The 72,089-nt window shown below is 36.0% G+C and overlaps 1 protein-coding gene, 1 long non-coding RNA gene and 2 pseudogenes across 2 annotated transcripts; all 4 read right to left on the bottom strand.

Annotated features, from left to right (window-relative positions):
• Nucleotides 1–20,224: 20,224 nt before the first annotated feature.
• Nucleotides 20,225–21,161, bottom strand: LOC101725804 (olfactory receptor 7D11-like). Its single transcript, XM_013067794.1, is given in 2 exon segments — nt 20,225–21,080; nt 21,082–21,161. Coding segments are annotated over 2 exon segments (936 nt in total).
• Nucleotides 21,162–34,292: 13,131 nt separating this feature from the next.
• LOC147824760 (olfactory receptor 7D2-like) lies at nt 34,293–35,650 on the bottom strand (annotated as a pseudogene).
• Nucleotides 35,651–38,168: 2,518 nt separating this feature from the next.
• Nucleotides 38,169–55,386, bottom strand: LOC106008273 (uncharacterized). The gene is made up of 3 exons (XR_015441927.1): nt 55,340–55,386; nt 48,719–48,771; nt 38,169–38,337 (listed from the first exon to the last, which is right to left on the bottom strand). It is a non-coding gene; the product is annotated as an uncharacterized LOC106008273 (long non-coding RNA).
• Nucleotides 55,387–55,974: 588 nt separating this feature from the next.
• LOC101725416 (olfactory receptor 7E178-like) lies at nt 55,975–56,932 on the bottom strand (annotated as a pseudogene).
• Between the last annotated feature and the right edge of the window lie 15,157 nt (nt 56,933–72,089).

The following is a 72,089-nucleotide window of genomic DNA, read 5'->3' as shown; positions in this document are numbered from 1 at the left end:
AGTGCCTCAGAAGACAAATTAATGAAACTAACTCTGGAGGAAATATAAAATTTGAATAGCACCTATTAAAGCAAGTATAATCCTAGCTTGAAAACCTACCTATATGAAAACACAGGTACATATACATTTTAACTGATGAATTACATCAAACATTTAAAACATAAAAGAGAAGGAACATTTCTCCTCTCATTTTAGAAAATTGAAATTGTGATAATACTAAAACTGGATAAAGATAATAGAAGAAAAAGTATGAACATAGATAAAAATTTGTTTAACAAACTATTAGAAGTCAGATCTGGCAGTATGTAGAAAGTGGTTTTATTATACGGATAGCAGGGTTGGTTCAGCATTGGAAGATCCACCCTCATAAGTCATCATTTTAACAGAGGAAAGGAAAAAGCCACATGATCCAGTCAGTAGTTGCAGAAAAAGTATTGGACTAAATTCTACAGGTGTTCATGGTAGAAGTTATGAAGAGGCTAGAAGTAGAACTGAACCATCTCAACAGATAAGCCATGTACTCCATACTTCCAGCAAAAATGCCTTATACGAATGGAAAAGATACAATAATATTGTCCTTTTTTTTTGGTACTGGGGATCGAACTCAGGTTCTTGCACTTATAAGGCAGGCAGAAGAACCACTGAGATAAATCCCCAGCTCAGGGAAACAGTTTTTTTTTTAAATCAAGCAAATTCTTGAGATTAAAAAATAAATTCAGTAAAATTTAAATTGTGATAGAAAGCATCAATCATAGGAAAAATCAAACAGAAGGAAATACTGAGCTCAAAACAGGCTATTTTGAAGCACATATTTTAAAGCTTTATTCCACTTGAAGAGGAATAAAGAAAGCTTATGGGAACTTTGGGAGACTATTAAAAGAAAAAATATTTGTATTATTAGGGTTCAAGAGGGTCTTGAAAATGTCAAACTGATACAAAGCTTATTCAAAGAAATAATAGAAATTTTTCGAAACCTATAGAAATATTCAAATATCCTAAAATATGTATGAGACAATAATAAATCGTGAATATCCAGAGGCATCTTGAGCATAAAGAACAATTCAGGAGACAATATGCTACTTGACTTCCAAATACATTACAAAGCTGTTTTGAAGAAATCAAGACAGCATGGTATTGGGATAAAAACAGATACATCAACCAATGCAATAGAATAGAGAGGATTGACATAATCTAACACATTAACAGCCAAATGATTTTTTATAAGACTTCTAATAACATATTTCAGATAAAGTAGTCTTTTCAGGCTGGGGATTTAGCTCAGTTGTTCCACCTCCTTCCTTGCAAGTATGCAAGGTCCTAAGTTCAATCCCTGTTACCAAAAACAAATAGTCTTTTCAACTAGTGGTGCTGAGAAAATTGGATACCCACATGTAAAAGAATGAAAGAACAACATTTCTCAGCAGTTAAAAAAATAAATACAAAATGAATTATGTAAGTGTCAACACCTGAAATTATGGACCTACCAGAAGAAAATATAAGAAAAACCCTTCAGGATATTGGAATGAACATGACTTTTCTTTTTTGTTTTTAACAAGATATCAAAAACACACACAAAAAAAGAGAGAAAAGTGATATATGTGATTACCTGAGCATAAAAATCTGCACAAGTAAAAAATCACCAGAATAGAGAACCAACAAAATGGAAGATAATCACATATAAATCTGACAAAGATTTGATATCTAGAATATATAATACCAAACATATAATGGCATAAAACAACCAAACTTAAAAATCAACATACACGTAAAGAGACATTTCTCAAAAGAAAACATTCAAATGACATATAAAAAATGCTCAACATCACTAGTATTCAGGGAAATGCAAATGAAAACTACAATAAGATATCACTTTACCAAATAAGCATGGCTATTATCAAATTTATATAAAACGGGTAGGGTTGATGAGTATGTGGATAAAAGAGAACACTTGCAAACTGTCACTGAAAATGCAAATTAGTACACCCATTGTGGAAAATAGTACAACAACTCTTTCAAAAATTATAAATAGAGTGCACAGGCTTCAGTCAGAGGCCTGCCATACCATTGGTAAGTGTCTGCACATCCTTTGGAGCATCTGTGTGGACCATAGTTGTGGGGCTGCAGGTGGATCCAAACCAGGGCTCTGCATCAACCCCAGTGACTCAGGCACACCCACCCAAGGCAAAGGCCCACCCAGAAAACAACTGCACAATTGCACAAGCTTTAGCCAGAGGACTGCCATGCCATCAGTAAGTGCACACAGATCCCAGGGAGCATCTCTGTGGACCAGAGTAGGACAGCTGAAGGCATATCCCAGGCAGGGCTCTATCCTATCTGCAGAGACTCAGGCACACCCACCCAAGCCATTGGACTGCCCAGAAAAGAACTGCACTGGCCCACAAGCTTCCACCAGAGGCTTGCCATATCATCAGTTACAGCCAAGGGTCGACCTGAAAAAGAGCTGCACAGGTGCACAAGCAATAGCCAGAGGCTCACCCCAATACCATTGATAAGGGGAGGAGACCCTAGCCAGAAGTCTATGCAGACAGAAGGAACTGGGTGCTCAACCCCCAGCCAAAGGCCCTCCCAGACAACAGATCAGCTCAGGGATCCATAAGGCCACTATTCTGTACCCAGGAATTGGTGCACTGGTAAACAGCAGAGTAAAGGCTTCTCAGTGGCTTGCTGATAACTGAAGACAATTGGGTGAGGAAAAAGTTACCTCAAACTCACAACAGGATGCATCTGTTGAAATGAGAAGACACATAAATGAGTCTCAAATCATACTTCCAGATCTCCTAAGGCAACCCAAAAGGGCAAAGGGGTGGAACAATCTGATACACAACCACCTGAACTTCCTGAATGAGCAATGAAAGAGGACCTGGAAAAAATGAAATCAGAAATACACAGATAACAACAGAGATTGTGCATGTAGTATAAGGCAAGATTAATAAATATAGAGCAGACACAGATAAAAAATAGAGGACCCAAGGAACATGATGGAATCCCAACATAGGAAACAAATAGAATCCATAAAACAGATGCAAAAAGGAGATGAAAAACTCCATTGGAAATTTACTCAGAAGAATGAGCCAATGTGAGGACAGAATTTCAGATATAGAAGATAGAATTGCAATTAGTGATCCACAAAATAAAAATTTCTTAAAACTAGTAAGGGACCATGAGAAATCAATCCAGCACCTGCTGGATAATGCAAAGAAGAATAACTTAAAACTGATTAGAGTCAATGAAGAAACAGGAGAAAGTGCAGATGACATAAAAAAAAAACTTTTCACAGAAGTAATGGCAGAAAACTTCCAAAATAGAGGAGACAGGACTTGACTTACAGATGAGGACTCCACCTGGCTGTGTTCAACAAAAGTCTATACACAGGTATAGATAGTTAATATTCCAGAAACTCAATAGAAGAATAAAATTCTGAAAGCAATTACAGAAAATAAACAAATCACAAAGAAAACCTATCAGAATCACAGCAGACTTCTCAATGCAAACCCTCAAGGCAAGAAGCACTTGGAGTGAGGTATTTAAAGCACTAAAGGAAAACAACCTTTAACCCAGATTGATGTACCTTGCAAAATTATCTTTCATAATTGATGGAGAAAAATGATACTTTTATGATAGAGCACCTGAGGAACTTCATGAGTAGCAAATCAAGACTCCAAAAATTTTAAACAATATCCTAGGAAAAGATAATGAGTATCACAACCTCAGGAAACCCAGCAAAATGAATCTACCTGGCACAGGCAAAAAAATTAAAGCCAAAGGGAGAGAATCCAAAAAAAAAGAAAAAGTCATCACAAGGATAAGTAAATACATATAAATTATAACCATCAATGTTAATGGTCTCAATTCACCAATCAAAAGAAATATATTGGCAGAATGGGTCAAGAAGAAAGATCCAAAGTTATGCTGCATACAAGAAACACAATTAAAAAAGAAACTCATGGACTAAAATTTAAAGGGTGGAAAACAATACTCCATGTGACAGGACCCTCTTACCCCCCTAAAAAGCAGCAGTACCTATCCTCTTTACACTTGAAGTGGGTTTCAAACCAACACTGATTAAGAGAAACAAAGAAGGACACTACTTCCTTCTAAAGGGAACGATCCTAGAGGAAGAGATGACAATCATAAATATCTGTGCACCAAATAACAGTGCACCCAACTAAATAAAACAAATACTAATGGACATGAAAAATCAAATAAGCACTAATACAATAGTGGTGGGGGACCTCGATATCCCATTGGCACAAGTAGATAGATCAAATAGACAAAAAATAGCAAAGAAATACTAGAACTCAATCAAACTCTTGAACAAATGAGCTTAACAGATGTATACAGAGTATTCCACACCACAAAATCAGAATACACATTCTTTTCAGCTGCACATGGCTTGTTCCCCAAAATAGACCACATACTTGCTCATAGAACATATTTAATTAAGTACAAAGAAATTGAAGTTATCCCCTGTATATTATCAGACCAGAATGTGATGAAATTGGAGATCAATACCAAAAGAAGCTGCAACAATTTTATAAACACATGGAAATTGAACAACACACTATGGAATAACCAATTGGTCATAGAGGAAATTAAGAAGATATGAGACAGTTCCTTCAATTAAATTACAATGACAATACAAGCTATCAGAATCTATGGGACACAATGAAAGCAGTCTTACCAGGGAAATTCCTAGCAGTGAATAATCACAGGAAAACATAGTGAGCCCAATTAAACAAGCTGATGCTGAACCTCAAGCTTCCAGAAAAAGAAGAGCCGGACAAACCCAAAGCTCTTACAGGGGAGGAAATTATAAATATCAGGACAAAAAACAATGCAATGGAGACTAAGAAAACGATACAAAAAAATCAATGAACCCAAGAGTTGGTTCTTCAAAAGAATAAACAATATTGGCAAACCCTTATCCAACCTTAGCAGAAAAAGGAAAGAAAAGGCTCAAATCCATGCAATTAGGAATGAAAAGGATGAAATTACAATGGACCCAGTAAAAATCCAGAGGATCATAAATACCTACTTTGATAACTTATACCACAATAAGATGGAAAATGCAGAAGAAATGAACAGATTACTACATATGTGTGAATTGTCAAAGTTAAACGAAGAAGACCTAAATGTTCTAAGCAACCCAATATTAGTGAATGAAATTTAAAATGCAATTAAAACCAAACCAACTAAGAAAACTCGGGACCTGATGACTTCACAGTTTAATTCTCCAAGACATTTAGACGGGACCTAGTGCCACTAGAGTTTGAAATTTTCAATGAAATTGAGCGGGAAGCAACAGTCCTGAATTCATTCCTGGAAGCAAGCATCACCTTGATCCCCAAAGCAGAGAAAGACCCAACTGAAAAAGAGAACTATAGGCCAATCTCACAAATGAACATAGATGCAAAAGATACTGGCAAATAGAATGCAGAAAATCATCAAGAAGTTCATATAACCTGACCAAGTGCGATTCATCCCAGGTATGCAGGGATGGTTCAACATATGGAAATTAATAAATTGAATACACTATATCAGTAGAGCCTGGGACAAAAACCATATGATCATCTCAATATGCAAAAAAGTATTTGACAAAATCCAACATGCATTTATGAAAGAAACCCTTAAAAAATTTGCAATAGATGGTCTCTCCCTCGATCAGATAAAAGCATCTATGTAAAACCAACAGTCAGTGTCATACTTGATGGTCAAAAACTGAAACCCTTCACACTAAAAGCTGGAACAAGACAACGACGTCCACTATCTCCACTCCTCTTCAATATAGTTTTGACAATGTTAGCCACAGCAATTAGACAAGAGAAAGAAATAAAAAGAATAAAGAGAGGAAAAAAAGTAGTCAAATTGTCATTATTTGCAGATTACATGATACTCTGTATAGAAGACCCCAAGAACTCTACCAAAGGTCATCTAGACTTAATAACCAAATTCAGTAAAGTAGCTGGATACAAGGTCAACACACAAAAATCAATAGCTTTCCTTTACATGAATAACAGACTTACTGAGAGAAAAATTGGTCAAACAATTCCTTTTACAACAGCATCCAAAACATTGAAATACATGTGAATCACCCTAACAAAACAAATCAAAGACATCTACTCTGAAAACTATAGCACTCTGGAAAACGAGATTGAAGAGGATATCACAAAATGGAAAGACATCCCTTGGTCCTGGGTAGGAAGAATCAACATAGTGAAAATGGGCATTCTTTCAAAACCTCTAAATAGATTCAATGCAATACAAATTGATAATATTTTTTGGTACTTGGGATCGAACTCGGGTCCTTTCGCTTGCAAGGCAGGTGGTGGAACCATTGAGCTAAACCCCAGCCTGCAATACCAATTGAAATCTCATCAGCATACTTCCCAGACCCTGAGAAAACAATCCAAAATTCATTTGGAATGAAAAGAGACCTAGAATAGCAAAAGCAATTCTAGGCAATAAAGACAAGGTAGGAGGTGTCACAATACCTAACTTGAATCTATACTACAAAGCTACTGTGATGAAAACAGCATAGTACTGGCAAAGAAATATACCTGAGGGCCAGCGGAACAGATTAGAAGATGCAGAAACACCTCCAGACACACTCAGCCAATTCATCTTCAATAAAGGAGCCCAATAATTTCACTGGAGAAAAGATAGCCTCTTTAATAAATGGTTCTGTGAAATCTGGGATTCAACTTGTCAAAGATTAAAACTAGACCTATATCTCTCACCATGCCATAAATTAAAATTGAAATGGATTAAAGATCTAAATATTAAAATAGAAATGCTAAACTGTCTGGAAAAGAGATTAGGGAGAACTCTTGAAGACATTGGTTTAGGAAAAATTTTATGAACAAAACCTCAGTTTCACATGAACTAGTACAATCAACATGTGGAATCTCTTCTTGTTAATAAATTTCTACACAGCAAGAGAAACCAGCAACAGTTTGAAGAGACAACCTAGAATGTGGGAAAAAAAATGTCACCTGCTGCCCCTCAGACAAAAGTCTACTATCTAGAATATATAAAGAACTTTAAAAAAACTACTGTGGAAATCAGTATGGAGACACCTCAAAGAACTAGGATTGGAAGTCCCATTTGACCCAGCTATTTCCCTGCTGCGTATCTTCCCCCAAAGAATTAAAAGAATCATAGCACAGTGGTATATGTGCACCCATGTTCATAGAACCATATTTTTTGATAGCTAAAATTTGGAAGCAACTCAATTGCTTATCAACTGGAGACTGGATAAAGAAAAAGTGGATTTTTAATGAAATGGAGTATTAATCATAAAGAATGAGAAAATAGAGACATTTAAGCTAAATGGATGCACATTGAGGCGATATTCTTTTTTTTTCATATAACAGGTAATATTTATTAAGTAGTTACCAAATTATGAGCACAGAATTAAACATTTTATACCCATAGTTCTATTTTAATTTCTTAACAATAATAAGTACTTTTATTATTTCTCATTTATTGATAAGAAACAAGTAGAAAATATTGAGTAACTTATCTAAGATTGCATAGGAAATAATGAAATCAGTATATGAATCCTGGAGAGGCGTAATTCAGTTCAATTTTTAGGAACTATTCTTTAAATAAAAATAAATAATGGTTACAGTGAAGTTGAATACACTTTAAAAGGGAAGATAATAGGCTAGACTTTCAGTTTCCTGCTAATGTGTAAATTAATTACATATTAATGTGCAATTAATTACATCGTTCATAATCTTTATCAGGAGAAATACAAGTTTCTTGATACAACAAAGAACAGAAAGAAAATTAAAATTAAGCTTATGAATAACATTACATAGTGAAAATTAAACTATCATATTTGCAAGTGTAAATTTAAAAAATTTTAATATTTTGCTTTACCAAGTTTAAAATATTACCACTATGCAAAACATTATATAAACATTTTAAATATAAATTGTGTTAGTACAAACACTTAAAATCATTTGCTAATGTAAAATGTTTTAATTGGATTATTGTACAATGAGGTAATGTTATTTTCAACAGCCAAATAAAGTTTCACATTAAAAAGTTAATTAACCAATGCTCACCTAACTAGAGGCAGGTTTACTCTTGTTTCTCAAGAATTTTGGCTTTATTTTCTTTGTCCAAAGTTCCCAGTGCCTGTGATGCTACAGAATTCAGACCAATAATCATAACAAGTCTTTCTACATATTTACTTTTTTTTTTGTACTGGAGATCGAACTCGGGTCCTTGCACTTGCTCAGCAGGCAGCGAAATCACTGAACTAAGTCCCTGGCCCCTCTACATATTTACTGACAGTAAGTCTTCAAAGCACTTCAAAGCTAGTGAATTTATTGGCATCATGGCTACATACAAGTTTAGATACTGTTACCGTGTAATCTTCTGGTGTTATGCTTAGATAAATGAGGAATCTTAGTAAACAGACTTATGCCTGTTTATGTGCAGTAATTTAATTGTGGAAACAAATTAATTCAGCTAAATTTATTACTACCGTTGATTCTACCTGTACAGCTCATCTGTACACATACAACTTCAAAAATGAACTCTTCTCAAATGGTAAAAGAAAATCAGTAAACAAGGTTCACCCACAAGCTTCAAAATCTTACCTCTTAAAATTCATCATCTTACCATAAGAAATTCAAGGTTCCTCTTATTATATAGCAGCTAGTCTATCTTTTATTATTGTTTGCCTTTGAGGATCCCTTTCTGAAGATTCTAAAGATTCAAATGTGAATTCAAGTCCACCAGGGACCATTACTATATTCTCGAATGAGTATTGAGCAGTGCACTTCCCCAAATCACAACTAATATTCAAGGATTCTGTTAATTCTCAAGTGACTTTTTTCTTTTATGTAAGAATCAATGTATTCTCATTTGATAATTGTTGAGTGTGTAATCAATTATTTCATAGCTAAATATTGATTCTGTTTATTTTGATAATATTCAAGTTAAAGAATTCTAAACTGGAAATACAAAATGGTAACATTTGCTTTACTTATTCAATATCTGTTCATCCTACAAGTATTTTGTAGTCATAATTAAAAGACACTCCAGTAATAGGTACAATGAGGAATATGGGAATGGGTGACATTTAAAGTTAGATTTTAAATAACATAATTATGTAAAATATGCACATAATATCTATAGGCAAATGTAAAAATAATTTTCAAGTTATATAGAAAGAACTGTAAATTAAAAAGGTATGGATGACTTAGTCTCTTGTGCCTCTAAGAGATAACTACTGGCATATAAGGACCAATAGAGGAAGGTAGAAATGGTGACCTTCAACCTGAAGACTCAATTAACTCTCTTGCTAATCCTAATTTAAAAAGTCCTCATCCAAGCTCCTGACACCCCCTTGATGGAGTGGTTGATCAATGATAATTCTAACCAACTTTTATTTCAAGCTTACTCTGCCATGTGCTTTGCTTAATGTTTTGCACATATTATCTCACTTAATCATTACAGTGAGTTGGTGAGCTAAGGATTCCCATTACCGTATTTTACAGATGGGAGAGCTGAAGTTTAGTTTAATCTACTTGTTCAAATATACACAATTGATAAAATTAAATCCAGATATCAAATTTGTGTCAGATTTTTTTTAGAACGTGTACATATTACTGAACCAACTGTATAGCCAAGGTTTAAGTGCCTTGTGATGACCCCTGTTTCCAAAATAATCCCTGATATATAGAATTTTTTCCTCATGCTCAAGAGTTAAGAATATTTTAAATTCTTCATTTTTATTGCTATCAATAATTGCATGCAGTTAGTTAAAGTGACTCATACAAGAAAAGAATGGTGCAGCACCCAAAGCTAAAGCCGCACTAGCTGCAGGTAACAATTTTTAACTTTCTAAAGTATTTCATAATTGAGATACTTCACAATCTGAAAATAATATGATTTTCTAAAGAAAACTTTAAGATTTCTCTGTTGTGCTACCTTTCCCCCCCCCCATTAACTTTGTTGGTACATTTTAGGTATACAATACAGTTACATTCATCATCAGGATCTTGTACCATTACATGAGTCTCCTGGTTCTTATTTTTTCCCCTTCCCTTGCCCTCCCTTCACCCCCTCCACCCCTCCCTATTTGAAAATACCTTGTTTCCATTTTATTCCTCTTCTCATACTTTTTCCTTTCCCTTTCTTCCCTTCCCCTACCCCTCTAAATTCCCCTGCTCTTTTAGACCTTTTCCTCCTGTTACACAATATCAGTTATATATTTTTTAAATTACAATATTAAGATCTAGGAGACATTTCCACAGATTTTACAGAATTTAAAAGGATATAGAAAGCATATTACAAAAATCTTTTTTGAAATAAATTTGACAACTTCTAAGAAGTAACTTAGAAGACAAATTAATGAAACTAACTCTGGAAGAAATAAAAAATTTGAATAGCACCTATTAAAGAAAGTATATTCCTAGCTTGAAAAACTACCTATATGACAACTGCAGGCTCATAAACATTTTAACTGATAAATTATATCAAAAAATTAAAGCAGAAAAAAGAAGGAACTCTTCTCCCCTCATTTTAGGAACTCAACATTGTGGTAATCCTAAAACTGGATAAAGATAATAGAAGAAAAAAGTATGAACATAGATAGAAATTTGTTTAAAAAAAAAAAAACTCTTGAAGTCAGATCTGGCAGTATGTAGAAAGTGGTTTTGTTATAGGGATGGCAGTGTTGGTTCAGCATTGGAAGATCCACCCCCAAAAGTAATCATTTTAACAGGAAAGGAGAAAGCCATATGATCTTGTCACTAGTTGGAGAAAGAGTATTGGACTAAATTCTACAGCTGTTCATGGTAAAAGCTATCAGGAGACTAGAAGTAGAACAGAACCTTCTCAACAGATCAAAGACATGTACCCCATACTTCCAACAAAAACTCCTTATATGAATGGAAATGATACAATGCTTTCTTCCTAAAGTGGGGAACAAGGGCATATATGTCTACTCTACATCTGTCCATTAGACTTTGAAACAAAGGTCTAAACCAAAATAGTCTGGCAATAAAATGACACAACTAGGATAGGATTGGCACAGCAGAAGCAAAATCTTTATATGTAGATGAAATAATCATCTACAGAGAAAATACTAAGAAATCTCTAGGAGCCCCTAGAACTTCTACTTGAATTTAGCAGGATTAGAAAACACAAGGTATATATAAAAATTCAAGTCTGTGTATACTTGCTATAAATGAAGAACTGGATATTGAAATTTAAAAGTTATGTAGGAGTACAAAGGACCCAGAAAGGCCAAAAACAAAAACAAAACAGTGTTGGAAGACATTTAGCAACCAATTTTAAGACTTCTTCTAAAGCTACAGTAATCAAGGCAGTGTTGGTGTAAGGAAAGACATATAGATCATTGGAATAAAACAGAGAATCTAGAAATAGAACCACACATATATGCTCCACTGAGTTTTGAAAGATTATTTAACATTAGCATTTTATAGAATATAAACTCGATTCAAGAGCCGAGGCAGAGAAAGTATCTTCAGCACATGGCACTAGAACACCTGGTATCCGTATATAAAAAATTAACCTCAACACTTTATTTCCATACATGAAAATAACTTGAAGGGATCTATGAACCTAAATAAGAAACTTAAAAATACAAAACTTTAAAAAGAAATTGTAAGGGGAAATATTTATGAATTCGGGGTAGGCAAGAACTACCTAGGATACAAAAACCATGATGTATAAAAGAAAAAAAATTGATGAGATTTCATCAAAATGTAGAACTTTAAATGACATCATTAAAATGAAAAGTAGTCCTTAAGCAGACCATATTTATAATGCATATAAAGTATAAGCAGAATATATAAAGAATTCTTAGAGCTCATTAATAGACAACCCAATTAAAATGCAGACATAAGAAGATGATAAATAGCCAGTATAGCACAAGGAATGGTGTTCAATTATAAAATCAGAAAAAATACTAATCAGGGCCATGCCCTACCAAGGTCCTGAATCACACAAAACACGCCAAATCAGTCCAATGCAGACAGGCAGGTCTGTGCATGCCCTACCAAGGTCCTGAGTCACCTGGAAGATGCCAAATCACCCTGCTGCAGACAAGCAGGTCTGCCCATGCCCTACCTAGGTCCTCAGTTGTGCAGAATATGCCCAATCAGCCCGCTGGACACAGGAAGGTCTGTGCATGCCCTACCAAGGTCCTGAGTCATGGGGAAGATGCCTAATCACCCTGATGCAGACAGGCAGGTGTGCCCATGCCCTACAGAGGTCCTGCATCACACATAAGAAGCCAAATCAGCCCGCTGCAGACAGGTAGGTAGGGGCACACATTACCAAGGTCCTGAGTCACGCGGAACACGCCGAATCAACCCACTGCAGACAGACAGGTCTGTGCACGCCTTGCCAAGGCCCTGAGTCACATGGAAGATGCCAAATCACCCTGCTGCAGACAGGCAGGTCTGCCCATGCCCTACTGAGGTCCCAGTAGCGCAGAAGACACCAAATCACCCCGCTGCAGACAGGCAGCCACATGGTTCCACACTACAAAGATGCAGAGGACACCAGACCACCAGACCAAGGTACTGAGTCCCTCAGTTCCTGGCCCAGAGGTAGGGGCTTCTGAGCTGTCATCCCACTGCTCCTGGTCCAGAGGAAGGGGATTCCCAGCCACCATCACTCTGGCTGCTCCTAGCCCACAGGAAAGGGATTTTGGGTCACCATCCCTACTGCTGCTCCCAGCCCCGTCCCACCTCACCCAGCTGAGAGGAGGTAATCCCTGCAGGTGCTAACAGAACCCCACCCCAGTTGAAATGAGAAAACACATAAATAAGTCTCAAAACCAGACTTGCAGATCACCTATAGCAACCACAAAGGGAAATGAGATGGAACACTCTGATACTCAACCACCTGGATCCACTGAACAGGCAACAAAAGGGGATCTGGAAAAAATGAAATCAGAAATAATTTCTCAGATAACAGGAGAAATTGTGCCCCTAGTGCAAGACATGATTAATAAATCTAGAGAGGAGCTGAGGAACATGATGGAATCCCAACATAAGAAACAAATGGAATCCATAAAACAGATGCAAATAGATTTCCAGGACATGAAAAATTCCATTGAATGTCTACCCAGCAGAATGACCCAATGTGAGGACAGAATTTCAGATATAGAAGATAAGATTACAATTAGTGACCAGGAAAAGAAAAATTGCTTCAAAATTATAAGGGAACATGAGAAATCAATCCAGCAGCTGCTAGATGATGCAAAGAAGAATAACATAAGACTGATAGGAGTCAAGTAAGAAACAGGAGAGAGTGCAGATGACATAAAAAAAGTCTTCAGAGAAATAATGGCAGAAAACTTCCCAAGCAGGGGAAAAGAGCTTGACATACAGATAAGTGAGGCATATAGGACTCCAAATAGCCTTGATCAAATTCTATACATAGGCATATAATTGTTAAGATTCCAGAAAAACAACTGAAGAACAAAGTCCTCCAAGCAGTCAGAGAAAAGAAACAAATCATATACAAAGGAAAACCCATCAGAATCACAGAAGACTTCTCAACACAAACCATCAAGGCAAGAAGAGCTTGGAGTGACATATTCCAAGACCTAAAAGAAAACAGCCTCCAACCCAGATTGATGTACCCTGCAAAACTAGCTTTCAAAATGGATGGAGAAATAAGATACTTTCATGACAAAGAGCACCTTAGGAACTTCGTGAATACCAAACCAGCACTCCAAAGAATTTTACACAATATCCTAGGAACAGACATTGAGAATCACAACCCCAGGAAGCAAAGCAGAATGAACCCATCTAGCATGACAAGAAATTAAATGTAAAAGGGGAGAACCCAACAAAAAGAAAAAGTCATGGCAATGACAAGTCAATACGTTTCAGTTATAACCATCAATGTTAATGGTCTCAATTCACCAATCAAAAGAAATAGACTGGCAGAATGGGTCAAGAAGCAAAATCCAACAATATGCTGCATACAAGAAACACACTTAATTCAAAAGGAAACTCATAGACTGAAGGTTAAATGGGTGGAAAACAATACTCCATGTGACAGGAATGTGAAAAAAAGCAGGAGTAGCTATCCTCTTGGCAGATAAAGTAGATTTCAAACCAACACTGATTAAGAGAGACAAAGGAGGACACTACATCCTTGTAAAGGGAAGAATCCAAGAGGAAGAGATGACAATCAAAAATATCTATGCACCAAACACTAGTGCACCCAACTATATAAAACAAATACTAACGGAAATGAAAAGTCATATATAGACTAATACAATTGTAGTGGGGGACCTCAACACCCCACTGTCACAAATAGATAGATCAACTAGACTAAATATAACTAGTGAAATACTAGAACTCAATCGAACTCTTGAACAAATGAACTTAACAGATGTTTATAGAGTCTTCCTCCCCACAAATTCAGAATACACATTCTTCTCAGATGTACCTGGGTCATTCTCAAAAATAGACCACATACTTACACATAGAACATGTTTAAGTAAGTGCAAAGCAATTGAAATTATCCCCTGTATATTATCAGACCATAGTGCGATGAAATTGGAGATCCATAGCAAAAGAAACTCAAAAAATTTCATAAACATATGGAAATTAAACAACACACTTCTGAATAACCAATGGGTCACAGAGGAAATTAAAGAAGAAATCAGGCAGTTCCTTCAATTATATGAGAATGACAATACAACATATCAGAATCCATGGGGCACAATGAAAGCAGTCTCACGAGGGAAATTCATAGCAGTGAATATGCATATTAGGTAAACAGAATGAGCCCAATTAAACAATCTGATGCTGAACCTCAAGCTTCTAGAAAGAGAAGAGCAGGACAACCCCAAAGCTCATTCAATGGAGGAAATTTTAAAGATCGGGGAGAAATCAATGCAATGGAGACTAAGAGAATGATACAAAAAATCAATGAAGCGAAGGGTTGGTTCTTTGAAAGAATCAACAAAATTGACAAACCTTTAGCCAACCTTGTCAGAAAAAGGAAAGAAAAGGCCCAAATCCATGCAATTAGGAATGAAAAGGGTGAAATTACAACAGACAAAGCAGAAAGCCAGAGGATCATCAATACTTACCTCCAGAACCTATACACCAATAAGATGGACAACACAGAAGAAATGGACAGATTCCTAGATACATATGAATTACCAAAGTTGAATGAAGAAGACCTAAAAATTCTGAACAACCCAATATCAACCAATGAAATTGAAAATGTAATTAAAAACTTATCAACAAAGCAAAGCCCGGGCCCTGATGGCTGCACTGCTGAATTCTACAAGACATTTAGAGAGTAACTGCTACCACTACTGTTTAAACTCTGCAGTGAAATTGAAAGGGAAGCAATACTCCCAAATTCATTCCTGGAAGCAAGCATCACCTTGATCCCCAAAGCAGAGAAAGACCCAACTGAAAAAGAGACCTATAGGCCAATCTCACTAATGAACATAGATGCAAAAATCCTTAATAAGATACTGGCAAACAGAATGTGGAAGATCATCAAGAAGATCATACACCCTGATCAAGTGGGATTCATCCCAGGGATGCAGAGATGCTTCAATATATGCAAATCAAACATTGTAATACACTATATCGATAGAGCCAAGGACAAAAATCATATGATTATCTCCATAGACGCAGAAAAAGCATTTGTCAAAATCCAACATGCATTTATGATAAAAACCCTACAGAAAATTGGAATAGATGGTCTCTACCTCAAACTGATAGAAGCCATCTATGAAAAACCGACAACCAATATCATACTAAATGGTCAAAAACTGAAACCCTTCACACTAAAATCAGGAACAAGACAAGGGTGTCCACTATCACCACTCTTATTCAATATAGTTCTGGAAACATTAGCCCCAGAAATTAGACAACAGAAAGAAATAAAAGGAATAAAGATAGGAAATGAAGAAGTCAAATTGTCATTATTTGCAGATGACATGATACTCTATATAGAAGACCCCAAGAACTCCACCAAATGTCTTCTAGACTTAATAACCAAATTCAGTCAAGTAGCTGGTTACAAGCTCAACACAAAAAAATAAATAGCTTTCCTCTACATTAATGACAGACTCACTGAGATAGATATAGGGCAAATAATTCCTTCCACAATAGCATCCAAAAAACTGAAATACCTAGGAATCATCCTAATGAAAGAAATCAAAGACCTCTTCTCTGAAAACTATGGCACACTGAAAGGAGCGATTGAAGATGATATCAGAAAAAGGACAGACATCCCCTGCTCCTGGGTAGGAAGGATTAATATAGTGAAAATGGCCATACTTCCAAAAATGCTATAGAAATTTAATGCAATTCCAATTGAGATCTCAGCAGAACAGCATAAGCAATTCTAGGTAACAGAGACATGGCAGGGGGTATCACAATCCCCAACCTGCAACTCTACTACAAAGTTACTGTGATAAAAACAGCATGGTACTGGCAAAGAAACAGACTTGGGGACCAGTGGAACAGATTAGAAGATGCAGAAACAATGCCAGACACACTCAGCCATCTCATCTTTGATAAAGGAGCCAAACACCCTCACTGGAGGAAAGATAACCTCTTTAATAAATGGTGCTAGAAAAATTGGGTTTCAACTTGCCAAAGATTAAAACTAGACCTGTACCTCTCACCATGCACTAAACTAAAATCAAAATCGATGAAAGATCTAAATATTAAAATAGAAACTCTGAACCAGTTGGAACAGAGGTTACGTAGAACCCTTGAAGACATCAGTGTAGGAAAAGCTTTTATGAACAAAACCTTAGTTTCCTGTGAACTAGCACAAACAATTAACAAATGGGATCTCTTCTTATTAAAAGAATTCTGCACAGCAAGAGAAACCACCAGCAGTGTGAAGAGACAACCCACAATGAGGGAAAAAATCTTCACCTGCTCTTCCTCAGACAAAGGTCTACTATAGGTCTACTACCTCAAATCTATAAAGAACTTAAAAAGATCAGAAAACCCAAATTTAAAGACCCGATGCAAAAAATGGGCATCTGAAATGAACAGACATTTCTCACAAAAAGAAGTAGAAATAGCAAATAAATACATGAAAAAATGTTCAACATCATTGGTCATTTGAGAGATGCAAATAAAAACAATGCTGAGATTCCACCTCACTCCAGAAAGAATGGCTGCTATCATGAAATCAACCAATAACAAATGCTGGCAGGGCTGTGGGGAAAGAGGAACCCTGCTCCACTGCTGGTGGGAGTGTAGACTGGTGCAAGCACTGTGGAAATCAGTATGGAGATACCTCAAAGAACTAGGACTGGAAGTCCCACTTGATCCCACTATTCCACTGCTGGGGATCTACCCAAAATAATTAAAAGAATCATACCACAGTGATATATGTGCACCCATGTTCATAGCAGCACAGTTTGTAATAGCTAAAACTTGGAAACAGCCCAAATGCCCATCAACTGGAGACTGGATAAGAAAATGTGGTTATTTTTATAAAATGGAGTACTACTCAGCCATAAAAAATGAGAAATTAGAGACATTTATAGCTAAGCAGATGCACATTGAGGCGATACTCTTAAGTGAAATAAATAGGACACACATGTGTAAATACCAAATAGCTTCTCTGGTGTGACAAACTGAAAGTGTAAATAAAGGCTAAATGTATAATAGGTAATGTGAAATAGGAAGAAAAGGGGCAAAGAGGAAAGAAGTGGGAGGGCTAGGGGAAAGGATAGAAGGGAATGGGATTAATATGAGAAAATGGAAAAATAGGAACAAAATCTTTGTAAATAGGGAGGACTGGAGGAGTTGAAGGGAGGTCTGGGCAAGGGTGAAAAATAAGAACCAAGAGAGACTATGTAAAGGTGCAAATTTCCAATGCTGAATGTCATTATATTATGTACCTAAAATGTACCAATGATTAGAATGAATAATCGATAATGAAAAATAGGAAGAAAAGGTCCAAAGTTGTATGGGTATTGGGAGGGGCAGGGCAAAGTATAGAAGGGAAAGGAAAAATGATGAGAAATGAAAAAATGGAAATAAAGTCTTTGTAAATAGGGAAGGGTAGAGGGTGTGATGGGAGGGCTAGGACTGGGGAAAAAATGAGAACCACGATGCATTATGTAAAGGTACAATTCCCAATGAGAAATGTAATTGTGTTGTATAGGTACAATGTACCAATAAAAGAATTTAATACAAAAAAATTAAAGATTGAACAACCATATAATATAGCAATCCCAGTATGTCTGTATATCCAAAAGATATGAAATGAGTATGTACAGAAATATCTGAACTCTTATTTTAATGGCAGCATTCATCATAAAACTCAAGATATTGAATCATTTAAAGTGTCCATCATGACAGTAATGAAGAAATATGGTAGTACACAATACAACATTACTCAGGCATAAAGAAGAAAATAAGCCAAACATAGAAAAAAAAGCCTTGCATGAACTCACTTGTATGTAAAATCTATAAGAGTCCACCTCATTAAACAGGGTAAAATTGTGATAACCAGAGTCTGTGGGGTAGAGAGTTGGGTAGGTATTTGTAAAAGGACACAAAATTTCTCAGAGAAGGAATTAAAAATGTCAAGAGATATATCATAGATCAGAATGTGTATAGTCAATCAAAAAACTGTATAAATAAAAAATGAACAAACATCATACAAAATGGGAAAAATCTTTATTTTCAAAACACACATCTGATAAACTTCTAGTATTCAAAATATATAAGGAATTTTATAGATAAGAAACAAAACCACCCATCAACACAATTGCAAAATAAGAACAAATTAAAAATGATATTTCTCCACAGAAGACATATAAGCCATCAACAAGAACATAAAAATGTTCAGTTATTGATAGGGAAATACAAATTAAAAGCACAATGAGGAGCTATATTTTTAATAAAATTTTTAAAGTACCAACAAATATGTGAAAAAGAACAATAAAATGTAAACAATAAAAATGAAAATTTTTGGGTGCCATGAAAAACAGTTTGGCTATTCCTGAAAAAAGTTAAACAGAAACCATATGACCCAGAAGTCTGAGTCCTATATATATGACCCAAATAAATGGAAGTAAATAACAATGCATGTGTTAATACCAAAAATAGCTTCTGTGAAATGCATTGCAAGCCAATTTTATTGTTATGTGATGACAGATTGCACTTAAACAAAGATGGCTATACAGTCACTAGGTAATATATAGTATTATGGAGCCAACCTAATAGATGTAGTCTGTCATTGACTGAAATGGTGTTATGTTCTGTGTGACTGTAGTCAAATAAATATGCATGCATTTCTATAGCAGCACTACTTACAATAAATAAAGATGGAAATTTCCACCAATAGACAAATTACTGAGTATTCACATAGTACGATGTATTTCATCTACAAAAAGCAATGAACCAAGTCAACATTTCCCAATAAATTAGCCAAAATGTAGGAGGAAAAGAAAGTGAGAAAGAAGGAAGGTGAAAAGGAACAAGTGATAAAAGGGAAATAAGGATCACAAAAATGAAACAGGTCAGAATTTCTCTAGCCATCATCTCAGTATGAATCCTATGAACAAACCTGTACTAAAAAAATGTACATTCCAGATTTCAGAATGAAATGTCAAACATTTTTACAAACATTAGAATAACAAACTTAGGGGTATGGGCTCAGTGTCAGGCACAACAGATAGTATATCCCAATTGATCTCTTAGAAAAATGTATAAATGAAGGAAATATATCAAATAAATATTTTCAAGTTTAAAGTCAGGCATATAAAGTAACCAGTATAGTACTGACAGGGGAAGAACTTCACTTTAATGGTTCTTATTCTATTTCTTCCAGTGAAAACAAAAACACAATCAAAGTAAAATGAATAACATTACTATTCAAAGAATAATTTTCCACACAACAATGTCAGCATTTGTAAGTTCTTTAAATTGAAAATCTCAGGCATGCCTGTAAAAAACTGACAATACTTGGAATTTACAGACCATGTATGAGTAAGGAAAATTAAATAAAAATTACTGAGGTACTGATTATGGACAAATAACTACAAAAAATATATCCAAATGAAAGTCATACAGACTTAGGTATAAAAGAAATTAAGCATGTATTTTAAGAAAGACAGAAATGGTGTTGAAGTTCACAGTATTTGGCTAGGTACACATAATGTCAACTTAGTTCTGAGGTCCATGGTTCTTCAAGGACAAAATGCTGTTCTGCTGAGGAGTCTTCCCAAGGCTCCATTCACATCCTTGTTCCTCAGGCTGTATATGAAGGGATTCAGCATAGGGATCAGCACAGTGTACATCACAGAGGTCATCATGCTACTTTGGGAAGAATGAGTCACAGCAGAACTGAGGTGAACTGCAAATCCTGTCCCATAGAACAATGAGACCACACAGAGGTGAGACCCACAGGTGGAAAATGCTTTATACCTGCTCACAGAAGAGGACATCCTCAGTATTGAGGAGATGATGTGAAAGTAAGAGAAGAGAATCCCAGTGACAGGAAACACACTCAACAGGACAGTCACCACATACAGAAAGGTGTTATTGATGAGGGAGTCAGAGCTGGTCACCTTGAGCATCTCAGTCAATTCACAGAAGAAATGAGGGATTTCAGTGCCTACGGAGTAAGTCAGGTGTTTCATTAGTAGAATATGAATCAGGGAGACCCAGAACATGATGACCCATGACAGCAAAAGCAGAAGGCCACAGAGCTGGGGGTTCATGATGACTGTATAGTTCAAGGGGTAGCAGATAGCCACAAAGCAGTCATAAGCCATCACAGTCAGTAGAAAATTATCCATTCCAAGAAAAATATTGAAAAAATAAACCTGAGTGAGGCACTCTATGTAGGAGATGCCTTGGTCCTGTGTTCAGATGTTCACCAGCATCTTTGGGACCATGGAGGAAGTTAAGCAGATGTCAGAGAAGGACAAGTTGGAGAGGAAGAAGTACATGGGGGTGTGGAGGTGGGAGTCAGAGCTGGCAGCCATGATGATGAGCAGGTTCCCGAGCACTGTGACCAGGTACATGGACAAGAAGAGTGCAGAGAAGAGGTTGCAATATAGGATCATCTGAGAGGCCCAGGAGAAGAAATTGTGATGCACCTGTATTGTTCTCTGCTTCCATGTAGCTGGTGTATCTTCTGAGGAAGGAAGGAAAAGCACAACATTCCAGGAGTAGTCATTTGGAACCTCAGCCAGTCAGCACTTTACAAAGTCATCCATGAATGTGTATCTTCCATAATAAATTGATTCCTGCCGATGAATTATTCCACAGCCATGTGGCATTCCACTTTCTTTTCAAAGTATGTAATCATTAAGATTTTCTTTAAGTTACCAAAAATTTCTCTTTTATCATTGACTCAACAATTCTTCCATTTAAATGTACATATATTAGTTAATTTTTTGACATAACTTATTCAAAAAATCTTGAGTTCATTTCATCTTTCTATGGTGCTCTTCACACTTCTTTAAGTGCTATAATGCTGATCAAGTATATATTTTTAATTCAAATAATTTTTATTCTGCAACTTGACACTTCATAATAATGGAATAGCTCTCTAGTAACTTACTTTTTAAAAAACAATTGTGGTTATTACTGTTATCTTATTTGAGATGTTTTTAAATGCCTTTGGGCTCAGAATGATAGCTGTTAATTTTGTTATTATCACTGGTAAAGTTATTTTAAAAATCTTCCTGTGTGATATTTGGGGTCTATAATTCACATACAAAGTCACATCCATGATTTTAAAATGGGGTTTTTGAATCACACTTTTTGGAATGGAGCGGTGCTCCACAAAAATAACCACCTCTGTGACCTCAAGAAAGTTATTCAAATTCTCTTAAATACACATACCTCACCTTCACAGCAGGAGTAGTAAGAATTCATTGCATGATAGGATTGAAAGCAAAATTACATGGGGTGATACAATTTTTACACTATGGGTCTTGTGACTTACAATGGGCATTTAATAATTTGAGCTTCTGTTCTAAATGACTCAATCAGTCTCTCTTGCATGCTTATCACCTATCAATATATCTCTTAAAATGAGACCACCACCATGGATGGAATTCTTAGCAGTATAAATACAACATGTTTATTACCTTTTTGATTGCTATACAGCACTCCTACTTAATGAGAAGATACCCATGGGTCTTTCTTTTAGAAAATGGCTGCTGGGTGAAGTCTTCCAATGAGAGAAAAATGTGTGTGCAGTACATAAGAAGAGGAAACAAAATCACACCACAATTAAAACCAACCAGCAGAAAAATATGATTGTCTTCACACATATGTGTGCTCATATGTGGATTGTACTGTATCAAAATCACAGATTTAATGGCCAAAATGTATAATTGATGAATTTTATTAAAATATTCAAAAGTCATGTAAACCAATTCAACCTAGAAAAATGCAAAGATGAAATAAGTGCTTAGAATACCTATGATAATCAAGGCCAATATTATCAAGACTAAAAGAGTGACTATTACTTCAAACCAGAAAAATGTACTGAGAATCAAGTTATCCTGCAGGAATGTATAGGAGAGTCTTCCCTGAAATAGGAATGTATGGCCTATGAGAGGAAGGATGGGTCATTGTTAATCAGGGAAAGTAAAGAAGAATGAAGTACTCTAGGATCAGAGAACATAATGTATGATTGCTTCATAAAATAGCAAATTTGCATGGAAGGAGACTTAAGAGACAAGTATAATGGAGACCAGAGGATGAGGGCCAAATGATAAATAATGTTGAGAGTATAACTTTCTTTAATCTTATTTATGTCCCTCTCACATTTGGTAAATTAATGTTTGTTTCTGGCTCTGAGACTTGGCACATCATGTATCTTTTCAGGGAATTACATTGGGCCTATCACAGTGAGTGTGCTGGATAAATGAAAATGTTGGAAGTATAATAAATATCAGTATCAAAATGTCCACCATAATGCAAAATAGAAATCTTCTGACCCCTTATATGCCTGAATATAAGCAGAAAATTGACTAATGAAGTTAAATAGAATGCATTAATATCTACTATCAAAGAAAAGTACTAGATTTACAAGTAAAGCTGATTCTGGCAATGAAGGCCATAGATGTTTGTTAACATAATTCATTATGTGCTTAGGTGAATAAAGTGATATCAGAACTAAAAACATACAAAATTCTTTAGACAAAATTTAACAGAAACTACTCAGGGTATCAGCTAGGGCTGAGATGGCTTATAAATAAAGAAACAAAGGTCAAATCCCAAGCCCAATAAAGAATAGTCATTTCAAACACCATGCAACAGATGGTTACCTTAAAAGTCTACACAATGTATGTTAAATTCATGAACATGCAAGTGCTCTCCTCCAACTTCATTCACTCAATATTTTCCTGACCTTTTAAAGGGGTTGATAAAACGAGAAAAAGAAATTAGATTCATCACCGAGAATCAGAAATAATTACATTGTTGGTAGGTGGTATTAGAGACATGGAGAAGTAATAACAGCAATCATATAGAATGGAGCCTATCAGTAAATCAAATTTGCCAGTGAAAACAGAATATTGAAGAAAATGCCAAAGTAATTTGAACAAAATAACGAATACCTCATGCATAATAGATCTTTGGTGAGTAGTTAATGAATTAATAACTGGATGCAGGAATTCTGACAGGAGTCTACACTTTATAGGTAAGAGTTGGAGCTCTCTAGAAAACAACTCTTATTGGAGTGTGGCTTTAGATTCCAAAGAATAAGGTAAGGAAAAAAAGGAGCAGGAAAAGAACTGATGATGTAAAAGCTAAAGTTCCTCCAAAGTACAAATACTTCACCTTCATAGACTAAGGAAAAGCAGGACTTTCTCATTGTCGTTATTCTAGAGGTGGAGCTTTGTACCCACCTTCTAACTCCACCTGCCCTCCCCAAGACACAAACTCTGTCCAGCGGTTGTCACTAAAGCTTCCCCTTTATCAAGATCTTTGCACAGGAATCCCACATGCACAGATTTGCATGGAGACTGAGATGATGCAAGTACAGGTGAGGGGCAAGTGGGACATTATTATGATTTCTACAGTCTCAAGGTTGGAATTCTCAGAGCTCCTCATGAAATAAATTGATCCATTTTTTTCCCACTTGTCAAAGAATTCAGCTCCTTTGGGTCATAAAATAAATAACAAAGTGGATTTTTTCATAATTTTATGGGTCTTGAAGCAGTGGCAGGGGAACATACTTATATTTCCTTCAAGAAAAGTCTGTTTTCTTCTTTAGTCTGGTGAAAAATCATAGGTGTCCCCTAAGGAAAGGTTAATTTCTATAGAAATTATGTAGTTAGAACCATCTCCTTCTAATAATCTTTGGAGATTTTAGAAAGCATTTCAGATTCTAAAGTCATGGGAGATAACAAATACTTGATTTTCCATTTTCTTTAATATTTTTGTTTTTCAAAAATTATTTTTCTATTAACATAGGGAGATATTACTATACCTATGTGTGACATATAGTACAATATTTAGAAGTATTTTATATCATGCAAAGGTTAAATCTAAAAATATTAGCATTTGTACCAACTCATCAGTTATCATTTTTTATGGAAAGAACATAATATATTATAACAGATTGTGTTATAACTCATTCTGCTGTGTAGACTTTCAATGGAGGTTTTCATCTCCTGGAAATCTATTTGCATCTGTTTTATGGATTCCATTTGTTTCTTATGTTGGGATTCCATCATGTTTGTCAGCTCCTCTCTAGATTTATTAATCATGTCTTGCACTATGAGCACAATCTCTGCTGTTATCTGAGAAATTATTTCTGATTTCATTTTTTCCAGATCCTCTTTTGTTGCTAGTTCAGTGGGTCCAGGTGGTTGAGTATCAGTGTTCCATCACGTTTCCCTTTTGGGTTGCTGTAGGTGATCTAGAAGCCTGGCTTTGAGACTTATTTACATGTCTTCTCATTTGGACAGTGTGTTGGGGGGTTGATGGTGGTGCTGGTGCAGCTCACCTCCTCTGTGCTGAGAGCTGTGTCACACCTACCCAGAAGTCTCCTGTGTGCTGGGAGCTGTGCCACACTGACTCGGAAACCTCCTCCTTGCTGGGAACCAAGGCACTTCTCTTGGTTGCGAGCTGTGGCATACTCACCATTTCTTTATTTTAAAACATTTAATCCTTCCAACATTCTTTAAGCAGAAATCTTTCTTTTATTTCTGACCTATTTAAATTTGTTATTGTATGAAATTGAGCTAATTTTAATACCACTGATAAAAGTAAGTGAAGGCATTTTACATATATTCCATGGTGTTCTCCAGAGCTCTTATGCTGTAGGTGCCTAAGAGATTTTTAGATACATTTTTAAATCAAGCAGCCTTTATTATGAGTTGATACTTCATAGTGATGTCATAGTCCTATGTGCCTTATTTTTCTTTTTAAAAATGCAGTTAATGCTATTATCTTATTTGGGAAATTTATCAGAGCCTTTGTCCTCAGTGAGAGTCTTAAATGATTACTGCCATCATCATTATTAATATTAATTTAAAGTCCTTCCTAAATGATATTTTGCATAGATAAATCTCCCTATGTATAGTTGAGAGATGAGATGTAAAAATGGGACATTCAAGTAAGATTCTTGAGTCAAGCTTACTATAATATATATTTATTTTATAAATGTATCATCTATATGATCTTGAGGAAATAATTTTAACTCTTAACATGTGATTCCCTTCTACATTGGGGGTCATAAATATTCAGCATGAAGATCGGAGGATGAAATTAAATGACATGTACAATTGTTCTCAGATAGAGTTGTGAGGATTTAATACTCATATATTTCTGTTCTGAACATCATAATAAATCTGTTCTGCATGGCTATCAGTTTCAATATGCCACTTAACTGGGGCAGCCACTGAGGATTTAATTTTTATCAACATGAATAAAACAGGTGTGTTACTTCTTTTATATGCCATTCATCATTTTTAATGTATGAAGTTCCCTAAGTCTCCTTTCAGAGAATTCCTGCCAGGTGAATTGTTCCAAAAAGGGGAAAAGTCATTTGCAGATCAATGAAAGGAGGAGAAATTGTACATCATCATTAAGATCAAATAGAAGGCAAATGTGATTGTGTGTGCTCATCTATGCAAGGCATTGTACAAAATCAGCAGAGTTAATGCCCCAAATGTACAACTGATGGATTTGATTACAAATATTCAACCATTATATAAAATCAGGCATCCTAGAGCAATTAAAAGTCAAACTTATGACTAAAAATGTTTATAACCTCCATTATAGAAAAAGACTCAGTACTATGGAAGCCTGAAGATGTTAATTGATTAAAAATAGAAAACATGTCATTGAGAACAATTCTTTCTGTCAAAATGAGGAGACTTTCTTTGAAACAGATGAATTTGAGTTGAGAAAGGAAGGATGGATCTTCATTAATCAGGAGAAGTAAAGAAGGAACAGACATCCCAGGCTAAAAGAAGAGAATGTGCAATTGATTTTAGAGGCAGTGACCTGGTAGAGGAGGGGATTTGAAAGGTCAAAGCAATATATAGCATGGGCCAGGGTCAGGAGGGACACAGTGCGTGAGGCCCACAGTAGAGTTTTCTATAATCTACTGTATGTCCCTCTCAGATTCACCAATTTAAGTTGATTTGTGTTTCTGAGGTTGTGACAGCGTTATCTAATCATTTGTATTTTCAACAACTCACATAATCCCCATCACACTATAGGTGTCCAATAAATTCAAATGTCTGATGTGTAACAAAGATTGAGACTAAAATGTAAATGATAGCCTACAAAAAATAGGCCATTGAAGAGAAAACATAACAAAATTCATAACAGAAAAAAAGTCTTTGAGAAGCTTTTGCAATCATTAGTGTTCTTAGCATTTAGGGGAGAAACTCTTTGGCCATAAGGAAATCAAGGAAAAATTGTTAACCCAGTAAAAGAAATGGTTATTTGAAACCATAGCCAACAAGATATGCTAAGAACAAGTGGTACAATATCTGTGTTCAGAGTCAACAAAATTTGTCAAAACCAAGTGCTCAAGTGCTACAATAGCTGTATTGAACTCATGAATATGCCAAGACAATGTAGTCCAACTTCAGTCTTTCAATATTTATCTAAATATTGAAAGAGATTGGTAAGATGAGAAAGGAAATCTGGCTGAATATCAAACATCAGCAATAATTATATTATTGCATCATATTGAAGACATCAAAGAGAGCAAACAATAACAATGACAAGAATAATAGAGAACTATTCAGTGATCTCAAGAAATCAAATTTAACAGCAAAAATACATTATTAAAAAATGCAATTACATTAAGAATTAAAGGTAAATGTATTGTATACCTAAAAGGTACCAATAAAAGAATTTAAGGAAAAAAAGAATTAAATACACAATGCCTCATGCATAATAGATCTTCAGTGAGAACTTGAAAAGTAAATTATTTTTGAATGGGAATCTTCAATTTATGGCAACAGAGAGTTTAAAAGGTATTGAGAGGCTCTTCAGAAAATTTGATATTCAAGGAATAGTAATTTCCAGCTTATTAGAGTAAGGTTTTGAATTGCAGAAAGAAAAAATAGCAAAGAGTGCAAACAGAAAAGATGATTCAGTGGACAATAAAGTACTTCAAAATATAGGAACTTCACCTTCATAGAGTAAATAAATATTGGTCCATTTAGAATTATTATTCATGATAAAGTCCAGTACCCAATTTCTCTTTTCTTCTTACTTCACCCGCCTCCCTGGGAAGCACTGACTCTCTCCAGGGGCTACACTGCAGATATTCTGTCTCCATGATTTCTCCCTTGGAAGTCCACTGGGATTTCACAGAGGGTGGGATCACAGAATTGTAGGACAGGAACAATGGGGCATGTTTAAAGTTTCTAGCATCTCAACTGTTGAATTCTCAGAGTTCTCCATTAAATAAATTGTTCCATTTTCTTGCTGCTTTCCAAATAATCAGCTCCCCTGGGGTCCAGAGAAGAAAACAGTGTGAAAACTTCTAAGTCAATTTCACATCCATGAAGACAGCAATAAATGAAAATAGAATGATTTCATCCAGAAGGAGAGACTTTTGTTTTCTTTCATTGATTTAAAAGTCACAAGATATCCCCCAAGGAAAGTAATTTCTACAAGGTACCAATCTTTAAAATAATTGTCTGTGTAGAGGCTAACTTAAAGAATCTTTGAAAGTTTGGAGATCACTTGCTGTCCACAATGTTAGATTCATGAAAATCAATCATTTCAAAGTAGATAGTGAAGTAATTGTATTTTCATCCCTAGAATTGTAATACTTTTATAAATAGGGATATATAGTATATAGCTATGGTATGTATATACACCAGAAATATGATGAAAATGTTGTCTCTTGTTCTTTATTTTTAAATTTGAATTTATTTTGTCTTATTTCTTTTATTTTTTCAGGGGTGGAGGATAACTAAAGAGCACAAAGTTTTTTATGAGGTTATAGAAATGTTCTGATTGGCATGAGGGATGCACATGTCCATGAATATACTGAAACTATTGAATTGTGCACTTCCAGTGGATGAATTGCATAAGAAGAGAATTATAGGTCAATAAAACTGTTTAAGGAAAACTAAATTCAAAGACATCAGAAAATCTATTATCTTGTGGTTCAAGAAGCAGGAATGGTATTAAAAGTATTGCATCTCTCTTTTTAAAAGTTATATAGAGGAGGTGATTGGATTTCTCCTGAGAGTGAAATCACATGGAAACGAATAGAGGTGTGTGTGTGTGTGTGTGTGCGTGTGTGTGTGTGTGTGTGTGTGTGTTGCTAAGGATCCAACCCAGGGCCTCATGAATGTTACATAATTGCTCTGCCACTGAGCTATACCCCAAGCGGGGGAGAAATTTTTTGATTCTGGTTAAGAAAGCATCTTTACACTTCAGTACTGGCTACTTACAGTATATTAGCACCAGGAATTCATCAATCCAAGTCCATGTTCAGAGGCTGAAGGAACATGATTACCATAAGAAAAACACCAATTATAAAGTTTATTTTATGGGTTGGGAGTATAGCTCAGTGCTAAAGTTTGCCTAACATGCACAAGGCCCTGGGTTCCATCCCAAGCACTGAAATAAGTAATTAATTTCAAGATTGTTTCTTTCCTCATGTTGAATCTTATAGAACATCAATATTATTGAAAATAGGTGATCAGTAAAATAAAATGAAATTTTCCATAGACTCTAATGCTGTGTTAAATAAATTAAATTTTTCCATTAAGTTTATTGGCACATTTTAGGTATAAAATACAGTTACAGTCATCATCAGGGTCTTGTACCTTTACATGATGTATCTTGGTTCTTATTTTTTCCCCATTCCCCTGCCCTCCCTTCTGCTCCAAACTTCCCTATTTACAAAGACTTTGTTTCCATTTTTTCCTTTTCTCATATTTTTTCTTTCCCTTCTTTACTTTTCCCTATCCTTCCAACTTCTCCTACTCCTTTAGACCTTTTCTTCCTATTTCACATGATCAATTATACCATTAAACCTTATTTACACTTTTAGTTTTTCATATCACAGAAACTATTCAGTATTTTCACGTGTGTCCTATTTATTTCACTTAAGTGTGTGGCCTCAATGTGCATCCATTTAGCTATAAATGTCTCTAGTTTCTCATTCTTTATGGCTGAGTATTATTCCATTTTATAGAAAAACAACATCTTCTTTATCCAGTCTCCAGTTGATGGTCATTTGAGCTGTTTCTAAGTTATAGCTATTACAAACTGTGCTGCTATAAACATGGGTGTGCATATATCACTGTGGCATTATTCTTTTAATTCTTTTGGAAAGATAACCAGCAGAAGGACAGCTGGGTCAAATGGAACCTCTAATCCTAGCTTTTTGAGGTATCTCCATATTGATTTCCACAGTGGTTTCACCAGTCTACCCTCCCACCAAAAAGTAGAAGTGTTCCTTTCTCCCCACAGCCCCGCCAACATTTGTTATTGGTTAATTTTTTGATAGCAGCCATTCTTTCTGGGGTGAGGTGGAATCTCAGTGTAGTTTTATATACACAAATGCAGATTAGTCCATTCAAAAACTGATTTTTCCAGAAATGTTTGTTCTGCTCTCTGGATACAAATATGGTTCAGGGAAGGTATTTCTTTCCCCATAAGGAACTGACAATGAAAATTTTAGGAAAATAACAGAGATGATTATTAGACATAAAATTGAGTATGTGTTGTAGGTGTACATTATTGTCAGAATTGCATAGTATACATCAAGTGTTCAGTTCCATTCTCAGTACTGCAGTAATGGTAATGAGACAGGAGTTACATGGGAGAGAGAGAGAGAGAGAGAGAGAGAGAGAGAGAGAGAGAGAGATACAGAGACAAACAGAAAAATGAAAGCTGAGGGGGATATTAGAGAAAAGGAATGGAACAAGAGGGGAGAAAAAAAGCATGCAGGAGGAGAATTGTTATCTGCATGTACAAATCAACATTAAACCCAGTAATGTGGATAACTAATGTGCACTATTAATAATAGTAGTAAAGAAACCCACTCTGTCATTTCATTCTCTCTACAGAAACTCCACTCAAATCCTCCCCATTTACTAAGACACTGAAGGAGAATAGCTCAGAGTCATGTGAGTACCTTAGGCTAGAATCAGGGAATTCATCATTTTTCAGCTACTTCCTTAAACAAAGACACTAGGACAAACTAATGTGATAAAATTTTTCTTGAACATTGATTTTAATTTAGAAAAAGTGGTATGGCTTGACTAGAATTTCTATCTCCTGAAGGTCCGTGTGATTGAAGGCTTGGTCTGTAGGGTGGTGATATTGAGAAGTGTTGTGGAATTACTGAGTGATGGGCATTGTGCTTGGGTCATTGGGGCCATACCATCAGAGCAGATTGTGGGTCCTGGTGCTCTTCTCTCTCTTCTCTTTCTCCTCTCTCCCCTTACCTCCCTTCTCATCTCCTCCTCCTCCTTCTCCTCCTCCTCCTTCTTTTCTTCTCCCTTTCCCTCTCTCTCTCTGTCTTTCTCTCTCTCTTTCCTTGCTTATATACTCCTTTACCCACAGTAACCTCTGAAAAAACATGGCATCATCAAGCAATGAGCTATTAGCACTGTGGTACTGAAAGTCCAAAACCAATAACTCAAATATATAGTATATTGATCTATATTATAGATATATTTATATTATATATAATATATAGATATATTTATATATATCCTTAAAATAAATTTAATTATATATCTCAAAAACATAAATACATATTTAAATAGGGTTCCTCCTTCATGAATGAGATTAATAGGCTCATGAAAGAAGTTTCACATAGCATTTTTCTCCACTGCCCTTCTCCCTTCTGCCATATGAAGACACTGTATTCTTCCCTTCCACAGGACACAACCCTCATCAGATAAACCTGCCAATACCTTTATTTTGGAATTTGAAGCCTCAAGAACCAAGAGAAGTGAATTTCTGTTCCTATAAACTATTCAGTCTCATGCATTTTTTATAACAGCACAAAATGAATTAGAACATGGTCTGGAATTGTAGCTCAGTGGTAGAGCACTTGCCTAGCATGAATAAGATCCCAAGTTCAATTCTCAGTAATACACACACACACAAACACATACACACACACACGACTATGACATGTAATTATGTGTATATATGCATATGTGTACGTGGTGGATTAATTAATGGTCAACTTGAGAGAAAACACCCAGCTGAACTAGTGACCGTGGTTCTGGGTGTGGAAGATGCTCCTAAGGATTGTTGCCAATGGCATAAAAGGAGAACGGGAGGGGAAGATAGCATCCTGCTGATTTCACAGGAGAAGCTTAGTTGTGACTCATTTTCTTGATACAAACTTGGCTGTTCCTGGTGTCAGAGGAGCTCGGGTCCTGTCACCAAGACAGTTGTTGTTCTCTTCAGAAGAGGTCTAGCCTTCACCATTGTTTTGAGTGTTGCTTCCTGGCTCCCGTGCAGATCCCTGAACCTGATGGCACAAATCCTTCACCATGTGGGCAAAGACTTTCTAGCTCCTACAATTGGCCTTTGGAACTCTGCACTGTAGATCTTTTATACAGACTTGCATAAGATGTTGTGGCCTCTAAGCCTTCTGCTGGACTCATGCAGGTGATTGCTTTGGGATCCAAGCCCTCAGCTGTATATTTCTGATCTCATGGACAGAGCTCTTGTACTCCTCTCCATTTGACTTTAATCTATGTATCTATCATCTATCTATCTATCTATCTATCTGTCATCTAACTAATACAACTATCCATTTAGTGTATCTATTCCCTTGAAAATGTTGACTACAACAGTGTATTTACATATTAACATGAAATCTCAAATTTTCTCTTAGCTTGGTGATAAAAATCATTGGAATAGACATGCATTTAACTTTCAAGGCATAGAATTTGTAATAGCCAGAGAGCGTATTGCTATGTTGCTTTAACATCTCTAAAATGTTACTGATTTAACAAAACAAGATTATTTCTTTCCTTGTAGATTATGTACCAACTTGGGAAACTGAAAAAGAAAGTCTCCATGTATAAGATCATATAGCTAGCCAATTTTGATCTTATAATATATCCATATAAACATATACCTCCACCATGGCATATAAATGGAAGAAATATGTTTTTATTGATGAATATTAGTTATACAGATTAATGGATTTTATTTTTTCATAGTTATATCTACATGTAACATATTTTGATCATTTCACCCTTATCACTTCCCTTGCTCTTCTGTCCCCTAACATTGTTCCTTTCCTATCCTCTTATAGCTCCATCTACTTCCCTGTCATCAGTGTCTTTTGTTTCTTCTTATTTGTTTGTTACATATGAAAGAAAACCTGACATTTGACATTTTGAGTCTGGTTCATTGTGCTTAACATGATAATCTCCAGTTCCATCCATTTTCTTTCAAATAACATGATTCTATCATTCTTTATGGCTGGATAATATTCCACTGTGTATATACTCCCTTTATTCATTCATCTATCAATGGGTAACTAGGCTTAGTTATTGCAAACAGAACCTCATAGCCTATGGATATGCAGAAAGGTCCATAGTATGCTGATTTTAATTCTTTTGGAGATATACTGAGAAGTGGTACAGCTAGATTAACTAGTATCTATCTTTTTCATTTTGTTTTCTCCAGGAACCTCCATATTGTTTCCCATTGCGGCTGCACACATTTACATTCCCACCAACTATGTGGAAGAATTCCCTTCTCCTCATATCCTCATGAGCATTTGTTTCTTGTATTTTTAGTGATAAGCATTCTTACTGAAGTGAGATGGAATCTCACTGTAGCTTTGATTTGCATTTTCCTGATAACCAAAAAAATTGAACATTTGTAATATACTTATTGGACTTTTGCAATTCTTCTCCTGACAAATGTCTGTTAGTTCATTTTCCCATGTATTGATTCAGCTATGTTTTTTTTAGTTCTTTATATGTTCTTGATATTTGATTCCTATTAAAAGGTAGTGGGTGGAGATTTTCTGCCATTCTGTAATCTATCTCTTAGCTCTGTTCTTTCCTTTGCTATGAAGAAGCTTTTCAATCTGGGGAAGAATGGACATTAAAAACAATGTAGCAATTCTTCAATATTTTGGCTTAAAAGTGACACATCAATTTCACTTGTATTTTATTGGACAGTCCAAAATATTTCTCATGTAGAACTTCAAAGTAGAGAGAAAATGTAATGTGTGTGGGTGTTCAATAGGACAGGATAACCACAAATATCATCATCACCAGTAAAATGCACCATGTAGTCATGTAGTCTATTGGGAGAGAATATGAACTCAGGTTATAGTTTTGAATTTGAGCTCTGCTTTTGCCACTTAGTCCCTTGCCACTTAGTTCAAGAAAGGTTTTATTATTTTGCTTTGTGTTTTGTGTATGTGTGTGTACATGTTTTCTATTCCAACCACAGTTTCCTCAGCTCTAAAAGAATGATGGTAATGCCTGACACTGGGAAGTCTAATATAATATAAAGAATATAATTAGCACCAAACTAATACACAATAAGCACAAAAATGACTGCTATATTTTAACACATACTTTACTCATGCATTACCCAGTTTTAGAAAATATTGTTGATAATTGACAGAAACAACACAAAATCATATGGAAGCACATAGAAATAAGTGAATACAATCCATAATTTACAAACATGATGGCAGGACCACATCTCAGCTATAGAGCACTTATCTAGAATCTGAGAGGCCCCCAGTACCTGTATTGCAAGTAAAAGGAAGAAAGGGAGGAACTGAGGAATGGAAGGAGGGAAAAGAACAAAGAAAGAAAAGGAGAGGGGGGAAAGAAAGGAGAAGGAAAGAAGGAGAGAAGGAAGTAAATCTAAGAACCTTATGGCAACATTGGAGGTAATGAAGCAATAGTAAATGCTTCAAGTTCAAGTTTAAAATTCACTAGTGTGAAAGTTAAAAAGACGATGAAAGGTGCCAATTTTGGATAGTGCTAGGGGAGAGATGCCATCAGAAACATTACTAGGAGATGAGTTTCTGAACAGTGTTTAAAATCTGGAAGAGAAAAGTCATAGATCCTCCACATTAAGTGAAAAAACAAGATGATTTAAGAGATTCAGAGATAAGAATTTCATAATACACCTTAGTTTATTCTTTCTTTATTTTTTATTTTCTGGCTTTCATAAACATAGGATTTCTTAGTCTTAGGCCAATGGACACATCACAAACAAGAGGCTGCTCTCCTGAGGAGTCTGTCCAGGGCCTCCTTCACATCCTTGTTCCTCAGGCTGTAGAAGAAGGTGTTCAGCATGGGGGTCACCAAGGTGTACATCACAGAGGCCACTGAGACTTGCTGGGAGGAGCAGGTGATTGTAGAAGTGAAGTTGACACCAACACCAGGATGATAAAATAAAGACAAGACTAACAGGTGAGACCCTACAGTTACAAAATGCCTTTTGCTTTCCCCTGGATGAAGACATCTTCCTTAAGGACCACACAATTTGTGAGTCAGAGAAAAGGATCCTAATGAGGGGGAAAACACCCAGAACACCAGTCATAATGCAGATCAATGGGCTATTCAGGAAAGTGCTGGAGCAGGCCAAATTGAGAACATGCATCAACTCACAGAAGAAATGAGGAATTTCAAGATCTTTACAGAAAGTTAGATGCATCATCAGGGAAATATGGCAGAGAGATAGCGTGACGCCAATGAACCAGGTAATAAAAACCAGCTCTCCACAAAGGCTGGGATTCATGAGAACCATGTATGCAGTGGGTGACAGCCACAAAGCAGTCATAGGACACCACTGTAAGGAGTAGAGTTACGAAGATAGGAAAAATCATAGAACAATAAACCTGATTGAAGCAGTCCATGTAGAAGATGGCTTTGTCCCCTGTATAGATGTTCACCAGCATCTTGGGAACTAGTGGAGCTACAACAGATGTCAACAAAGGACAGATTGGAGAGGAATAAGTTCATGGGAGTGTGGAGGTGGGAGTCAGAGCTGACATCCAGGATGATGAGCAGATTCCTAAGCACTGTTACCAGGTACATGGACACGAGAAGTGCAAAGAGGATGAGCTCCAGCTCTGGACCCCCTGCAAGTCCTAGGAGGATGAACTCCAAAATTCTTGTTTGGTTTCCTGCATCCATGTAAGAGATGTGTCTATAAAAGAAGAGATCATACAATCAACTCATGGTAAATAAATGTCCTCCATATAACAGAAGTCCCCACACTTGTCACTCAAGTTGTTTATGAAGTCAGTTACTTTGCCCAATTGGTAGATCCCCTTTTACATGTAAACTAAATTCTTAAGAAACAGAGTCTCTTCATCCCAACAGCTCAGGTTGTATACTAATTCTGTAACAGCCAAAACAAAATGAAGTCCTTGAAAATGGACTTGCTGTTCCCAACTGCCTATCTGAAGCATCCATTTTTAAAAACTGTGGCTGACTGTCATAGACATTCAGTGATGGGACAAATCAACATCATCTTCTTTGTTATAGGATACATTGAAGTGGAAAAAAGTATCATTTCTGTGGAATTCCTGTCAAAGATGAAGGACCTCACTGTAAAGGGAAGAGGAATGTGCAAAGAAAATGTGGTATTTTTATGTGGTGGAGTACTACACTGCCATAAAGAAGGATGAACTTGAGGTACATGGTAGGTAAATGGATGCACCTGGAGACCATAATATTAAATGAATTAAGTGTGACACACAAGTTTGAATAGCACATGGTCTCTCTTATATGAGAAACCCAAAATATAAAAAAGTCCAAAATAAAAGTTGGATAATAGAAATTAGGGAGTTTTTTTGGGGGGGGCAGAGATCAAACTTGGGACCTTGCGCTTGCAAGGCAGGCACCAGAACCACAGAGCTAACTCCCCTGCCCAGGAGATTTTTTTTAATGGGAAGTGGAACAAGAGATGGAGGGAGATGTAAAAGAAAGAAGGGAAAAGGGATGAAAAAGGGAATTGAAGAAAACAGTGAAAATGGAGCTTTTGCAATCCTCTATTACATTTGCAAGGAAAGTAATATTTGGAGGGAGCAGGGATTGATGGGAGAGGAAGGGGACAAAAACAAATCAAGCTGTTATGTGCATGTATAAACTCCCCATGATAAATGTAATGATTATGTACTGCAAGCATGTACCCATAATAATAACGATAATAAAAATAATAATAATGATAATAATGTGAAGAAAATTTCAAACTGAAAGTGAGGAACACTCTACACAATATCTGATTTGTACTCTTCCAATTGCACTGCTGTAGCTGCAAAGAAAGTGTAGAAAACGGAAATGAGGCTGAGGTGCAGCTTATTGTTAGAGCACTTGCCTGGCATGTGGATTCAATCCCTAGCACTGGAGAGAGACAGACACTAAGCAATGTTGCATATTAAAGAAGGCTAAAGGATGTTTTGATCTAATGTAATGAGTGACTTGGGACTTGATTTTGCTATGGATGATATTATGAGATAATAATTCAAATACCAGTGATTTCTATCGATTTAATAATAGTGTTATGTTAATGCTGACTTCCCAATTGTGATCATTGTGCTACGGTTATATGAAACAATGTCCATGTTTTTAGGAAAGACATTCATAGAAAAATAAATACACCTGGAGTCCACAATGCTAAGTGAAATAAGCCAGACATGGAAAATTAAATATTGCATGATTCCCTTTTTTTTTTTTTTTTTTTTTTTTTTTGGTACTGGGGATTAAATTTGGGACCTTGTACTTGTGACGCAGGCAAAGGCAGCACTGAGCTATATCTCTGGCCCATGCATGATTTCTGTAGTATGAGAAATCCAAAATGTAAATAAAGAGCAAAATTAAAGATAATAGGGAAGGAGAAAATACATCGTTGGCAAAAAGAAAGGGTCAAAGAGGCAGAGAGAGTGGGGAGCTGGATAAAAAAGAATTACAATGTGTTATGTACATACATTTACCAACTCCCCACAATGACAGTAATTATTGTGTACTGCAAACATGTACTTATAAAAATCATAAAAAATAAAAATTTTAAAAATAGGTAAAAAATAATTTAAAGAGCAAAATGAAAGGTAGATGATAGGAATTAGGGAGACAGACTTTGTAGAAATGGGGAAAGGATCTAGGGGTGGGGGAAAGGGGAAGGAAGAGAGTAAAAGAAGAGTTAAAAAGTAACAAGATAAGATATGTATATCTATCAACCCCCCAGTAAATTCATCTCCTGTGTGTCACAACATATAGTAATATGTATTTGAAATTTTTGATAAAAATATAAGCAAAAACAACAAAAAAATTATAGATCAAGATGTACCACATCTGCAATGCATTTTCTCTCAAAATGTTCCCAAAAATGTGAGACTTAAAGAGGAAGGAGGAGGATAAGGGAGAGAACGAAGGAAAAAGAAGAACAAGAAAGAGGAAGAGGAAGCAGAAAGGGATAGATAAATAACTAAATGTGGTAAAACTTTAACATTTAGGAATCTGGGCAAGGATAAACATAAGCATACATATTGTTCTTGCAAATTTTCTGTAAACACAGATTACATCAAAATAAATGTCAAGTACACTTATTTGCAATAACAATTAGTACTGGGTAGAGAAAATAAGGAAAGAAAAACCCATCTACAAGATGCTTCCAGAATGGATCAGATATTAGTCGCCACCCACATGTTGGGGGTCTCACATTCCTGTTTACTATGAAGCCTTAATCTAGGAGAATTTGATATACAATGATCAAATACCCTTGACCTCAGGCAGAATCAAGCAGTAAAATGCTCAGAAGGTTCTTCATGCCAGGATTGTTCTACAATTTCTTCTTTGTTTTCTTCAACACCCTTTACAAATTTCTGTAATGAAAGTTTTATACAATGAGTTTGTTATTGCTCCATATTGCAGAGGACTGTAATATTGATTATGCCCAAAGTGGACAGTAAAGATTTAAGCACAGAATTGGCTTTTTTATAGAAGTGAGTCTGGCTGAATCCTACATGATGAGGTCAGGGTAACTGTCACCCAAATTCTGTTCCCACAACTAAAACCTTCAGACTAGAAGGACAATATTCTACTTACAGTCATATACTTTGTCTATTTTATTCCTAATTCCAGAATGATTTGTCTTTTCTTTTATGAGACTTGTTTACTTTAATATCCATAGAAAACACATGTTGCCTTTACCTCAATTGATTGTCAATAAAAATCAGTGGATAGGACTGTCCACAGCCTTTTTTGATTGCACTAACACTGGTAGTCCTGGCACACCACTTTCTCTTTTTTTCCCCATTAAATTTATTGGTACACTTTAGGTATAAAATACAGTTACATACACCATTGGGATCTTGCACCATAACATGACTATCTTGGTTCTTATTTTTTCCCCTTCCCTTGCCCTCCCTTCACCCCCTCCACCCTTTTCTATTTGCAAAGACTTTATTTCCATATGTTTCCTTTACTCAAATGTTTTATTTTCCCTTCTTTCCTTTCCCCTACCCCTCCCTCTTCCCCTGTTCCTTTAGACTTTTCCTTCCTATTACACAATATCAATTCTACATTTTTAAAATTACTATATCAAGATCTAGGAGACATTACCACAGATTTTACAGAATTTAAAATAATATAGAAAGTATATTACAAAAATCTGTTTTGAAATAAATTTGACAACTTCTAAGAAGTACCTTGGAAGACAAATTAAGCTAAGCCTGGGGGAAACATCAAATTTGAATAGCACCTATTAAGGAAAGTATATACCTAGCTGGAAAACTTACCTATATGAGAATAACAGGCTCATATACATTTTAACTTATAAATCATATCAAACATTTAAAGCAGAAAAAAAAGGAATGCTTCTCCCCTCATTTTAGGAAATCAACATTGTGCTAATCCTAAAACTGGATAAAGATAATAGAAGAAAAAAGTATGAACATAGATAGAAATTTGTTTAACAAAACAAAGTATTAGAAGTCAGATCTGGCAGTATGTAGAAAGTGGTTTTATTATAGGGATGGCAGTGTTGGTTCAGCATTGGAAGATCCACCCCCAGAAGTCATCATTTTAACAGAAGAAAGGAAAAAGCCATGTGATCCTGTCACTAGTTAAAAAAAAAGTATCGCCCCAGGAACTTGTATTTGAATTTAGCAGGATTAGAAAATACAAGGTATATATAAACATTCAGGTCTATGTATACTTACTATAATGAAGAATTGAAATGTAAAAGTTATGTAGGAATACAAAGGACCTAGAAAATTTAAAAAAAAGTGTTGGAAGACATTTAGTACCTAATTTTAAGACTTTCTCTATAGCTACAGTAACCTAGACAGTGTTGGTGTAAGGGAAGACATACAGATCATTGGAATAAAACAGAGAATCTAGAAATAGAACCACACATATATGGTCCACCGAGTTTTGAAAGATTATATAACATTAACATTTTATAGAATATAAACTCAATGCAAGAGCTGAGGAAAAGATAGTGTTTTCAGCAAATGGCACTAGAACTCCTGGTATCCATATATAAAAAATTAACCTCAACCCTTTATTTCCATACATAAAAATAACATGAATGGATCTATGAACCTAAATATGAAAGCCTAAAAGTACAAAACTTTAAGAAGAAATTATAAGGGAAATGTTTATGAATTCAGGGTAGGCAAGAACTTCCTAGGATACAAACATCATGTATAAAAGAAAGAAATTGATAAATGAGATTCCATCAAAACTTAGAACTTTAAATGACATCGTTAAAATGTAAAGAAGTCCTTAAACAGACCATATTTACAATGCATATAACCTATGACCAGAATATACAAAGAATTCTTAGAGCTCATTAATAGACAACCCAATTAAAAAGTAGACACAATACGATGATAAATAGCCAGTACAGCACAAGGAAAGGTGTGGAACACTAGAATCAGAAAAATACTAATCAGTACAATAACAAGATTGAATTATACACGCATTAGGGATATAAAGATAAAAGCTTTAAAAGCCTTGTCATGACTTTTTCTTTTGTTGGAATCTTCCCATTTGTGTTTAATATTTCCTGCCCAACAGGTTCATTCTGCTGGGCTTCCTGGGCTTGTGATCCTCATTGTCTTTTCCTAGGATATTGTCTAAATTTTTTTAGAGTGCTGGTTTGGTATGCATGAAGTTCCTGAGGTGCTGGTTATCATGAAAGTATTTTATTTCTCCATCAATTTTGAAAGATAGTTTTGTAGGGTACATCAATCTGGTTTGGAGGCTGTTTTCCTTTAGGGCTTGAAATACATCACTCCAAACTCTTCTTGCCTTGAGTGGTTGTATTGAGAAGTCTGGGATTGTCTCCCCTCCTCTGCCCTAGGAGTGATGGTATGGTGGTTGGCCACTTTCTCTTTTTCACTTCTGTCTCTTAGTGTATTTTTTCCCCAGGCCTGCATCACACACTGAGCAGTTGGCTAATGGATCCTGACTACAGGGATCTCTGGTAATTGGCGCCCTACCTGGGATTTGAACCACAAGCAATCACCTGCTTAGTGAGGCTACTCAAAACAAAAATAAAGAATTGACAACACAGTATACCTCACATCAAGGTCAAGGACAAACACAAAATTCCCCCCAAAAAGAGATATGTGCTTCAGATACTAGAGTGAGACCTAACTAACTCCATTTTAAAGTTTGACTCCATCTTGGAATAAGACAGTAAAGTGGCCTTGACATAAATTCCACTTCACTGAAGTCAACTATTCCCCTAGTCTCCTTTATGGCCATAAAATGATAAAATGTCCTTGCTGTGGGACAACAGATTAAAAAAAAAAAAAGACACAGCTCCTAACTCAATCCTCTGTCTGCCCAGAAAACAGATGCTCCCGGGCCCATTATCTATAGAACATTCTGTCAATGTGCTGATTGTTCCATTTTCCCATAAACTCTACATGTAGCCACCCCTCAACCCCCCATGCTTGCTAAATATCAACCAATCATGTAACTGCTAAATGGAACATCCCCAAACCTTGCAGTAGCCACAATAAAAACCCTGCTGATTTGGAATTCGGGGCTCTCAATCCTGATCTGCTGCGTCAGTGATGGTTGAGTGCCCCTCCTCGAGCTTGAATAAATGACCCTCATATGTTTACATCAGAATCGGCTCCTTGGCAGTCTTTGGGGACTTCGCAATCTGGGCACAACACTAGAAGGTAGTAAATGTAGTCAGCTGGGACTAAAACATGGGGTAATCACTTTCCGCACAAGCAGGCCTGCAGTGTTAAAATAAATGATACAAATATGATTGAATATACAACTCACTACATAAATGCTACAAAAAGTAGTTAAATGTAATGTCATTTTTCACAAACAAAACTTTAGATATTGAACTAAGGGAGTGTGTCAAAAATAACATCCAGACAGGTCAACTAAGAAGAAAAGTTATCTTCTTTGAGACTTAAACTGAGAATTTGACAACTTGGACCCTTATACATTCTGTTTTGGGCCCTTATCAAAGAAGCCTGGGAGCCACTCAAGTTTGTGCTCTGTGGCAATCAGCGCTGATGAGAAATGTTTAGTTTTGGTCCTAGAACAGCTGCTTGCCAAATCTGCTATCCTTCACAAGGCGGACTTGCCTCTCTCAGAAAATGTGACATTGTTATAGGCAAACTCCTATGCTTCCCTTTTGCAGATCGAGCTGCCTTCCCCTCCACTTGAGATGCTAAGATCACAGGTGCAGAGGACATGGGGACAAAAAACATGAGAAAAAATGCTTGGCCTTATTGCACCTGAGGTTGCAGACAGGACATCATGTTTGGATTCAGAGAGGGTCAGACAGGGCTTACACTCAGATTAAAAGAATTAAAATGAGAAAATAAGTAATGAATTAAAAACAACTAGGAAAGCTCTCACAAACAAAATAGTGAGAAAAAGTTCTCGTGGCTTTAAGAGCTGAGGCTAGCACTATGTTATCAGCCTGATGCTGCTGGAATGGAAAAGTTCTGGAATGGAAAACAAAGCCAGAGGAACTGCTACCATGCTAAACCAGACAACAAGAGATTTTACAAGAGAAATCAAGTTACAGATTTTTGCCAATTGATAAAAGTATCTTTGTATCAATTTCAGTTGATGTTTAATGGGAGTGCTTAAAACATTTCTTGTATATAGTAAACTCTTCAATTGTAATTATGAGTTTAACTTCCTCTTTTCTGTACTTTGTTGACAAAGAATTCAAGGTTACAACCATTCTATTAGCAGCCAGTCAAATTTCAAAATGTAACAATCTGAGAACAAAAAGAAGTATGCCTAAAACTTACCAATAAAATAATTTAACCAAAAAAAAAGTACATTTAAATTTTTTTTTATCCAACAGGGTTTATTTTTGTATATCCTTTTATTGGTACATTTTAGGTGTACAATATAATGACATTCATCATTGAAGATATGCACCTTTACATACTCCCTAGGTTCTTATTTTCCCCCTTCCCCTGCCCTCCCTTCAACCCCTCCATCCCTCTCTATTTACAAAGACTTTGTTTCCTTTTTTCATTTTCTCATATTAATTCCATTCCCTTCTTTCCTTTCCCCATCCCTCAAAGTTCCCCTTTCTCTTTGCCCCTTTCTTCCTATTTCACATTACCTATTACACGTTTTAGTCCTTATTTACACTTTCAGATTCTCACAGTAGAGAAACTATTTGGTATTTACAAATGTGTATCCTCTTTATTTCACTTAAGAGTATCACCTCAATGTGCATCCATTTAGCTATAAATGTCTGTAATTTCTCATTTTTGATGGCTGAGTAGTGTTCCAATTTATGAAAATACTGCATTTTCTTGATCCAGTCTCCAGATGATGAGCATTTGGATTGTTTCCAAGTTTTGGCCATTATAAACTGTGCTGCAATGACCAGGGGTGCACATATATCACTGTGGTATGATTTTTAATTCTTTGGGGAAGATACCTGGCAGGGGAATAGCTGGGTCAAATGGGACTTCTAGTCCTAGTTCTTTGAGGTATCTCCATACTGATTTCCACAGTGGTTGCACCAGTCTACACTCCCAACAGCAGTGGAGCAGTGTTCCTCTTTCCCCACCATCCCACCAGCATTTGTTACTGGTTGATTTCATGATAGCAGCCATTCTTTTTGGAGTGAGGTGGAATCTCAGCGTTGTTTACATTTGCATCTCTCGAATGACCAATGATGTTGAACATTTTTTCATATCTTTATTTGCCATTTCTACTTCTTTGTGTGAGAAATGTCTGTTCATTTGAGATGCACATTTTCGGATTGGGTCTTTCAATTATGGAGGTCTGACATTTTAAAAGTTTTTTATTGATTCGAGATAGTAGTCTTTTGTCTGAGGGATGACTGGTGAGAATATTTTTCCCACGTTGTGTGTCGTCTCTTCACACTGCTTGTGGATTCTCTTGCTGTGCAGAAGCTTTTTAGTAAGAAGAGGTCCCACTTGTTGATTGTTTGTGCTAGTTCCCTGGCAACTGAGGTTTTGTTCATAAAGTATTTTCCTATAACAATGTCTTCAAGAGTTCTATCTAACCTCTGTTCCAGCCGGTTCAGCATTTCTATTCTAATATTTAGATCTTTAATCCATTTTGATTTTAGTTTAGTGCTTGCTGAGAGTTATAGATCTAGTTTAACCTTTGACAAGTTGAAACCCAATTTCTTCAGGACCATTTATTAAAGAGGCTATCTTTCCTCTAGTGTGAGTGTTTGTCTCCTTTATCAAAGATGAGGTGGCTGAGTGTGTCTGGAGTTTTTGTGCATCTTCTAACCTGTTTCACTGGTCCTCAGGTCTGTTTCTTTGCTAGTCCCATGCTGTTTTTATCATGGTAGCTTTGTGGTATAGTTGCAAGTTGGGGGTTTTAATATCCCCTGCCATGTCTCTCTTACCTAGAATTGCTTTTGCCATTCTGGGTCTCTTCTTGTTCTAAATGAATTTTTGGATTGTATTCCCAAGGTCCATGAAGAATGCTGCTGGGATTTCAATTGGGATTGCATTGAATTTATATAGCAATTTTGGAAGTGTGGCCATTTTCACTATGTTGATCCTTCCTACTCAGGAGAAAGGGATGCCTTTCCATTGTCAGATATCCTCTTCAATCTCTTTTTTCAAAGTGCTGTAGTTTTTAGAGATGAGGTCTTTGCTTCCTTTTGTTAGGTTGATTCCTAGGTATTTCAGTTTTTTGGATGTTATTGTGAAAGTAATGGTTTGTCCTATTTCTCTGTCAGTGAGTCTGTTGTTCATGTAGATAAAAGCTATTGATTTTGTGTGTGTGTGTGTGTTGTCCTTGTATCTAGCTACTTTACTGAATTTGGTTGTTAAGTCTAGAAGACTTTTGGTGGAGTACTTGGGGTCTTTGATATAGAATATCTTGTCATCTGCAAATAAAGACAATTTGACTTCTTCATTACCTATCTTTATTCTTTTATTTCCTTATCTTGTCTAATTGCTGTGGCTGTTTCCAAAACTATATTGAACAGGAGTGGTGATAGTGGACATCCTTGTCTTGTTCCTGATTTTAGTGTGAAGGATTTCAGTTTTTGACCATAGTATGATATTGGCTGTTGGTGTTTCATTGATGGCTTTTACCAGATTGAGGTAGAAACTGTCTATTCTGATTTTTGTAGGTTTTTTTTTTATCATAAATGCATTTTAGATTTTGTCAAATGCTTTTTCTGCATCTATTGAGATGATCATATGATTTTTGTCCTGGCTATATTGAAATATTTTATTACATTGATTGATTTGGGTATGTTGAACCATCCCTGCATCCCTAGGATGAATTCCCCTTGCTCAGTGTCTATGATCTTTTTGATGATCTGCATTCTATTTGTCAGTATCTTAGTACAGATTTTTGCATCTATGTACATTAGTGAGATTGGCCTATAGTTCTCTTTTGTGGTTGGGTCTTTCTCCACTTTGGGGATCAAGGTAATGCTTCCTTCCATGAATAAATTTGGGAGTATTGCTCCCCTTTCAATTTCATTGAAGAGTATAAATAGTAGTGGCAGTAGTTCCTCTCTAAATATGTTGTAGAATTCATCAGTGAAGCCATCAGCACCCAGGCTTTTCTTGGTTGGGAAGTTTTTAATTATGTTTTCAATTTCTTTGATTGATATTGGGTTGTTTAGAGTTTTTAGCTCTTCTTCATTCAACTTTGGTAATTCATATGGGACACTTTAAACTTTTAACAGGTGAAGACACGTTTTTATAAAAGGTAGGTAGTAAGTGAGATGGATGAAAAATATTTGAAAAGCTATAAGTAAAAGAGATATACTTATTTTTCATTATGTTTATTGCTACATTTTAGGTATACAATACAGCTACATTCATCTTTGGGATCTTATACATTGACATGATATTTCTTGGTTCTTATTTTTTCCCCATTCCCCTGCCCTCCCTTCAACCCCTCCACCCTTCCTATTTGCAAAGACTTTGTTTCCATTATTTTCCTTTTCTCATATTTTTTTCTTTTCTCTTCTTTCCTTTCCCCTACCTCTCCCAGTTCCCCTACTTCTTTAGACCTTTTCTTCATGTTAGACAATATCAATTATACATTTTGATCCTTATTTAGACTTTTAGATTTTCATACCAAACAATTCAGTACATAATTTTTTACAATGATGATCAAACTCGAGACCTTGCATTTGTGAGGCAGGTGCTGGAAGCACTGAACTAAATCCCCTGCCCCAGTATACTTTTGATATGAAAGGATTTTGTATTTTGGTCTTGTTAAAAACATACAGAGAGATATAAAATACCAAAAGCCTAAGTACTTTGAGAAGGTGTGAGGAAGTGATTTATCAAGGAAATATGTATGTGTGCTTCTTGTTTTCAAGTATTTTATAAAAAGTTTATATTTACAGGCATAGAGATTTACCTCAATGAATATCACTTAAATATGTTATTGTAAGAAGTTTACGTTGATTGTCATCAAAGGGTTACGTTCTAAATATGTTATTGTGATATGTTTAGACTGGTCTTCGAAAGATTAAATATTTTTGTGAGAAAAACAACAAGGTTTTATTGAAAAGATTCTTTTGGTACCAAATTAAATTAAAGGGCATAATGTTGCATACATTTAATTGTAATAAGTATTGTTAATTTTCTGGTATACTAAATTAATTCATGCTTTCTAACTATACAGGTTTTATACATTGTCTATGGTAATAACCTAATTTTGATTCAGGTATTTACTTTTATTTTACACTCCAGATACTTATAACAGGTACATTTATAGGCTGATGTATTTTCTTTATGTGACATCCTATCAAAGCATAATAATTTAGATGAGAAATTTTTGTGTTTTTGGAGGAGGAATCATGTGTTTAACAATGTTTATTTTATATTAAGGTGGACATTTAAATGTGTTACAATGATAATGTTATGATTTTCATGCTAAAATATTATGTGTAGCTCTTTATTTGAAGCTTTTTTTGTTAACATTTTGCAGAAATTTAACTACTGGGACAACCGTGATTGATAAAAAATATATGTCTTCTAACTATGTTTTCTATTTTGGAGTGATTGATATCCAAATAAATTATAATAGTTAAATTCAGTATTCCCATTACAGTACTAATGTTATTGATTTTCTCTTCTAGGTGTTCAACAGCTAAAGTTTAGGGAGCAGAAGTGAAAAGGTAACTGGCTAAAAAGATAGCCAACATATTGGCCCTGGCACTTCAAGGTCTACAAACAAACCAGAACATTAGAGAAGTTTTGCTACAAGATCCTACAAATTTTGTAAGTCATCCAACCTCCTGAGCAGTCCTGCTATGGGTTGTTAGAAAAAACTTGGTAAAATTTATAGACTTCAACAAGTTTTTACATTTTTTATCTAAAATTATTTTTAATTATTAAATTTTCAATCTTTCTACTGCTAAAATTACAAAAATATGAGAAATTTTCAGACTTATAGATAACCTCTATTAATAAAAGTGTCTAAGACACATTCACTGAAGGCCAGCATTGTAAAATAGAAACTACAACACCCATGTAGGATGAATAGCAGTGATTGATATTCTAAACAGATAGCAATCACCTGAGTGGGGGGGCCAAGGTTTTAACCCAGACTTTCCATTAAGTATCCCTGACCCACCCTTACTGAAAATCCTTATACACTTGCGATGTGACTTGCTCCCCCATTTCAGCCTAGTTGACCGTACCTGAAATCTTATTGGTTGGTCATGGTTTTGTCCACCTTATGCTGACCTTGTAAATTTCCATTGGGTCTTATGATTTTGTCCCACTTTGAACCTGCCTCAACAAATGGCTTTGCTGTACAAAACATCCGGTCCCCCTTCTGTCTCTCTTACACAGAAGCTATCTTTCTCTCAATAAATTTTTGTACTCTTATAAAACAAGGTGGAGTCTAAGAGCCAACAAATTATATCCACTATTTTAGTCATTTAAAAACAGTTTAACAAAATGTGCTAGATTCTTTTTATCAAAATCCACAGATTCCCTTTATAAAACCATTATAGTTGCTAAATTACAACATGATTTTTATTTAAGGCCTACTAAATTGGCTCCCTGAAGAGAACCCATAACTATGTTCTTTCCTACATCTACCCTTCTCAACTTGAAACAGTTGCTTTAAAACTATGCCCTTTGGGGCCTGAAATTTAACTCAGTGTTGCTGCTGCTGCTGCCTGGCAGGTGCAAGTTCCTAAGTTAGATCCCTGGTACCAAAAATAAAAACAAAAAATCTATGCCCTTTATTCCTTAAGCACAGTTGGAGATGCTCTTTATAAAGGAAATTATTATAGACAACTAAGTCAGTTAGACACATTATAAGTCCTTGTGACATATGTCCATTGGATAACTCACAGGGACAAGCCATTGTTGACATACTCACCTTTACCTTAAAACACAATTACATAAACATAAAAAGGAGTGCAGCTATCTCCACAAGCTCAATTAGATTTTGTTACTTTCATTTTAAATTTTTAAGATTCATTTATAGAAGGTAAATATACTACATTAAAACTCCACTGATACAAAGAAAGATCTACAGACATGTCATAAACACTAGTGTTGTCAAATGATGTCCTAATTAAAAGGTAAATGGCTCAATTCAATTAATAACATAGGGGCCAGGGTATGCTGATTTTTCAACAGAAAATAAACAGATGTTGTGGTCATCATCCCAAAACATACCACCATGGACCAACAAGATAGATACCCTGCAAGCAGCATGATGATACACCCCTGCTGAAAGCCACACAAAGCCTATGTCTGAGTGACTCACCTCTCCTGCTACAGTCCTGGGACTTGCAAAGATCACCAGACCTGATACAGCTCCTGTTTTTAAACAGAAAAGGGGGAGATGCAGAGAACTATAATATTATTATGTCCAAAGCAGGCAGTGAAGAGTTAATCCCACAATTGGCTTGTTTATAGAAGTGACTGGTTGAAGCCTACATGCTGAAGTCAGGGTAACTTGCACCCAGATTTTTTTCCCACAACTAAAACCTTCAGACTAGAATAACAATGTTCCAGTTATAATCATATATTTTGTCATCTCTTCTTAATTTGAATATGCTGTGTCTTGTCCTTTATAATCTTCATTTACATTCATTTCCATAGAAACTACACATCACCTATATCCCAATTTGTTGCCAATAAAAGTCAGTGCCAGGGACTGTCCAGGGCCTTTGTCAGTTGCACTGGCATTGGTCATCTTGGCACCCCACTTTCTCTTTCTTAGTTCTGTCTCTCAGTGTATTCTTTTTCTCAGGCCTGCATCAAACACTGAGCAGGTGGGTACTGGTATCCAATTACAGGGGTCTCTCACACTATATTCTCATATCATATCAAAGATCTTGTGCATGGAAAAATGCTCTGTGAACCCTGATAGATCTGAAATTCCTTTGTAAGCTTTAAAATGTGAATTTAACTTTTTAATGTAATGTATGGTTAATCAGATATTGTGTTTACTCTTGGGTTGGTTATGGCAAGTTGTCTTGTTCTTGCAATTTATTTCTGTCATATAAATTTTCAAATTTATTGGTATGAATATATCTGCTTTTTTGGTAATGTGTGATTATAATAAATATTTTCATGCAATTATTTACTGTATTTTTATGTTATTAATTATATAGGAACATTTTAGGTATACAATATAACAACATTCATCATTGGGAATTTGTACCTTTACATACTCTATTTTGGTTCTTATTTTTTCTCCATTCTCCTGACCTCCTTTCAAACATTCTGCCCCTCCCTATTTACGAAGACTTTGTTTCCATTTTTTTCATTTTCTCATATAAATTCCATTTCCTTCTTTCCTTTTGGTACACCACCCATTATCCCTTCACCTTTGCCCCTTTTCTTAGTATTTCACTTTATCTATTTTAACTTTTTGTCCTTATTTACACTTTCAGTTTCTCACACCAGGAAAACTATTCAATATTTACACATATGTATCCTATTTATTTCATTTAAGGGTATTAACTCAATTTGGATCCATTTAGCTATAAATATCTCTAATTTATTTTTCTTTATGGCTGAGTAGTACTCCATTTTATAGAAAAATCATATTTTCATACACCTGCCATTTCATGGGTGAATGCGTGAAGACCCTGAGGAGCAGCTGTGTGGCCCAGACTGGTACTGCTGGAGGCAGAACCCAGTCGGGGGTCCGTCACAATCCCAGAGGCTCCTGTGAACCTGCCCAGGCTGAGGTCCCACCCAGAGAGGATCTGCAAGTGCTCCTTGTCTTCTACCAGTGGCCTGCCATTCCATCAATGAGTACATGCAGATTCTGGGACTGGCTATTTGGCCCAGACCAGTGGGGCTGCAGGCAGATTCCAGACAGGGGTCCATCCAGAACACAGAGGCTCCTGCATACCTACCCAAGATAGTAACCCACCATCCTATTGGTAAGTGTGCCCAGACCCCAGGGAGCAGCCCTGTGGCCCAGACTGGTGCAGCTGCAGGCAGATAACAGCCAGGGGTCTTCCTTGAAACCAGAGGATCCTGTACACCCTGCCAGGCCGGGGCCCTCCAAGAGAGGAGCTGCCTGGGCCTGCAGTCTTCAGCTGGAGGCCTGTCATTCCATCAGTGAGTGCATCCGATGTGGGGAGCAGATGTTTGGCCTGCCTGGACCAGCATGGCTGGAGGTGAATCCCAGATTAGGCTCTACACTGACCCCAGAGGCTGGGGGACACCCAAAGCAAAGGCCCACCAAGAAAGGGGCTGCAGGGGAACACGGGCTTCAACTAAAAGCCTGCCATACCATTTGCCACAGCCAGGGACCCACACTGAGGAGAGCTGAGAAGGCACACAAGCAATATATAGAGTCTCCCCCTGATACCATTGATAAGTGGATGGAGACCCTAGCCAAAGCCTGTGCAGACAACAGAAACTGGCGTGCAGAGTCCCTACCAAAGGCCATCCCAGAAAAGAGCTACACAGTGGTTCCAGGGAGAGGCATGCCCAGATACCATCCTAAGTGTGCACAGGTTCCAGCCAGAGGGCCACCCAGACAACAGGTCAGCTCAGGGATCCAGAAGGCCACCACTCTGAATCCAGGAATTGGTGTAGTGAGCAGCAGAGTAAAGGCTGCTTGATGGCTTGCTTAGAATTAAAGACCACTGGGTGAACAAAAAGTTGCCTCAAAAAAACAGCAGGCTACATCTATTGAAATGAGAAGACACATAAATAACTCTCCAAAGCAGATGTCCAGATCACCTAAGGCAACCTCAAAGGGAAACAAGATGGAGTCCCACCTGGACTCCCTGAACTGGCAATGAAAGAGGACCTGGAAAAAATGAAATAAGAAATAATTTCTCAGATAACAGCAGAGATTGTACCAATATTACAAGACATGATTAATGGATCAAGAGTGGACACAGATAAAAAAAAAATAGAGGAGCTGAGGAACATGATGGAATCCCATCAAAGGAAACAAATGGAATCCATAAAACAGATGCAAACATATTTCCAGGAGATTAAAAACTCCATTGAAAGTTTATGCAGCAGATTGTCGCAATGTGAGGATAGAAGTTCAGATATAGAAGATAGAATTTACAATTAGTGGCCAGGAAAAGAAAAAAATCTTAAAAATATTAAGGGTCTAGGAGAAATCAATCCAGCAGGTGGTAGATGATGCAAAGAAGAATAATATCAAACTGATTGGAGTCAATTAAGAAACATGAGAGAGGGCAGATGACAAAAAACCTGTTCACAGAAGTATCACAGAAAACTTCCCAAACAGGGAAAAAGAACTTTATGTACAGATAAGTGAGGCATTTAAGATTCCAAGTAGCCTAGATCAAAGAAAAAATCTACACATATCACATAATAGCTTATATTTCAGTAATGCAACAGAAGAATAATATTCTACTAGCAATAAGAGAATAGAAACAAATCATATATGAAGGAAAGCCCATCAGACTTCTTAACAGAAATCCACAAGTCAAGTGGAGCTTGGAGTGATGTATTTCATGCCCTAAAGGAAAATAGCCTCCAATCAAGAATGATGTACCCTGAAAGACTATCTTTCAAAATTGATGGATAAATAAGATACATTCATGACAAAGAGTACCTAAGGACCATCATGAATAAAAAACCAGCACTCCAAAAAATTTAGACAATATCCTAGGAAAAGACAGTGAGGAGGAAACCCCCCAGGAAACCATGCAGAATGAATCCATCAGGCATGACAAGGAATTAAATGCAAAGGGAGAGAATCCAACAGAAAAAAGTCACTACAAGTATAAGACAGTACATGTAAGTTATAAACATCAATATTAATTGTCACAATTCAGCAATCAAAAGAAATAGACTGGTAGAATAGGTCAAGAAGCAAGACTTACCAATATGCTGCAAACAAGAAACACACTTAATTCACAAAGAAACTCATAGACTGAAAGGTAAATGGTGGAAAACAATACCCCCATGCTATAGGAACACAAAAAAGCAGGAGTAGCTATCCTCTTTCCAGATCAAGTGGCATTCAAGCCAAAACTGATTAAGAGAGACAAAGAAGGACACTACACCCTTGTAAAAGGAACAATCCAAGAGGAAGAGATGAGAATCATTTATATATATGCACCAAATACTAGTGCACCCAACTCTATAAAACAAATACTAATGGAAATGAAAAATCATATAAACACTAATAAAGTAGTAGTGGGGGACCTCAATACCCCACTGTCACAAATAGATCAACTAGATAAAAAGTAAACAACAAAATAATAGAACACAAACTCTTGAACAAATGAACTTAAAAGATGTTTACAGAGTGTTCTTATCCACAAAATCAGAATACACATTCTTTTTAGCTGCACATGGGTCATTCTCTAAATTAGACCACATACTTACTCATACAATATGTTTAAGTAAGTACAAAGGAATTTAAGTTATTTCTTGTATGTTATCAGATCATAGTGCAGTGAATTGCACATCAATAGCAATAGAAAGTGCAAGAATTTCATAAACACATGGAAACTGCACAAAACACTTCTAAATAACCAGTGGGTTACAGAGGAAATTAAAGAAGAAATCAGATAGTTTCTACAATTAAATGAAAATGCCAATACAGCATATCAAAATCTATGGGACACAATGAAGCAGTCTTGCAAGGGAAATTCATAGCTGTCAATAATCACATTAGGAAAACAGAGCAAGCTCAATTATACGACCTGATGCTGAATATCAAGCTTCTAAAAAGAGAAGAGCATGACAAACAAGAAGCTAACACAAGGGAGAAAATTATAAATGTCAGAGCAGAAATCAATGAAATGGAGGCTAAGAACAACACAAAAAATCAATGAAGCAATGATTTGGTTCTTTGAAAGATGAAACAAAATTGACAAACCCTTAGCCATCCTTATCAAAAAAGGAAACAAAAGGTCCAAATCCATGCAATTAGGAAAGAAAAAGGTGAAATTACAACAGGCCCAACAGAAATCCAGAGTATTATCAATACCTACTTCAAGAAACTATATTTCAATAAGATTGAAAATATAGAAGAAATGGACAGATTCCTAGATATGTGTGAGCTAACAAAGTTGAATGAAGAAGACCTAAAAATTCTAAATGACCCCATATGAATCAATGAAATTGAAAATGTAGTCTTAACTTACAAACTAAGAAAAACCCAGGTCCTGATGTTTGCGATGCTGAATTCTACAAGACATTTAAGAAGAACTACTGCTGCTACTGTTTAAACTCTTCAATGAAATTGAAAGGGAAGCTATACTCCCAAATTCATTTCTGGACAGAAGCATCACCTTGATCCCTAAAGCAGAGAATGACCCAACCAAAAAAGAGAAGTATATGCCAATCTAACTAATGAACATAGATGCAAAAATCCTTAATCAGGTAATGGCACATTGAATGCAGAAGATCATCAAGAAGATCATACATCCTGACCAAGTGGGACTCATGCCAGGGATGCAGGGATGGTTCATCATAACAAAACAATAAATGGAATACACTATATCATATAGTCAATGAAAAAAGCATATGATCACCTCAATAGATGAAGAAAAACATTTGACAAAATCTAAAATGCATTTATTATAAAAACCCTACAAAAATTGGAATAGATGGTCTCTACTTCAATCTGATAAAAGCCATCTATGAAAAATCAATAGCCAATGTCATACTAAATTGTTAAAAACTGAAATCCTTCACACTAAAATGAAGAACAAGACAAGGATGTCCACTATTGCCACTTCTATTCAATATAGTTTTGGAAATATTAGCCACAGCAATTAGAAAAGAGAAAATAATACAAAACATAAAGATAGGAAACAAAGAATTCAATTTGTAATTATTTGCAGATGACATGATACTGTATATAGAAGACCCCAAGACTCCACCAAAAGTGTTCTACACCTAAGAGATAAATTATTAAAGTAGCTGAATACAAGGTCAACACACAAAAATCAACAGCTCTTCTGTACAATAAAAACAGACTCACTGAGAGACAAATGGGGCAATCAATTCCTTTCACAATAGCATCCCCAAAATTGAAATACCTAGGAACCAAACCTAATAAAAGAAATTAAATACTACTACTCTGAAAACTATAGCACTCTATAAAAAGAGATTGAAGGGGATGCCAGAAAATAGAAAGACATCCCTTGCCCCTGGGTAGGAATAATCAACACAGTGAAAATGGCCATACTTCCAAAACTGCTATATAGATTCAATGCAATCCTAATTGAATACCCAGGAGAACATTTCACAGATCTGGAGAAAAAAATCCCAAAATTCATTTGGGATAAGAATAGACCTAGAATATCAAAAGCAATTCCAGGCAACAGAACCAGAAAAGAGTGTATCACAATCCCCAAATCAAAACTATACTACAAAGCTACTGTGATAAACACAGCATGGACCCAGGAGAGATACAGACCTGAGGATGACAGGAACAGATTAGAAGATGCAGAAACACTCCAGACACACTCAGCCACCTCATTTTTGACAAAGGAGCCAAACACCCTCACTGGAGGAAAGATAGTCTCTTTAATAAATGGTGCTGAAACACTGGGATTCAACTTGCCAAAGATTAAAACTAGATCTATATCTCTAACCATGGACTTAACTAAAATGGAAATGGATTAAAGATCTAAATATTAAAACAGAAACACTAAACCAGCTGGAAGAGAGGTTAGGTGGAACTCTTGAAGACATTGGTGTAGTAAAAGATTTTATGAACAAAACCTCAGTTGCCCATGAACTAGCACAAAAAATCAACAAGTGGGATCTCTTCTTATTACAAAGATTCAGAACTTCATCAATGTCTTGATTATTGTTGATTATTGTTTGTATCTTGAGTCTCCCAAGAGTCTCATGTGCTCATAAATGGTACTTTGGAAGATGATTGTGGTATGCAGGCTTATACTTGACTTACTATTAGGAGGTAGGGTCTGATCAGAAGAGAAGGCTCCCTTGGTGGTGTGACCAGAAAGGATTGCTCCCTTCCTGGCTCCGCCCTTCACTCTCTACATTCCAATTGTGATGACATAAGCAGGTTTCCTCTGCCAAGACCCTCACACCATGCTGCCTCTGCCCTAGAACCAGTTGACCATGAACTGAAACCTGACAAACTGTCTCCTCCTTTAAGTTGCAGATGTCAGGTGATGTGTCCCAGTGATGAGAGAAGTGACTCAGACAATCTTAAAAGTAGGATTTAATCCCCATTAACAAGTAGAAAAATAAAAAAGCAATACATATCAAGAAAGAGGAAGATATGATTGCTTTTTAATGAGAGGAAACAAGACTTAGACCAAGAGACCTGAGTAATGGGTAAGGAAAGTGAGAAGGATATATTGATGTGCTTACACATAATTACACATATTCTTAGTGACTATGATTGAAGTGATTATCTGGAACAGTTCCTCAGCTCCATTAAAGTTTTCCTAAGGGGAACAGTTGTGTTAACACAAACCAGAGAGACTTATAATTACTTATGCATATAAACACTATGATTGCATATTCAGGGTTTCTTGTTGCTGGAGTTTGATTTTGCTGCAGCCTCCAATTCTGTGAAAGGATGGTATAGACCGTGGCATTAAGTTTTTATTCTTCTGACAATTTTCTGCAGGGCCCTCTTGATGTCCTTGTTCCTCAGGCTGTAGATGAAGGGATTCAGCATGGGTGTGACCATGGTGTACATCACTGAGGCCACCAAACTGTCCCTAGAGGAACAAGAAACAGTTGAACTGAGGTACACCCCTAGTCCTGTCCCATAAAACAAGCAAACTATGGTCAGTTGAGAGCCACAGGTGGAGAAGGCTTTATACCTGCCACATGACCATGAGACTCTCAGAAAGGAGGAAAAAATTTTATAGTAAGAGAAGAAGATCCCTGAGATAGGAAGAAAACCCAAGATGATACCAAGAAGAATTGTAACTATGTTATCAGTGGAGGTGTCAGAACAGGCAAGTTTGAGAAGCTGAGGGAAGTCACAAAAGAAATGAGGAATTTCCACATCTGTACACAAAGTAAGATGTGATGTCATTATGCAGTGCATCTGGGAGTTCCAAATACTGATGGAAAATGACACCAGTACCAACAAGCCACAGAAGTGGGGGCTCATGGTGGTTGGGTAATGTAGAGGATAGCCGATGGCCACTAAATGGTCCTAGGCCATCACTGCCAGCAGCAGGCTGTCCAAACATCCAAAAAGAACAAAAAAGGGCATCTGAGTTAGACAGCCCTCATAGGTGATAGATTTGCTATGTGTGTGGATATTCACCAGCATCTTGGGGATTGTAGTTGTGCTAATGCCAATATCAGAAAAGGACAGGTTGGACAGGAAGAAGAACATGGGGTTTTGGAGGTGGGAGTCAGAGATGACAACCAGAATGATGACCAGATTCCCAAGAACTGTGACCAAGTACATGGACAGAAACAGTTCAAAGAGGAGAGGCTGCAGGTCTGGATCTTCTGAGAATCCCAGGAGAAGAAATTCCAACATAGCAGTTGAATTCTGTGTTTCCATAGAGCTAAGATACCCGTTGAAAAGGAAGAGATTGTTGGAATACATGAAATGGCATACAAGCAATCAAACATGTATTTATATTTTGGGTGCAAGAAATTCAAAATGAAGCATGTATACTTGAGGATAACTACAGTTTGTATAAGATTTAAATGTGTCCTCCAAACTTTCATGTGCTTGCTCCTCAATTTGACAGTGTAAAGACTCAGTGGAAACTTTAAAAAGTGTGTAAGTTTAAAAAGGTGTAATGGTGTAAGCCTGTAATCCCAGCACTCAGGATGCTGAGGCAGGAGGATCACAGTGAGTTTGAGGCCAGTCTGTTATGCAATAGTAAATTCAAGTCCAACCTGAACTACATATGGAGAAGCTGTCTCAAAAAACAAAACCAAAAAAGAAAATGGGAGTCCAGTGGGGAGTCCATAATAGTGTGTCCCAGACCCTCTGGTTTCCTATTCCAATGTGAATATCCTAATCACACACACACACACACACACACACACACACACGGACGCATGCTCCTCAGATCCACAATGAGTCTCTTCCTAGAGTCGGCACTATATTATATGAATTTTTGGATGCTGAATTTTGAACTAAGTAAAGGTTTTTGTCAGCAGAGATGGTAGGAAAAGAAAGGTAGAGTTTGTAAAGATGAGATGGAGAGTCTGGGGAACATGGAGGGGAGGGAAAGAGGGTAAAGGGGTCAAAAATAAGCAAGACATGATACATATATGTACCAATCCTCCCAAAACAAATGTAACCATTATGTTTTACAAACATACACAAATTTTTAAAAGTAAAAAAAGATTAAATTTTAAAAGTTTTTCTGCCTCAGTTATTTCATTATAGTAGTGTAAAACTGACTAATATGAGGTCAATACACCATTAGCAGTAATTCACATTGTGGCAAATTTTAAGTCTTCTTTTGTTTCTGTGTCATTTGCTTGTTTCTACACATTCTGCTTCAGAGATTCTGGTGCAAAGACTATTAGATGAACAAAGATATTTTAGGATGAGAAATCCATGATTGCACCAGAATATCGCCCCCTATCTTCAAAGAATACATGGGAAATAAGAAATACTTTTCATCTCAGAAAGAAAAAATAGTCACTCTAAAAAGCACTAAAAGACAGTGTTATGTAATTTCTTTTTATTCAAATGCAGTAAAGGAAGTTCCTTTGATTTGTAAGATGTTTGCATAACCTCAAAGTGTTAGAGTACAGGTCAGTATTTTAAATTAAATCAAATATTGATACAGAATTTTTATATCTTATCTCTAATCCTGAATATTTGTGAATGGTTATTTCTTTAACAAATGCATAATAACTCTGTTATGTACAGTTTAGGAATTTATGGCCAGGGTAGTTCCAAAGCCTGCTCTGGATCCATAAAATGGTCCTCTGCTGGTTTAAGAACTTTTCAAGTTCTCCGAAGTATGCTGTTGAAATATCAATTGGGGTTGCATTGAATCTACACAGCAGTTTTGGAAGTATGGCCATTTTCACTATATTGGTTCTTCCTACCCAAGAGCAAAGGATGTCTTTCCATTTTCTGATATTCTCTTCACTTTGTCAGAGTGCTGTAGTTTGCAGAGTGGAGGTCTTTGATTTCTTTTATTAGGTTGCTTCATAGGTATTTCATTTTTTTGGATGCTATTGTGGAGTTTTTCTCCAGTTCCTCTTTCAGTGAGACTGTTTTTTGTGTACAAGATGGCTATTAATTTTCATGTGATTACCTTGTTTCCAGCTACTTTACTAAATTTGGCTCAACATCACTGGTCATTCAAGAGATACAAATGAGAACAATGCGGAGATTTCACCTCACCTTTGAAACAATAGCTACTATCAAGAAATCAACCAATAACAAATGTTGGCAGGGCTATGGGAGAAAAACAACTGTGCTTCACTGTTAGTAGGAGTGTAGACTGGTGCAACCACTGTGGAAATCAGTATGGAGGTACCTCAAAGAACTAGGACTGGAAGTCCCATTTGACCCAGGTATTGCCCTGCTCTGGATCTCTCCAAAAGAATTAAAAGAATCATACCACTGTGACATATGTGCACCAATGTTCAGTACACTTTGCAATAGCTAAAACTTGGAAACAGTCCAATTGCCAATCAACTGGAGACTGTATAAAGAAAATGTGGGTTTTTAAAAAAAATAAAATGAGTGCTAATTAACCATAAAGAATGAGAAACTGGAGCCCTTCAGAGCTAAATAGAGGCCATATTCTTAAGTCAAATAAATAGGACACTCATTTGTAAATACCAAATTGTTTCTCTGGTGTGAGAAACTGAAAGTGTAATTAAGGTTAAAATGTATAATAGATAATGTGAAATAGGAAGAAATGGTCCAAAGGGGGAAGGGGAACTATGAGCAGTAGGGGAAAGGAAAGAAGGGGGAGAAATGAATATGAGAAAAGGAAAAAATGGAAACAAAATCTTTGTAAATATGGAGAGGTAGAGGGGTTGATGTGAGGGCAGGGAAATGTGGAAAAATAACTAAGATCCAAGATATATTTTGTAAAAGTACAAATTCCCAATGATGAATGTTATCATATGTATACATAAAATATATCAACAAAATTAATAAAAAATTTTAAAAGATCCTTTCAAGTCAGTACTTTCTCATTGGGGGATTGAATTTCTTTCAAAGTGAGTTGAATTTAGACATTCCAAGCTTTCATTTTTCCTGGTAGGTCAAAACATAATTTAATTTGAAGAAGAAAGCAAAATAGAAAGAACAGAAAAATAATATTACAAGTGTGTGTGTAGTTTGCTCATCTGTAAAGTGGTTATAAATGATTGAATCTACTGAATAGTAGCAGAATATGCTTCTGCACAATATGTCTACTCAGCAGATGGATTAATTGAGCTGAAGGTATTGAGGAAAACATATACAAAGCATCTCCCTGTATTTGCCTAACAGTGGCACATGAATTTGTAAATGTATCCCTTCTTTTTCCTCTAGGAAGGGCAAAAGGATTTTTAATCACTGGAGATAACTCTACACACTTCTCATTCAAGAGATGCACCAAAGTGATTTACATAAAAACCTTGTTAAAAGCAGCCCTCATGGACCATTAGCCTTTCCACAGATTTACCTGCCCTCAAATTGCCATGCCTAGTAGCTTAGAGTTTTTCTTGGTCTAATAAACTTTCTTTAACACTTATCCTTTTTTTTGTTAAGATGTGATACAACTGCAAGTTTTAAGTAGCCACCTCTTTGTCTCACTCAGTGCTGGTTATTCCCATGAGTATGTATGATGCAAATTTGTTGTTATTTTTCTTTGGGTTTTTTTTTTTTTTTTTGAGACATTATCTCACTAAGTTGCCCAGGCTGCTTCAAACTTGTTATCCTCCCATCTCAACATCCTTAGAAACTGTGGTTACAGGTGTGTACCACTGCTCCAATTTGGTGGAAAATTCAATGAACTTTTATTAGGTTTTTGCTTGTGAATCTGCCTTTTGTCAGTCTAATTTTGAGGGGGCCAACAGAATAACTTGAGATATGTAAAGGAAAAAGATTTTTTCCCTTCAATACTTAACCTTAACCTTAACCTTATTAAATTAAATAATAAATACAAAGTGCTTAGACAGTAGTTCTCAATAGTATTTGAACATTATAATCACCTCCTGATCTTTCTAAATCTGCTGATATGCTGGTCACAGTGTTGAACTAATTAAATTAGAATCTCTTGCACATTCTTCCTTTGGATATACTAACATAGCCAGGGCATAAAACTACTCCCAAGGACTAAGTAAATTCTCAATGAATGTAACCTATTACATACAATAATAATTATTATTATATAAAATATATTGTAAAATAATAATCATTATTATTATGACTACTATCAACTACCTGTATTAAAATTATAAATATTTAATAACATTTATTCCTGAACTCACTATAGATAAAATGTGAGGGTCTTTGTGTGTTCCCTGCATAATTTCCTTCTCCTGCCATTTTGATGGCCAAAGGTAAACGGTATCATAAAAGTACCTGATGCATTTTCGTTCAATCTTTCAAAGCATTAGAATTAATGTACGGCCATGAAGAATTTATCGAAAAATTACCAAAGTACTATCACATTTTGTATATTATTTCCTGGAAAGTTTCATTTGCCACAGTATTGTTTTAAATTTTTCTGTGCAGTACATGCGACTACTTCAAACATTAAATGATATGTATTATTACTGCCTGGGGAATAAACTTTTAAAAATTTATTATGATATTCCTAAGAAAATTTTTGTGCCTACCTACTCTTCTAGATAAGAGATCTTCAGGAGACATAGTAGTTTCTTGTTTTTTTGTTTCTTGTTTGTTTGGTACCAGGGATCAAACTCGGGACCTTACACTTGAGAGGCAGGTGCCAGAACCACTGAGCTAAATCCCCGGCCCTAGAGAGATAGTGTTTTGAGTTGTAAAAATTGATACATGTTACCTTTTTACATTGATGTGGATTGAACCTAGGGCCTTCTCCTTGAGCTATACCCTTTGCTCTTTTACATTTTGCAAGAGGGCTTTGATAAATCACTACTTTGCCTTGTTGGGCTTGAATTTGTGTTCCTTTTGCATCACCTTCCCAGAGTGCTGGGATTACAGGCATGCACCACCACATCTGGCTACATTTTACTTTTAGTTCTCTACATTTGCTTTCTCAGCAGAAAAATCTGACACAACCTTATTGATAAGGCAGAGGATCAAAAATATCTTTGAGGTCTATAAACTAATGCTGTTTCCATAATAGATCTATGTGGACATTCTCACCTGGTATAGAAAATATAGCAATATATACATCACTCATAGACAACCTGTGATTCACAATATTCATGGGTATGTTGGGCACCTAATAGTGGCTTTACATTTACTAAATATTTTTTTCTCTCTCTCTCTCCTTCTTTGTTTTTTAGGAGTTATCAGGGGATGAAATAAGGAAGTTCTGAGACACATTCCTAAACTTGTTTAAATTTATTGTGAGCCAGAGACTGAGTAAGTTTCCCAGGCTGGCCTCAAACTTGTGATTCTCCTACTTAACCATCCCAAGTATTTGGGACTTGAATGATGTGCCACAATGCCCATCTGTCACATATTTTAAATAAGAATTTGAACCACTTTTTACATATGGGATCTCACTGTGATTACCAAAATGACCTTGAACTCCTAGGCTAAGGTAGTCTTCCTGCCTCAACCTCGCAAGTAGCTATGCCACCATGAGCATGTCACCATGCTTATTCTGAATCAGTAATGAAATCACAGATATATTTATGAAACATAATCCTAGAAATGGTTTCATGATCTTTCATTCTATTAAGTGGCAGAAAGAAGGAAGTTTTTCACATCCCAGATAAGTCACAAAATGACTGAAAATCCTAAAATGTGACCATGCAACAAGATTCACTTTCCTTTCTCTTTCTCACTCTCTTTTTTAGAAAAATTCCCACAATTTACACAACTTTTAAAACTTGAATGCCACAGGGTCTATTTTATGGAAAGTGATGATTCCATGGAAAGTCTGTACCACAGAAACACACAAGCACTGTTATGTGTCTTGTTTAGTGCTAGGTCCAGAGCCAGAAGGAATGAAAGTCCAGAAGCCCCCAATGTGTGCAACCCATACCACCTACTCTGTTTCTGTGAATCAGAAGGATCTTTCCAATATTTAATAGTAACTTTTGTTCTTGGGGCCTTCTCTGTACCAAGCAAGGTATAGGTTCTGGGAAATCCAAAGCAACAGAAGATCAATTGTTTCCCTCTAAACATTAAGAAGCTTCGTCTATGAAGACAAAAATAAAAAGGTCTGGGTAGGGGTGTAGGTAGTTGTGTTGTGGTATTCTAGCATGGATGTGGCCCAGGGTTTAATTCCCAGTAGTACAAGAGTGGTAATCATAGTAATTTTGAAATGCTCTCTCAGGAATTCAGGAAACTGAACTTTAGATAACAGCATGCTTTATTTGATTGATACAGCACTTTACCTTGTTAATGTACTAATGATAACAAAAATGCCTAACATTTATTTTCCCCTACTCTATAAATCTCTCACATACTTAGTCACATTTGTATGAGTTTTAATTCTTGCTGCAGTTGTTGCAATTGATGTCAATTCAGCTGACAACTCTGAGGTTCAGAAATACTAGGAATATGACCAAGGTCACTCAGATAACATAGAACATAGAAAATTAAAATTAAGCTATAGGTCTCTGAGGTGTGGTCACAGAGCTTGTTCACTGTTTCCTACAATTCACAAGGTTCAGTAGAAATCCAGATATCTTTTGTAAACCTCCTCACATGTGCCTTTAGCAGCTTTCTGTTTTGCATCTAAAAATTGAACACAATGTTATGATTTATGTCTCCCTTAGAGATGGAGAGGGAATAAATCACAAGTCTGAAGGAAGCAGTGGACTACAGAGACAGATTCAAGGAACAAGTGCAAGAAACAGAGCTGCCCTGAATTTTTACGCCAACACATCCTGTGATGGCAGCCATCCTTCCTACAGCTGATGCAGACAGGGCATTCACTGCTTTTCTCTCTAGTCCAAATCCCCAAAGGGAAGAGAACAGTGATTGGAAGGATACTGCCTTGGAGTCACAAGGAAAAGCAATGTTAGATTGGGTTAAGAGGAGAGAAGCCTGTGCAAATGCCCTGTAGATGGGATCTCATTTTCTAGATTCAAAGCTGACTTCAAAAACCCTGGTATAGTGTTGCACATGTGTAATCCCAGGTACTGGGGAGGCTAAGGCAGGAGGATTTCTAGTTTGGGGCCAGTCTGAAGTTAGAAAGAGCCTGTCTAAAAGGGTCTAGGGATGTAGCACAGTGGTAGAGCACTTGCCAAGTATGAACAAAGCTTGGGGTTCAATCTCCGAACTCAGAAAGATGAAATGAAAGGAAGAAAGAAAGAAAAAAAGAAAGAAAGAAAGAGAAGGAGGTAGGGAAGAATGGATGGAGGAGGGAGAAGAAAGGAAAGGAAAGGGAGAGGGAAGGGAAGACATAAAAGTACTGTTCTCCTATCCTCAACTGTAAAACAATGATAATGCATGTTGTTTCCTTATTTCATTAAGAAAAACAATGTGAAATTATGTAGAATAAAGTTAACAAGCTCCATGAAAAGCCTTGTCTCAGAGACTGGCACTTGCAAAATCTAGGTTAAAGTTCTGGGACCACAGATCAGAGGGATCTATTTCCTGTTCTGGTGGAATCAATGCTTACAAAAGCTAGAACCAGTGTTGCAGGAAAACTAAACCGTATATGAGAGTTTTCACACCTTTCCTATAACTTAAATCATAAATGTCATAGGCCTTGGAGCTAAAATTCTGCATGTTGGTACTTTCCTATCTGGCTACCAACTGTCCTGCTGCCCCTGGTGATGAAGAAACAATGGTCCCCCAGTCCCTCTTGCATCCAGTATCTCCCTTAGCACTTACAGGGTCAAGCTGTGTCTCCACTGGGGCATGGCCAAAGAGGACTGATCTGCTGCTCGTCCCCTGCTTGATGTATTAGAATACCTCAGGCTCCATTCTCGGTACTGGCAAGACTAGAGTCAGACATGAGCTGCCTGTTTAGATGACAAATCTGGGAAGAAGAGACAGGGATGGAGCCCCTGGACTGGAATGGGCAAACTGTAGAGCTGGAAGGCCAAGGTGTTTCTTTATAATTGTATGACACTGGGGATTCAATGCAGAGTTCATAATTAGCCTAACCCATCCAGAATATCCCAATCCCTATGCACTTGGTAATGTTAACAGAGAAAGAAAAGAAGAAAAGTAAATTACTGAAAATGATGTTGCCTTTCTTATTACAGAAGGAGGCTCAACTGTGGCCTTTGCTTTTACTTCCAAGTTGTAGGATTCTAATAAAATTTAGCCCCATTTTTTAATCAAAGAAAATAATATGTAACTTTTTAAATTCATGAAGTTTATTGATATGTTAGGTATACAATATGATGACATTTATCATTGGGAATTTATACCTTATATCTTGGTTGTTCTTATTTTCCCCTCATTTTACTGCCATCCCTTCAACCCCTCCAAGTTCATGAATACCAAATCAGCAGTCCAGAAAATTTTAAATAATATTCTAGGAAAAACAATGAAGAACACAACCACAGAAAGCCCAGTGGAATGAATCCATCAAGCATGACAAGAAATTAAACAAAAAGGGGCAGAATTCAACAAAAAGACAAAGTCATGACAAGGATAAGTCAATGCATATCAGTTAAAACCATCAATGTTAATGGTCTCAATTCAGCAGTCAATAAAGTAGACTGGCAGAATGAGTCAAGAAGCAAGATTGAACAATATGCTGCTTGCAAAAAAAACACTCAATTTACAAAGAAACTCATAGACTGAAAGTTAAAGTATGGAAAGCAATACATTATGTGATAGGAAACCCTTTCCCCAAAAGCAAGAGTACCTATTGTCATTGGAGATTAAGTGGATTTCAAACCAAAACTGATTAAGAGAGACAATCAAGGACACTACATCTTTGTAAAGGGAATAATCCAAGAGGAAGAGATGACAATCATAAATTTATATGCACCAAACTCTACTGTGCCCAACTACATAAAGGAAATACTAATGGACATGAAAAATCAAATAAGTACTAATGCAATAATAGTGGGGGACCTCAATATTCCACTGTCACAAATAAACTTATTAAGTAGACAAAAAATGAACAATGAAATACTAGACCTCAATCAAACTCAGAACAAATGAAATTAACAGATATTTATAGAGTGTTCCACCCCACAAAATCAGAATGCATTCTTTTTAGCTGAAAATGAGTCATTCTCCCAAATAGAACATATAATTGGTCATAGAATTTGTTTAAGTAAGTGCAAAGGAATTGAAGTTATTCCCTGTATGTTATGAGATCATAGTGTGATATAATTGGAGATCAATAGCAAAAGAAATCACAAGAATTTCATAAACACATGGAAATTGAATGACACACTTCTGAATAACCAATGGGTCACAGAGGAAGTTAAAGAAGATATTAGTCAGTTTCTACAATTAAATGACAATCTCAACCCAAGATATCAGAATCAATGGGACACAATCAAAGCAGTCTTATGAGGAAAATTCACAGAAGTGTTTATTCATATTAGGAAAAGAGACCGAGCTCAATTAAAGAATCTGATGCTGAAACTCAAGCTTCTAGAAAAAGAAGAGCAGGATAAACCCAAAGCTCATATAAGGGGGAAAATTATAAAGATCAGAGAAGAAATCAATGCAATGGAGACTAAGAGAATGATAAAAACAATCAATGAATCAAAGATTTTGTTCTGCAAAAGAATAAACAAAATTGACAAAACCTTAGCCAACCTTATGAATAAAAGGAAATAAAAGGCTCAAATCCATGCACTTTGCAATATAAAGTGTGAAATTACAACAGCCCCAGCAGAAATCCAGAGGATCATCAATACCTAGTTTGAGAATCTGTACTCTAAAAGATGGAAAACACAAAAGAATTGGACAGATTTCTTGATACATATGAATTACCAAAGTTGAACAAAGAAGATATAAAAATTCTAAACAACACAAATCAAAGAATAAAATTGAAAATGTAATTTATAAACTTACAAACAATGAAAAGCCCAGATCCTGATGGCTTCACTGATGAATTCTATAAGAAATTTAAGAAAAGCTTTTGTCACTAATGCTCAAACTCTTTAATTAAATTGTTAGAGAAGCAATATTCCCAAAATTATTTTTGGAAACAACTACTACCTTTATTCAAAAAGCAAAGGAAGAGCTAACCCAAGAAGAGAACTACATGACAATCTTTCTAATGAACATAGGTGGAAAAATTCTTAACGAGATACACACCAACACAATGGAGAAGATCTTCAAGAAGATCATATACCCTGACCAAGTGTAATTCATCCCAGGAATTCAGTGATGGTTCAACATAGGTAAATTAAAGATTGCAAAATACTATATTAACAGAGTCAAGAACAAAATCCATATGATCCTTTCAATTGATGCAGAAAACTTGTGTGACAAAATCCAACATGTATGATAAAAATCCCATGTATGATAAAAAAAACCTAAATAAAATTGGAATCTATGGTCCTTATCTCAACATCATAAAAGCCATCTACACAAAAACCTATAGCCAACTTTATACAAAATGGTTGAGAATTGAAATCTTTTATGGTAATATAAGAAACAAAACAAAGATGTCCACTATCACCACTCTTGTTTAATATAGTTCAGGAAACATTAGCTACAGCAACTAGGCAAGATAAAGAAATAAAAGTAATAAAGATAGAAAATTAATGTTAAACTGTCATTATTTGTGGATGACATTATACACTATATAGAAGAACCCAAAAACTCCACCAAAGGATTCCTAGGCTTAATAATCAGATTCAGTAGTGTAGTTGGGTACAAGATCAACACTCAAAAATGAATAGCCTTATTGTTCATGAAAAGAGACTCACTGACAGAGAACTAGGGGAAAATTCTGTTCAAAAAGGATCCAAAAAATGAAATATCTAGGAATTGATCTAATAAAAGACATATCAGGGCCAGGGATTTAGCTCAGTGTTTTTGCTGCCAGCTGCCCAAGTGCAAGGACCTGAGTTCGATCCCTGGTACCAAAAAAATAAAAATAAATAAATAAATAAATAAAAGACATAACAGACCTCTACTTTGAAAACCACAGCACTCTGAAAAAAAGAGATAGCCTACTTCAAGGGTTACTCATTTTCTTATGTCCACTGGCCCCCTTAATCTTCCCTATTTGGTTAACTTTCTCAGTACCATAGTGAAGTATTGCTGGTGCCATATTATTTTGTCACTCAATCTTATAGGTTATTTTCTCATATCAATAATTTTTTCATCATCGGTAAATCATCACCTCGTAGAAAAAAATAATATCTTCTCTACTTTTCAGGCCCAACTGTCAGTTACTTGTTTATTTTGTGAAACAGGGGTTAGAGTATATATTGATTTAGCTTTATTAAATTTTACCAGAAGTGTGACAGACAAAGTGATGTGTACTACAGTCACCCCTGTGTTCAATCCCTTCACAGCCTGAGTAACAAAGTAAATTTAAGTACCCTGGGGAGACTGCTGCAGAACAGTAAATCTCAGGACCTCTAGCATTTTTTTGTTAGGTTAATATGATACTTTCATAGCTTTAATTTCATAGTGTAATGCTCAGAGGATGTAGAGTGAACTTTAAAGTTGAACATAAATTTTCAGTTTGAAAAATGAAAAATTCTTGAAGATATATGATGTGGAGTGACTCACAACAATATTGAAGTATATACTGCTCATGTTTAACAGTGTAATTTTGTTATGTGTATTTTACTCCAAAGATGAAATAAAGACAAATCACCATTTAGAAATTCAATATAAATGACTGAAGTGATTAGGACAAACTAACTTTATCTGAGTAGATGAAGAACCCACAATCTCTTGTGGACACTAATATCTCTTTTGTATTGTTTTCCATTAGTGTTTGGAAGTCATTAGAGATTGGGATGGCATGGACCAGTTTGGCTAATTATGAGCTCTGTGCACTGAGCCCCCAAGGTCACAGAATAGTCAATAATCAGCCTCCGGTTCTTTAATGACTCCAGTCCTGTTTCCAGCTCCATATCTGTGTCCCAGGCTCTATTGTCATCTGTATTATGAAGCTCCTATGTATACTTGTATTAATTTCAATCCTGAGGACTGAGACTGTGCATTCAATGGGCAGCCAACAAAAGAGGGTCTTTGGATCTGCTCTCCTTGACTGTAACACAGCAGAGAAAGAGCATCACTAAGTGCAAATGGACCTCACTGATATGAGAAGGATACTTAAAATTATTGTTTCCTTATCCTGAGGAGAAGAACGACATATTTGGTGGTCATATGTGAGGGTACAAATATGAAAAATATCAGTTATAAGTGATAGGTCTCCCACTACCTCAACAGCTATTATGTTTAGCAGCTGCCCTTTTCCTATGGTGCCTTGCCCCCTCCCCTGTGTGACATCATGCCAAGATGGTTTCTCCCACCAAAGAACAAACCCTTCTTCCCAGTATGCCCCTGTTCCTGTCTAGAGAGTAACCTAATAGTCGCTCACCTCCTACTACCTAGTGACGTCACCAGCTCCTCTATTCCCTAGTCACTACCTCACTCAACCCCGCCTCAGCCCCTACAATTCCCACCCCAGTCTCTATAAAAGACTCTCCCTGCCCCGGCCATATTGGTTTTGTCTCTCCTTTGTTCAGAGACAGTCTGGCAGATCTATTCCCCTAATAAAGGCTTGTTGTGGCCTGGTCTGGTCTTGGTTTTGGGCCCTTTTACCTGACAATAAGGAATGGAAATTTTATGATCTCTGCTGAAGTGGGGAAAATGGAATTATTATTTCAAATTTGTTTTCTACACACCGTGTTTCTACTTCCATTGATATCTTACCAATAACAGCAGAAAATGTGTCCTTCTGAGGCATCTCCTCAGTGCTCTTAAAGGATTATGAAAGTGATGATTATGGTACAGAGGAAGACAGTACACATAATACCAGGAACTCGATTTCAGGGCTTCTTATCTTCCAGGAACTGAGGAATTTTTTATGTCTTATTTTATTTCATGTTCTCTGTCTTCCTAAAGTTATAATTGCTTACTTTGTTTTTGCTTTTAAAAAAGAATCTGTCATTTTAATGGCACTTCCATTAGATTGTTGTGTAGAAAAATGACTTGGTGGAATTGGGTTGTCTGATCGCTGATACAGGGTAATTCTTTTAGGTTGCCTGTTAGCACAAGCAAAAAATTAATTCTCTGTCACTTCAGGAGAGGGCCCTTGCTCATTCTGACCTTACTGTTGGAGTTTTCTGAAAGCTCACAGAGAAGAGAAATGAATGATCTCACCTCCCTCTATCAATGACAGATGTGGAAGATAGTCACAGATCTGAGAGAGGTCTCCCTTGAGCATTCAGCAAAAATTTCTCCCCTGACACCACTTTAGGATATTTTTTAGCTTTCTCCATCCTTCTCCGTCCTCACACTTATTTCCCTAGAATTCAAATATGGAAAATCATGTCTTGATTTCATTTCTCTTGAAGTAATGAAAGAGTTCCAAATGTGCCTCTAAAGAAACTAGGATTATCAGCTCTGAACCTCTGTCTGCATAAATCTTTCTTTGAATTGGATACAGTGAAACATTTCAGAGTGTCAGATAGCATCTGTCAATTTATTTTTTAATTGTTTCACCTTAACTTATTATTTCCATGATGCAGGGGAGGTTTTTAATATCTGTGAGAGAGCATTGTCATTAATGTTAAATTTTACTTGAAGTAACTGCACTAAGGTTTACGCAGATAAGGAATGCTCTATGTAGGGTTAATGTGTATAAAATTAGAGCAAATGAAAATGTAGCTATCATTACTGTCAATGATAAGTGTATTCTTACCAGTTATCTCCTGTGTCCTGTTGTTACACCTTTTCTATTTCTGTTGCACAGTATTTCATTTGTGTTTGCATGATTATGTGCATATGTGTGGAGGGGAATGATGTACTTTCCTTTAGAGCAGATTTCCCAGACCTAGAGCTTGTTTGGCACAGTGGAGACATAAAAAAAATATGTACCTGTGTTCAACATTGAATGGATCCTTCCCTGAATCACAATACTTATCTTTAATCAGTGTGATGTTAAGATGCTTAGTAACTTGATGTCTGCAGGTCCTTTCCTTTCACAAAGGGCACATAGATGTAAAGACAAAATAAAATAGCTTTTTCATTTTCTCTGTGTCATGGGAACATGGACCCTATCTATAATCCACTTAATTTTATCTCTATAAGTTATTTCAAAACAAAACACTACAGAGATATTCATGTGGCTTTTTTAAAGGCACAATGACAAGGGAGTGGGTGACTGCCTGGAGCTTAGGTAGATTAAAAATCTTCACATCATTTCTGGCTCCAACACCATTTAGATGCAGTTTATGATACTTAATAAACTTTCCACTTAATGTTAAGTGCACATCTTTATTTTCTTAAATCCCATTTATGGGAAGCAATAAAATCAATCCTACAAGGAAAATTTATACCAGTGAACTTATGTTAACACTTTTAACATGAGTGACAGGGAAAGAAGTACAAGGATTTTGAAAATATTATAATAATTAAGTTACACTGTAAATGAAGCTCTCCCTCCCTACCCCCATGAGACTGTGAATTAGTTGAAGAAGACCTAAAACCACTAATTGTGGATATAATCTAATCTATTTGGTGAGCAATAGATGTTCTATAGCACACTACATGGTTTAGTTTTAGGTCCATTTTAGGTAAATTTTTAAGAAAATCTCTTGTGGATTCATAAATTAGTCCTGACCTGAAAACATTGACAAGAAAATTAACCCATAAAATTCATTACAACAGATTCCTTTGAGTACAGGAAAGCAACACCAATGATAACAAGTACTCTAGATTTTAGGTAATTTTTCAGATATCTAAAGAATATTAATGATGATATAAATATTACTAAATATTTATATGTTAATAACTATAGATAGTATGAGTGGGAAATATTCTAAATGCCAGCAAATATTCTAAGGCAGTGGTTCTCAACTCTCATTTGAGTAAATGATTTAAAAATTTAAAATGTAAATATTCTGATTAAAATATTAAGCTAAGCCTGAAGTATCTGAAGATATGAAACTATCTCCAGATAAATATATTTCTAAATGAGAATCAACTGATTCAAATTAAATGATTTTCAAAATAATTTATCACAGCATCAACATAAGGAAGGTAATTGTTAGCACATTTTACAGATGTGGGGGAGTACATTATTTGTATGTGTGTTTACAAGATTTCATGTACCATTTTCTAATGCAACTCAGTTTTAAAGTGTGCTTAGATCATTTCATGTATGATTTTGGGCTTTTTCCCAATTAAATCACAGAACTAATTGATGGAAATATAGGCCAAATTTCCATCTCATAGCTGAAATATGAAAAATGCAACTTATCTATCAGGAGATATTGATGTAAAGATCTGTTAGTTAGAATTAGGAAGGCTGGGACTCAGCCAGGGCCTTAGGAGTTTCTTTGTTTCCAATATTGTCAACTGAATAAAAGTGATTTTATGATCAGAAGAGTAGTAAAGCATATTAAGCTATGGTAGATTACAGAGTTGAAAATTGATGTCTTATTTAGCATATATTTTA

Source organism: Heterocephalus glaber, unplaced genomic scaffold (genome assembly GCF_053883595.1).
Source record: "Heterocephalus glaber isolate CG9 unplaced genomic scaffold, H.glaber_assembly_v1.0 deba00001532, whole genome shotgun sequence".
NCBI classification, from domain to species: Eukaryota; Metazoa; Chordata; class Mammalia; order Rodentia; family Bathyergidae; genus Heterocephalus; species Heterocephalus glaber.
The sequence above is the reverse complement of the archived record's forward strand: the minus strand, read 5'-3'. Positions and strand labels throughout refer to the sequence as shown.